Source organism: Lemur catta, chromosome X, assembly GCF_020740605.2.
Source record: "Lemur catta isolate mLemCat1 chromosome X, mLemCat1.pri, whole genome shotgun sequence".
NCBI classification, from domain to species: Eukaryota; Metazoa; Chordata; class Mammalia; order Primates; family Lemuridae; genus Lemur; species Lemur catta.
This window is the reverse complement of record NC_059155.1, coordinates 25,978,704-26,050,792: the sequence shown is the minus strand read 5'-3', so window position 1 is coordinate 26,050,792 and position 72,089 is coordinate 25,978,704. Positions and strand designations below refer to the sequence as shown.

General features: G+C 33.8%; 1 pseudogene; it reads left to right on the top strand.

Annotated features, from left to right (window-relative positions):
• The first annotated feature begins 17,802 nt into the window (after positions 1-17,802).
• On the top strand, positions 17,803-61,757 carry LOC123628178 (annotated as a pseudogene).
• Positions 61,758-72,089: the final 10,332 nt, after the last annotated feature.

Sequence of the window (72,089 nt, the reverse complement as noted above, 5' to 3'; positions counted from 1 at the left end):
AATAGTAAATACTCAAAACTATTTCCTAAACAAATGGATAAGTGAGTGATTAATTGAAAAATTAATAAATTGATTAGCATATATAAAAAATTGAAGATAAGGGAAGAACTTGTGTTTTCTAGAAAGGATTGTTGGGACAAGAATACAAAAATGAGCATGGATAGAGCCCAAGGAAGCACAGGATTTAATTGAAAAAATAAGTAATAGGGACAAATAAATGATGTTCAAAGAGGTAGAAGAATAAAGAGACAGTAGAATTATAAAACAAGGGAAAGGGAACATTCTAGGAGTTGGGACTTATTAACAATGCCAAATGTTACGGAAAACAGTGAGCACTTTGACGATTTAAGTTAAATATGATTTTAAAATTATTCTGCTATAAAAAAGTTTCTATAGTGTAGTAGTATCAGTTCAGGAAATACTCACAATTTAATCAAAAATAATTTGAATTAAAGGTACTCTACACATGGTAAATCACCAAGGATGGTCTGCATTATATTCTACAGAAGTAATATGAAACTTAAAGCAAACTTGTTTATTATAAATAAGACTCTTAGTTTACTTTCTGTGTTTAAAGAGAATGTCAAAATGGGAGACACAAATTAATAATGTTTATTTACTGAATATACATGTTCTATCAGAGTTTAAAACTCTTAAAGCACATAAAGAGAAATAAAATTAATTAATAAATGCAGAAAATTTAATTAGAATAAAAAACAAAAATGTTCTTTTTAGCATTTATATCAGACATAGTCATAATTTTTACAGTTCAAATGAATTCAAATTTCATACTTTTAAGCTGATTAAAATAGAAACTCCTCATTCAATTTCATTAAAATGCCCAATTTACAGAAAATTTGGATATTAAAATTTACTGTACATGACAACTGGGCTCATTTTCAGAATGCAGTCTACCACCTCCATGTGATTAGATTTCCTATTATAAGCTCTGAAAAGGTTAATGAATACTTTAGCCAAGCAGCTCAGGTTTTATAATTGGGTGTAATAAGTAGATATGGTGATGGAGTTCTTTGATAATGGAATTGTAATACAGATCTTCAGTGTGCTATAAAAACACCATAGTGAGATATCCAAAGAGAAATAAGGTCTCATATATTTGTGGTTTGCAAATATGATACAAAAATACATTGAATGTTTCTATTTGTTTATTAACTACAAAGTATACCTCAGAAACAACTACTTTTTAAAAACTATATACAAAGAAATAGCCTTGTGGCTTGAATTTCTATCTCTCCATAACCAGCCTCTTGACAAGAGATGCAAGGGGAGGGAATGGAAGAGGATAAGAGAGGATCAGAGAGAAAATGAAAAATTACTTTAAGACAAAGAATCAAATGCTCTTCTTTTGGCTACCTTGTGCTTTCTCTCTTCTTACCATGAAAATAACATACCTTAAGTATCGATTCAAACTTACTTTGCCTCAGACAACTATAATGAATGCCACCTCATACAATTATCTTTTGCTTCCTGATCCTTAGTTTATACTTTATTCATAAAAATATCTTTGCTGTTACCCATACATTTATCTACAGCATAGTGGTTATCAGAACAGACTCACTCAGGAGACACGCCTTCCTACATTCAAATTCCATTTCTGTTAACTGCTAGCAGTGTGATCTTGGGAAACTCATTTAAAATATGTAAAACAGTATATTTCCTGCACTATACCCTGACTGACACAGTTATATACAAGGTGCTATTCAGCTTGGCTCAGCTTTCCTTCCAAGCCTTATCTTCTGTAACTCTTTGCAAATGTGATATGCTCTAACCATAACAGATGTTCTTAAATACATCACGTATCTTAATGCCTATGTCTTGCTGTTCCCTTTGCCTGGAAAACTTCAAACCATGTGAAGAACTACTACTTATCATGGTTAAAATGCCACCTACTCTTTGAAATCTTCCCTAAATACAGTAAAGACTTTCCTCATCTATGATTCTATAACCTTTATAATCCTCCCCACAAAATGAAGATCTGCTTTCAAAGTTTATTGGTGAGGTTTTGTGGGGAAAGAATAGTGGGGAAAAGTAGTCTGCAGTGATATTTTTGTTCTGGAGTGATGTAAATTTTTCAATAATGTAACTTCAAAATATTTTCTTGGTTAAAAAGAATGAAATATCAGGATTGTTCTATTATTTTTCATAAATATAGTGATATTACAAAGTAACCCCCCCAACCCTACCACTAAAAATACTGACATATTTCTATGTATTCTCATTGTACTTTTTAACTCACAAAGCTGAACCCCTTTCAAAAGGTCTCCCCTCTCAACAGTGCTTTTCTCTAAATGTCTTTTTGTTTCGTGAATGCAGTGGAAATTTTAGGCAATTTAAAATGTTCTCACTCAGAATTTCATAGGCTTAAGAAAAAGTACGACACTTATTCCAGAGAGCATCAGCAACTTGTTTGTGACCTGTCCTTCGCCAAAATATCAAACAAGCACTGAGGAGAGCCATCTATGAATATTTCAGATAATCTTGTCTAAAGAGCATGTCAACTCCAACTTGCTATCCAAATGAAGAAAAAAATGTCTAAGTAAATACTTCCCATAGACTCCTTAAGCCAGGAATTTCTAACCCACATAAACTCAAGTAACTTAGTATTAACTTTTCTGTGCTACTATTTTAAGAAATGCTTAAAATAATTCATGTTTATGACACATAATGAAAATACAGGGAAATGTAGAAAAAGCCATGGTAGAGAATAGATACTAGTGTGAAGGATATGTGTAAGGACAGAAAGAAGGGATGAAAATAGAGAAGAAGGAAAAAAAGTGTTAACAATTAATGACACTTTTCTTGGCTTTTTAAAATTTATTCAGCATATTATGGGGGTACAAACATTTTGGTTACATGTAATGTGTTTGCACCACCCAAGCCAGGGCTATAAGTGTGTCCCTCCCCCATAAGAATTTGTGATTCAGTGTTACAATTCATGTCTAGAGTTGGAGCTGTTTGACTAGGACTGGAGGAGTTCTCTCCTGGCCACTGAGGAAGAGAAAACATACTTTAAAAAACCATTAGCTACTATATAGGCCTGGGGACTATCTCTTTTTCTGTGGACTTTTGAGATCCGTGGGTAATTTAAAAGAAAATGAAGGCGGTAATTTGGAAGATATTATAAATTTTTATTATTTCAGAATATTATGGGGGTACAAATATTTTGGTTACATATAATGCCTTTGCCTCACCCAAGTCAGGGCTACATATGTACCCTTCCCCCATACAGTGTGCTCCACATCCATTAGTTGTGAGTTTCCCCACCCCTCCCTTCCCACCTGACTGGCACCCAGTGAATATTACTACCATGTGAGTACCTTAGTGTTGACCAGTTAGTACCAATTTGATGGCAAGTACATGTGGTGCTTGTTTTTCCATTCTTGTGATACCTCACTTTGAAGGATGGGCTCAAGCTCTACCCAGGATAATATAAGAGGTGATAGTTCACCATTGTTTATTGTAGTTGAGTAGTACTCCATGGTATACATATACCACATTTTATTAATTCACTCATGTATTGATGGGCACTTGGGTTGTTTCCACATCTTTGCAATTGTGAATTGGGCTGCCATAAACATTCAAGTGCAGACGTCTCTATTATAGAATTTTTTTTTTCCTTTGGGTAGATGCCTAGTAGTGGGATTGCTGGGTCAAATGGTATTTCTATTTTTAGCTCTTTGAGATATCTCCAGATTACTTTCCACAGGGGTTGTACTAAATTGCAGTGCCACCAGCAGTGTAAGAGTGTTCCAATCTCTCCACATCAACACCAGCATTTGTTGTTTTGGGATTTTTTTGATAAAGGCTATTTTCACTGGAGTTAGGTGATATCTCATTTTGGTTTTGATTTGCATTTACCTTATGATTAGAGATGTTGAGCAAAATGAACAAGTTGGGAGGCATCAGTCTACCAGACTTCAAACTTTACTACAAGGCTATAGTAACCAAATAGCACGGTACTAGCACAAGAACAGAGATATAGACCCACCCTTGGAACAGGACTGAGAATCCAGATATAAGACCATCCTCATATTGTCATCTGATCTTCGGCAAAGCAGACAAAAATATACACTGGGGAAAAGAATCTCTAATCAGTAAATGGTGCTGGGAAAACTGGATAATCCCATGCAGAAGATTGAAACTGTATCCCTACCTCTCACCTCTCACAAAAATCAGCTCATGATGAATAACAAACTTAAACCTAAGGCATGAAACCTTAAGAATTCTAGAACAAAATGTTGGGAAAACTCATAGACATCGGCCTAGGCAAAGAATTTATGAAGAAGAACCCCAGAGCACTCACAGCAGCAACAAAAATAAATAAATGGGACCTGATCAAATTAAAAAGCTTCTGCACAGCCAAGGAAACTATCATTAGAGCGAATAGACAACCTACAAAACGGGAGAAAACATTTGCAGTCTACACATCCAATAAAGGGCTGATAACAAGAATCTATATAGAACATAAGAAAATCAACAAGAAAAAATTAAACAGGCCCACCAATAAATGGACAAAGGACATGAACAGAAACTTTTCAAAAGAAGACAGAATAATGGCCAGCAAACATATAAAAAGATATTATAATTTTTATACAGCCAAATAAAGCAATATAGTATCTTGTTTATCACCAAACTGTACATCTATATTCTCTTAATTAACTTTTGTATTATTCTGATATATTATTAAGCACTAAACAATCTAAGCAACATCTTCATGCATGGAGACCTCCACCTGTCTAAAAGAATGCTAAGTAGAGGAAAAGTGAAAAGCATTTTCTCATCAAGGGCTGTAGTACTGATATTTTTTTCCTGGAATAACTGTGACCGCATACCCTTGATGCTTACATGTGATGCTCGAAGTGTCACAATTCCATCATGATAACTTATTATGCTGCAGTGACAAACAACTCCAAAATGTTAGTAGCTTAGAACAACAAAGCTGTATTTCTCACACATGATACTAGTCTATTATTAGCTGTCTGGGGGCTCTGCCTTGTGTCACCTTACCCTGAACCCCAGGCAGATAGATCAATCACTAGCTTGAACAGTACTAGTCAAGTACATGCCTCACAACTCAAAAGCTAGAACTAGTTATGACTTCATAAAGCCACAAGTAGGTGGTACAGGAAATGCAATTCTACCTTGTGCCAGAGAGGAGAAGTGAACCAGAATATTTGGTGGAAGCATTAATGACTTATAGACAATTCCAAATGAAGTCTTCCTAGCAAGTTACACAATAACCAAGTTTCTGTGCAGAGCAGAAAATGGATGAAGGAGCAACATTTAAATGAAAAGAGCAACATTTAGATAAAATTAAATACACATACACTGTATACACAAACACACAATATTTGCAGATTAGTAGATGAAAATCTTTTGCAGAGCCCATATGTTTAATTTCAAAGTGCTGAAACTAAGCAAAAACTGAGGAATTCTGTTTAGAAACTAGCAAAGAACACTTCATATCAAAATTGTGTAGCTGAATTGTACCAGGGTAAAAATAATAGTCTGAGCATACCATTGTCTGAATTAAATATTAGAAGCTTCATATTTATGATGTATCAAAAAATGCCATGAACTGTTTCTCCATTCTGAAGTTATCACTACTAGATCAGGCCTTCTGTTCTCACCCATAAGACTGCCTTATAGACTTTCCCATTACTATCCCTTGCTTCTATTTTCTAATTTACCAAATATTTCTTTTACTGGTTCTTCTAGGCTCAGCCAAGTCAATCACACTGCTGCCTCATCCCTACATGTCTGAGTCTCTTCTATAGCTTTTAGGAATCACATTAAGCCAGCTGGTCCTTATGTCAGCTACCTTATGTCTTTTTCTCTAAGAATCCAGATGCTTTATTAAAAGATAAAGAGGTTCTTTCTGATTTGTCATCTTTGTTTTTCATTAACTGGTGCTTGAGTGTCGATATTTTAACATACTACAGATTGCTAAATATATTTTCATTGGATTTTCTAAAGTATAAAAAGCTTAAATGAACAGTGACTTTTGGTTAAGGTGAAGTAAATAATTCAGATCCATGAAAGTGTATGGACATTCTGAGAGGAAAACTGAATTCTAAAGCAAATTTCCTTAAGTTCAAAACTGCAATGCAAAAAACATACCCCTTAAAAGTTAAATTATGCTGCCTTGATTAAATCCGGCAAAGGCAAGCAACAGGGCACGAACAAGAAACTGACTAGGGCTTTATCAGACATCTAGTCTCATTAAATGTTCATAAAATCAATTAGCAAAGCACTTATATTAATAAGGCATAACATATTACAGTAAAGATGCAGAGTTAAAGGTATTCTATGTTCATTATACCCTTAATCCTCAATACAACACTGAGAGATAAATTTTCCTACACCTAATTTGGAGACGAGAAACCCAAAACTCAGAGAAATTGAGCATTTGCCCCAACTCACACAGAAAATAAATTGTAAAACTCAATTTCAAATCAGATTTGAGTCCAAAGTACATTTTTTCTCATATAGTGACTATGGTTGAGTAAAATGATTTAATCTTCACATTTAAGTATAAAAGTGAAATTCTCATTTTTTGTGAATTTTTTGTGCAAATCTAAAAAAAAAAATGCAATTTTAACCTAACCTTTATTCCTTGATTCTGATGGGTAAAACCTAGTTATTTTAATTTAGTGATCTATTGAGATGAAGATTTACTTTTCAGTGACAAGGAGGCAGACTTTCTAATCCAAAGGTCACAAATTCTGTAAACATCTCCTGAAACACACATCATGTTGTTTTACGTGAACTACATTAGTAACACTGTTTCAATACTCTAAATATACATATTTTAAAACTATATAGCACACAGTATGTATCCTTGGTCCTGTGTCGCTAATACTTGACTTCCTGCTGGAGAGTACTGTTGAATGCTATTTTTACAGTCTTGCCTGTTGGAAGAAATGCGATGCTGCAGTAGTAGAAAATGAAGTTAATATATATTGAGAGAACTGATGGGACAAAAGCTTGAGTATTACAAGGCTGGTTCATGCAAAACAGATTACAAGAGTCATTATAATATTATTATTAATATTAAAATTCTTTTAGGATTGCCTTTAAGAAGGACTATTGTATTCTACAGTGGGGTGGATTAGTGTACTGAAAAAATATAGTTATCATGAATTGATGGGCTCTTGGGTTGGTTCCACATCTTTACAATTGTGAATTGTGCTGCATAATCAATTCATGAGTGGATTAATAAAATGTGGTATATGTATACCATGGAGTACTACTCAGCCATAAAAAAGATGAAAAAATACCTTTTGCAGCAATCTGGATGGAACTGAAGACCATTCTAAGTGAAGTATCGCAGGAATGGAGAAACAAAGACCATATGTACTCACTATTAAATTGTAACTAAATGGTGAACACACATGTGCACAGAGGGAAGTAAAACTCAGTGGAAACCAACCAGAGGGAGAAGGAAGAAGGGGAGGGGCAAAAACCTACCTAATGGATATCATGAACACTATTTGAGTGATAGGCACACCTATAGCTGGAACTCAAGCATTACAAAAATGATCCATGTAACCTAAAATATTTGTACCCTGTTAATATTTTGAAATCCAAAAAAGAAAAAATATAGTTATAAAAACTGAAGATTGTGAGATATTTTAAAAAATGATTTTATTGTATAAAGTTTCAGAATGTTTGGCAGTGATATGTAGTTTGAAAAGGTTCATGTTAATATCATTTAAAATGATATATTGGGCTTATTATTTACCTGAATTTTGGTAATTTAAGAGAAGAAAGAAAGAAATCATTTTAGCTAGTTGGCCCTACCTTAAAAATACTTTGTTCAATTCACAATTGCAAAGATGTGGAAACAACCCAAATGCCCACCAATTCATGAATGGATTAGTAAATTGTGGTATATGTATACCATGGAGTATTACTCAGCTATAAGAAATAACAATGATATGGAGTCCCTTTTGTTCTCCTGGATAGAGTTGGAACTCATTCTATTAAGTAAGTATCCCAAGAATGGAAAAACAAGCACCACATGTACTCACCAGCAAATTGGTTTCCCTGATCATCACCTAAGTGCACATTTGGGAATGACACCAATTGGGTATCAGACTGAAGTGGGGGGTGGGGGGAGGGGATGGGTGTATGCCTACATGATGAGTGCGTTGTGCACTGTCTGGGGAATGGTCACGGTTGAATGTTCTGACTCGGGAGGATGGGGGTGGGGGGAGGGGATGGGGGTATAACTACATGATGGGTGCAGCGCGCACTGTCTGGGGAATGGACACGCTTGAAGTTCTGACTCGGGGGGATGGGCGGTACATGGGCAATATATAACCTGAACTTTTGTACCCCCATAATAAGCTGAAATAAAAAATAAAAAAATATAAATAAATAAATAAAAAATTAAAGCCATGTGCTGAAGTAATTTCTTTAAGAAAAAAAGAAAATACTTTGTTGGCTTCATTTGTATATCAAACAAGGATAAGCATTATAGCAATACCTATCAATAAAATGAAGAGAAACTATGATTATTTTTACAATTCAAGAATGAAGGAGATTACTCAATTCTTCCATGGAAATAATCCTTTAGGCTTAACTGTTCAAGCTTGAGATATAACTGGAGTAATGAGACTTACTTTTAGCAAAATCTAGAAATTATGTATCTAATTACCTATGGTACCATTTAATGTCGTCAACCTGGAAGGTTATATGCTATTATTACTGATTTAATTACCATATAACAGTTATCTAAAAATTATCCAAACTTGTCAGTGAATTCAGGTGAAAATATTATGGCTCTTTCCAGAAAGGTGAATGTAATGACCTGAGAATTCCTATTTGATGAGACTAAATTTCTACCAAAACCATTTTGTGGATCAGATTTAATCTGGATCACCTCAACTCAGGTAGTCTGAGATGGCTGCTTCCACATACTGAATGTTTATTAAGTCTGTTTGCCAAATATAATCTTTCATTTCATTATCAGTTCTACCTTGAGAAGCAGGTAAACAAGATCGTATTATGCAAGTTTTCTTCTTAACTATGGAGGCTCCTATATTTTAACACCATATCCAGCAAATAATGTGCACTTTCTAGTTGTAAAATTATAGTACCAAAGTCTAAGGTGTATTGGTAACCTCACATATACCCACAACCAAATGAGCAAATAGACTGCAAATGAATACTCTTCATGATGTTGGGGATGTTGCAAGGGTAATCTGGAATCCAGCAATATCATTGAATGAGGTCTTTGAAGTCCTGACCATCAGCTCAGCCTTGTGAAGCTCGTTAGCTTCCCAAATTCTATTCCTTCTCATTTTATGGAAATAATATCAGAAAAACATAATATCAAATGCACTAAATAACATCAAGTATAGCTTTAAATTAAAACTCTTTTCTAGTGTATTTTAAAAATTAGAATAGGAATAAAGTTCCATAAAAGATACCTGATTAATGGGTGAAAAAATATAGTCAGATAGTTAGATAGAATATCTAAAAATATTTGGTAGCACAACAAAGTGACTATAATCAACAATAAGCTAGACTATACTTTAAAATAACTATAATAAAAGAGTGGAATTGTAATGTTCCTAACACAAAGAAATGACAAATGCCTGAGGTGATGGATTCCCCAACTACTCTGATTTGATTAATTCACATTTATGCCTGTATCAAATCATCATACATACCCTATAGGTATATATAACTATTATGTACCCATAATGATTAAAAATTTAAAAATATATCTGAGAATTTCATCCTCTTATTTTAAAATTCTAGTTTCTTGAATTGCCATGAAGAATAGTATGGTCAGATAGAAGAAATATAGTATATAGTATTTAAGTCCAATTTTATTTGTTAAATTAGCTCTAATTAGCATAATTAAAACAAGTACCCCAAATAGTGGCAGTCTATTATATTTTACCAAAATGTCTACTGAGATGCCAGAAGAATATCTTCTTACCTATTAGTGTTATTAGTAATATGTAAAAAGCAGCATGCTGCATGCAAATAATGTATTCAATCAGTTTTAAAGTTGCTATCATTGTACGGATATTAGTAGAGGCGAAGATTTCAACTGAAAATTTTGTTTTTTACCCATAAGAATACTTAATTTTAGACATAATTGCAACTCCCATAGATTTTACCCTGATGTCTATTCAGGTTTGGAGTTAAAGGAATTATTATGAACTATTTAGTTAATTTTGAAATATTCTATAGGGTGTCATTCAATTTATTACATGTTCCATGTAATTTAAAATACTGAATTTAATGATTTAAGACTTTTGGTGGTATTTCAGAGAAAAGCTGAAAATATTGAAATGTCAGTTAAGTATAATGCATGATCCTAATTGATAGAAGCAAAAATTATAAAGAATAGAGATGTCAGATCAATGATCTAGAAAACAACTTCAGGTGAACGACTGTCAGGTGTTAGAATTTCTAGTATTCTGAGAAGTAGGAAATCCTTAATAAGATTTTCTAATTTAGTTGTGATGGCCTGGGTATTAATTATTTCCCCTTTGAGACATAGTGAGGTATATCTCATATTTAGAGCATCCAGAAAGGCTAAATTCAATTTATATAATAAAAATACATTTTACTTAAAAAAATTACATGGAAGGTGGTGTGATATTTTATCAAAGTTCATATTAAGAACAATGTTTCTACAATGATGATTATTCTCAATTTTCTTGAAGTATCAGAAGAAGATGATTCTTGCTGGTAAATGTTTAACTATTTTTTAATTAGTTATATATTATTTCGACTGCTAGGCCAATATGTATAGTTTTATTTGGGAGACTAGGTGACTTTGTAGGTATTTGGTGATGGTCACATGATCAGTATTTATGAGTTTGAATCTTATATTGTATGATACAACTTAAAAATTAAAGAGGAATAATCCAAACCATGTTTCTAAACAAAATGATATCTTTAAAACAACCAAAACAATCAAAGTAAATATATATGCATAATTGATAGAATGTTGCATAGAAAGCACATAAAGCAAATACGCAATGGGAATATAATATCCATCTGAAATAAGAGTGTTCAGTTGTACAAATAAAATGATTAAGAATAAACATCAATAAGTAGACTCAGATGAAGATTAACATAAATCTTTTGGGAAAAAAAACTTTCCCCGTAATCTAGGTTTTTTATAGAAAAATATAAAAAGAAGTTCTCAGAGCACAATTGGTGAAATTCTTCTAGAGTGATATATCATGATGGAATGGTAATTACAAAGTGTATGCCACATCATGTGAAAGGCAGAATTTATTTGACAATCCCATATAAATGCACAGCCACTATCATACACCTTTGTAACATCAAAATCAGAACTGAAAAACATTTTCTATGAAAGCAATCCCTAAAGAAAGGGTGAAAATTTTCCCTGAGTTCTAAATGTCAGTAACCACAGTTCCTTGTCATTCTCGTTTCATCCTCTTCTAAACAGTGTCTAAAGAGCAGTTTAATCACAATTATTTTGACTACTCGTATGGCAATTATGTTTGTAATATTGACAAATTATGCTACTTTGTCATAAGTACTTTAAATAATTACAGTACTTGTCATATATCTCTAAATCAGATTATTTCATGCAAAAGAAAACTTAGTGTACCCATACCCAAATAATATTATATTGTGTCCTTGATGTGACATCACATCACTTTGGTTGACAGATGATAACATTACAGATAAAGAAGCCTATTTTATCAGAGAATTATGCCTGTCATGGTATAGGACATTTAGTGTCACTCACTAGCAGCTAGTAACATTCTTTTTGCAAGTTTGGGAAGTTAGGGATAAGGCTGGATGACAGGGTATCACAAACAGTTTGAATCCTTCAGTACTTTAATACAAATGGACACATGAGTTTTTCCCATTTTAAAATTTTATATTTGAGATTCTAAGCTTCCACTTGAAAGATGAGATGCATGCCTGTGATAGAAATATTTCCCCCCTTTCCCTTTTTGGTTTTTAAACTAGCTTCTAAGTTGGAGAAAACATTTGTCACTTCTTATCAATGCCATGATAACAAGGAGACACTTCTTTTTAAAGAAGCAGGATTCATATTTCCCAATAAGAGAGCATTATATAATGTTATCACATATAATGAACATCAAGACATTCAATATTTATAATCCTATCAATAAGCTCTTGACATATATATTAATAATATATCAGAAAACACAAAGATTGTAGATGCTTATATGTATGTCTTCACATGGATTCTCCATAATAGCTGTAAGTAGCTAATAGGCATATCAAATTTAATATATCCAATGTATATTTCCTTATTATCCCTCCCAGCCAAAAAAAGTTCCACCTACATTCTTTTCCCATTTCAGTTAATGGAAACACTATCTCACTCCCTGTATCCTGACTATTAACATATTCTTTTGGCTCCATCTTCTATATATATCTGAAATATAACAGTTTATTTTCTCACAACTTCTACTATTATCACCAAGTCTTAATCTGTTCGGGATGCTATAACAAAATACCGTAAACTGTATGGATTCTAAACATCAGAAATTTCAAAGTTCAGAAGGCTGGTGATTCCAAGATCAAGGCACCAGAAGATTCAGTGCCCAGTGAAGATTCACTTTCTGGTTCACATATGGTACCTTCTTGCTGTGTCTTCCCATGGTGGAAGGGGTCAGTTAGCTTTCTAGGATCTCTTTTATAATCTTATTCATGAAGACTCCTCCCAAATCTCCCATATCCTAATATCATCACATTGGTGATTAAGTTTCAATGTATGAATTTTTGAGACACACAAAAATTCAGACCATAGCACATTATGATCCAAGAAATCATCATTCTTGATTGACTTATAGCCTATTAACTGAAATATCAGCTCCTACCCTTGCCCACTGCTCACCTCTGCCTTTACATACAGTCTAGAATCCACATGGCAACAAAGAGATCCATTAAAATCTAAGGCAGATCGTAACAGTGCAAGGGTTCTCAATCTCACTTAGATTGTAAATTGATATCCTTACAGTGACCTAGAAACTATAAATAATCTTCCCCTTCCCTCTTATATCTCTGACTTCATTTCCTACTATTCTTTGCCTTATTCTATTTGCTTTAGCCACAGGCTTTCTTGATGTTCTTCAATACCAGCTTCCCTCTCAAGATTGGACATTTGCATTTTTTACTTTTTCTGTAATGCTAAGACAAAATTGACAATTACCTTTTTTTGTCATGCCTAATAAAAAGAGATGGTTCATGTTAATTGGTTTTTGAAGTCTGGTATCCCTAGAATCATGCGATAGAAGCAATAGTGAAACTTACGTTACCAGAGAACAGCTTACATATTGGAAAGACATACTTCCATAGGTTTATAGTTCATGCAAAAACATGCCTATGATATACTATAATAGCACATAAGAGAGCATTAAAATACATAAACATTATATGCATTGAGTATCTTTGCATGGTATACCTGTGATATTTAGAAATTAATTATAGAGAGGTGATGTCAACTCAAAATCATTTAATTAGACAATTTAAAGAAACGGGGGACTTTTGAGTATATATATGTGTGAGAGAGGAGAAAGTATCTGTGAAAATAGGCAACCTTACTCTTTGAGATTGATGACTCTCATAAAATCTAGAGGGAAATAAAGCATACTATAAACTGAGAAAATAAAAACCTTGGTTCTCTTAGGTTCCTAAATTTTCAAAGTATCAATATTCATTTATACATTGCTGCTTTTTGACAAATGAATCAATATGCTTTATAAACTCACATTGTCCTAAGTATTACTAAGAATCTACAGAGATAATCTCTGTTAATTAGGAGAATGATGTAGGAGCATGATGAGGCAGCATTTTATATACTCAGTTTTATATATTTTTTCATTAGTCATCAAACACAATCCAGAATGAAGTCAAATATACAAAATAAACCAGGGATCGATCTTCTTTTAAAATCAATAAAAAGAACTGTAAGTCTTGAAGATAAATGCCTGTAGGAGAGAATCCAACTTATTTAAGATAAGAAATATCTTTCATATGTCAAATAACTATGTTTATTTTAAGAGGCAGTTTAAAAAGTAAAAAGTTATTTGAAAGTCTCTTTATCATGGAATTCTCCTTTTAAGACACATTAAAACATATTAAAACCTGGAGCTAAATAATTGAACTAGGTATGGTAGCATTTGTATTTTCAAAGAAGGTTCTGTCTTACTAGTGCTTATTAATAAAAACCAAGTCACAGTAAAATAGAAGCTGGCGTTTATTCCATGCTGTTATAAACAACGTTGTGCAGCATATTTGAAAGTATATTTTCTTGATAACTCCTATTGTATAGTGCGTGGCCTCCTACTGCATGAAGCAAATTCTGATAATAGCAATCATCAAAATTAAAATACTTCAAGTCCTATTAAAGTTGCTTCCATTAAAGAGAAAGAAAACTGTGTACTATTGGTTGACACATTATTGCAAATATATTTTTTCTACTTTGCTTTGGCTCAGTTTTTTGTGTGGTTTTGTAAAATTGTGAGGCTGTCAAGTCAGTCTCCATAGCCTTAAATATTATTAGACTATGTTTTACTTCTATAAATGTGAATTATAGGAGGCACGGGTTAGCATATAACACCTGAAGGTCAAAAGAAAATTATAGTTGAAACTATAAAAGATTTAACAAAACCTGGGACGTAAGCCTCATCAAGTATTTAAAATTACTATTTAAATATGATTTGAATATGTTATTTATACATTTTGGTACATGAATAATGATGTCTTTTGCACATACTTAAAGCATAATTTTATGTGAACCAAAGCTGCAGTAGTAACCTACTTTTTGAAAAACTGCCAATTTGAGCAATTAAGAGCACTGAATTTCACTTTAACTGAGTTCTAAAAGAAGATTTTAGATAAATTCTGATTGAATTATTTTAAAATAATTTATTTAAAACTAGTTTTATAAATATTCGGAAGGAAATCCCATGAAAAAGAAAGCTTCAAATTCTTTCCAAGGAATTAATGTTTTATTTTGCTACAGAGCTCTGCCTGCCTCAAATCTGCAAGAATATTTGTTCCCTCTGGTTATAGTTTCTTAGTGCAGAAATAATTTATTCTTGCATACAAACTTAGATATTTATGGTGTTTTACATGCTTATTATGGTAATGCTATCTTACTTGCAAAAAAAGAAAAACAATGTGAACTAATAGATAGTAGAGAGTAGTGGGATTCAGTTTTCACTGGACATTATCAAGAATCATTATTATCTGACTAGTCTTGTATACCATCAATAGAGACTTCTGGTACTTAGTCAATATTTTCTCATAATATTTTATATTTAATTAATCTCAAGGATAAAAATTGATGTTTCCCTCCCATTGTTTAAAGTTTAACCTTGAAATAGCATTTTTATGTTTTGTACTTTAGAAATGAAGAAAATATTTATTGTCAATTTAATTTGTTATGCAATTTTAAGCCATGTATAAAGATCAACTATCCCCTCATGTCTATAGCAAGGGGGAAATTAGCATATTCGTTAATTGTGTTTGTATTTCCATTTCTGTTCCCAAAGCTAATTACACTAAAGAAGTCTGACTTAATTATTAATATATATATATATTATAGTCATTTCTGCCAGATGCAGGACAAAGAAACCCATTTAATATAATACTACAGATTCCATTCCATGGCTATGGCATATTCTTGTGCTCATTTACACTACATAACCACATTTTAATTTTTCTGAAAAACATGTTCTTCAGCATTTTTTCAGTCAGGGTTCAACTAAAGAAGCAAAATCAATAAAAAATACATAAATATAATTATATATAATTAAATGATATATATATTTGGGCTAATATATAGTTTTCTCTATATAATATAAAAGTGCTTATAAAAATATATAGTATACATATGTATGCTTCAGATTATTTCTGAATAAATCCTTAGATTTCTTCTCTCTCTCTTTTTCTCTCTTGCTTTCATTCTTTCTCTTTCCCTCCTGATTTCATGTTTCTCTCTCTCTCCCTTCTTTCCTCTTTCTCCCTCCCTTCCTCTCTCTCTCTTTCTCTTTCCAAAGCCTAATTATTGTTTTTAAGACCTTCCTATTAATTAAATCAGGAGATCTACTTAGATAAACCAGACCAATCTCCTTTACCTAAAATCAGCTGATTAGGGATTTTGCATCAGCAAAACTACAGCAGCATCTAGATTAATCTTCAATTGAATAAATAAGGAAGGTAGCCTAACCAAGGTGATAAATCAAAAATTATAAAAAAATGTATTGCCATTTAAAAATATTATAATTTAGGCTTTTTAAATGTACATCTGTAGAAAGTAGGAAAAAGAGTAGCTCTTTGGACTAATGGTCCCTTTGATATTGCTATCAAGAGCAAAAAGAAATTAGTCAGCAGACTTGGGGGTAAAATATTCCACAATGTACACATATAATATATTTCTTCCCACCCTGAATCTCAGTACAAATAACTCCTCCAACCAAGGAAAAGGGCAAATATAGCTAACAGATTCAGTAATGAAACATTACGTAGGAAATAACAAATCAAAAAGTATATGGGAGAATTTCATTTTTAGCAGTGACAGGTAAGTTTGATTCAGACAAACCACCTTTCAGAAATCAAGTAGAAAAGCTGTAAAAAAATTCTTGTTTAAAATATTTTAAGGCATGAGCAAGCTACTAAGGCAGCAAGAATTTGAAGTGTCAAAATTCAGAAACAAAGGGAAAAATATTAATAGAATAATATTCAGGGCATTCTCTTCACTTTTCCCCTCAATGCATTAATCAACCACTATAGGCTTCTGAGAAGCTGAAAAAACATGAGAGCTTTTAGCAGTTTCATAAAGCTGGGGGAGAGAATTAGAATTCAAAGTCCAACAAAGAGAAGGGTCTCTTTCAAGCGTCCCAAGCTTTCATTTCAGGCTTTTGACGGCTATACTTTAAGGAAAAGGGGAACTGGATACAGACAAGACCCCTCAAAGGATTAAACCCAGCTGCTAAACAGATCAATCACAGAATTTGTAGAGGTGATACGTCCATATTCTAATTGCCAGAAAGGAGCAAAAGTAAATCCTGTTTGAGGGAAGACTACAATTCTGAACCTCCAAGTAATTCTACAATATTTTATACACAATGTCTGTTATATAATAAAAACCACAGACATCCTGGAAAATAAGACAAAGTGACCACCATCAATAGAAAACTAAATAAAAGAAACAGATGTATAGGAGTTCTAGATGTTGAGAGTACCACATAGAAACATTAAAATAACCGTAGCTAATATGATTAAGATGAAAATTTCAGCACAGAATATGACTTTCAAAATAAGAAACATGGAGTCTTCCAATTTCTGGTCCGGAAAGTAAAGGGCTTTAAAGTTGCCACTCCATCCTAAAAACAGGTACAATGCTGAGCAAACTGAAAATTAGCAACTTGTCTTAGATGTGTAAGAAAAGTGAGACTGATCATAAGGCAAACCATTGCCCCAAATTTGAGCAGGTAGGCATATACAAAGAATCACAACATACCAGACCAGAAACCAAAAGCAGAAACCTCTAACAGGAACCAGTGATGGAGTAGGAAAACATGGACTATAATTGAAGATGTGCTCGCGGTTCTGTATGGATAATTTTGAGAGATAAAACCTCCAGGGACATGCAGTCATAGGTGGAGTCCCACCTTTCTGTAAGTTTTACCTCCAGGAGCTCTACCTTGTCATCACAGTGAATATCAGAAAATAGTCTCCTTGTGCTTCTGGCAAGGGGAGGGGAAAATAACCATTTTTAAATATGTCAGAATGTCTGTTATTCTCAAAAAGGTATGTTTTCAGGAGAGACTATTTTTAAAATGCCTAACCTGCTAGCAGTTTATCAGAACCTAACCTACCTGGGGGAAGGGAAATACCAACTTCAACTTTCTCTAGCCAAACTTCTCCACCTTAGCAATTGAGAATTGCTGAAGTTTATAATCCAGGGGCACAAGTTGACCAAAAGACCGAAACCTAATCATAAAACTACAGAATGCCTCTTTTCTTCCTACCCTTACCACTACATTACAAAAGGCAAATTTACCTCAGTTCATTTTATCCAGTACATCATGTCTACCTTTTACCAAAAGTTACAAGGCAACTAAAAGGCAAAAAATACAGTTTAAAGAGATGGAAAAAGCATCAAGATCAAAGTCAGATATGGCAGTGCTATGATCTGAATATTTGTGTTCCCCCCAAGATCCACATGTTCAAATATTAACCCATAAAGTAAAGGTGTTAGGGAAGTGATTAGGTCACAAGGGCAGAGTATCCATGAATGGGATTAGTACCCTTATAAAAGAGGTCCAAGAGAGACCTTTTGCCACTTTCACCATGTGAGGTTATAGCAAGAAGATGGCCATTTATGAACCAAAAAGAGGACCCTCGTCGGATGCCAAATCTGCTAGCACCTTGATCATGGGCTTATCAAGCTCCAGAAATATGAGAATTAAATTTCTGTTGCTTATAATCCACCAGTTTATGATATTTTGCTATAGCAGTTTGAATGGACTAAGATAGGCAGGAATATTTCAATGTTCAAGCCAGGAATTAAAGGAAAAAAACAATCTAAAAATCTACAGTTAAAGCGTCACCTCCACCAGCCAGCCATGGGTTTCAACGTGGTTGTTGGGGAGACTGCAGTTGCAGCACACCAGGGAGCCGAGGGTCATGAATCCACCAGGGCAGAATTTTGTAGTGAAGCATCTCAAAAGCTGCTACAGACATCAGGGCAGCTGCCCTGGTGTGTGTGATTTTTCAAATTTTGATCCGGCTAAATGTAAGAGAAGATCTCTAACTTCCCTAGGTGATTTGGATATCTATTCATCGGGAGGTAAAGTTGGTTCATCGTCAAGATGTTATTCTGATAAAAGAAAGCATTGTACAACACCTTTTTGCAGTTCATTCAAGCACTTAAATGTGAATTGCCTAGATGATGAACTGGATTCTTTTCATGATTTGAAGAAACAGCAAACAGAAGAAGAGTTAATTGAGAATGATCATGAAGTTAGTACCTCCAAAATAACCAAGCAATCTTTTAAAGAAATAGAAAAAGTTGCCCTGCCAACTAACATGGCCTCATGAAGACATAGGACTGAATGTTGTAGTGATGCAAGTGGCTCTCCTTTGAAACATGTCAGCTACCCAAAATCCAAAGTATCAAACAAGCAGACTTTACTTTCATATCAACTGAGTCAGACATATGACAAATTATTTCAAATACACTTGTTTCTTTTTAGCTATTTTGCTGCTAGTTTATTTTACATGTAAATTGTTTATTCACATATGAGGGAGTGAGGTGGTAGATAGACTCAAGCAATACAGATAAACAGAATTTATAAGACAGAAAAGAGAAAAAGAAGCATAACTTAGGAACAGTGAAATTTTCATTGCACAGTTAGCAGAAAAGGTTGTTGCCCTTAAAACAGTGAGAATTTAGCATGGGAGCAGATGTGACAGGCTCTCTTTGTATGATGTCAGCCAGCAACACTACATCAGCACCTCCACCCTACTCACATCCAGCCCATACCATACTTCTCAGTAGACTTCCTTCTGAATAACTGCTAAAAAGTAATGTTCTTTTCTCCATCCATTCAAGGTCAAGAGACCTCTCCTTTTGCTTCCAAGTATTTGCTTCCTTCTTTTCTTTTTCTAAGTAATGGCTTTACCTGTTTCTTCATGGGGATACAATTTGACATGGCTCTCCCTCAGCACAAGTTTATGTTGCCTTGATTCTGCCATCAGGCAAAAATAAATTGTCCTTTTTGAAATCAAAATAAAAATTCTTAGAAAAGATGATTATACAGCAGGGTTAAAGTTCTGTCATGACTCAGACTGTTATAGAAAGCAGTTCAGGGTTACAAAGTTTGAACATTACTACAGGGGCTGATATTTGTGGGTTTAGGGTATCAATTATCTTAGGAAAACAGAGCTGGCTCATATCTTAAAAGTATGTACTATAAAATGATACATACCAGAAGGCCATGCTCCCCCTAAAGGCATATTGAAAGCAGTGGATTTGGTGATGGGTAGTTAAGGTAGTAAACATTGAGGTAGGTTGGCATAGTGTAAGGCAGGGTAGGAGGGTAGGTTCAAAAATGCCCACAAGTCATGTAAACAAGCTGATTCCTCTTTCTTACCCTTTGAAAATTATTTTTGATAGGATATTTTAAATTTACCTAATTATAAGTATCAACCAGAATTTGCTTGTTAAAAATAGAAAATATGAGATCTGAGGCCCACCTGGATATAACATGAGGAAGGGAATAAGAAATCTATATTTTTAAATGCCATTATGATTCTGTGAAATTGGCAAATTGTCCATAGAGAGAGAACCTTTTAAAATACCATGGGCTACCAACATCACTCAAACCTACCCCTGCCAATAGCCCCAGTTCCTAGTAACCACCATTCTACTCTCTAGCTCTAGGAGATCATTGTTTTAAAACTCCACGTATGAGTGAAATCATGCAGTATTTGTATTTCTGCACCTGGCTTATTTCACTTAGCAAAATGTCCTCCAGGTTGTCACAAACGGCACAAATTTCTTCTTTTCTATGACTAAATAGTATTCCACACCTTTTTTTCCTAGATTAATTTCTTTTATTTCAAAATATTAATTGGGTACAAATGTTGTTGTTGCATAGATAGTTTTATAAGGCCTAAGTCAGGGTTATTAGTGTGACCATCACCCAAATAATATCCATTGTACCTGTTAGGGAGGTTTTTACACCACTCCTCCTCCATTTCTGATTTGCAATGACTTTTACTTCCCTCTGTGCCCATGTGTGTGCATTGATTAGTTTCAAATTATTAAAGAGTACATGTGGTGTTCGTTTTTCTACTCCTGAGAAACTTCGCTTAGGATAATAGTCTCTAGATCCACCCAAATTTCTGTGAAAGACATTAATTCATTCCTTTTTATGGCTGAGTAATACTCCATGGTGTGTGTGTGTGTATGTATATATCACATTTTGTTAATCCACTCATAAAGTTATGGACACTTAGATTGATTCCAAATCTTTGCAACTGTGAATTGTGCTACAATAAATATTTGAGTGCAGGTGTCTTTTTGATAAAATGACTTCTTTTCCTTTGGGTAGATATCCAGTAGTAGGATTGCTGGATCAAATGGTAAGTCTACATTTAGTTCTTTGAGGAATCTCCATACTGTTTTCCATACAGGTTGTACTAACTTGCAGTCCCACTAACAGTGTGAAACTGCAGCACAACAGAAATTTGCTGAAGAGCTTCAAAAGTGAGAATGCTTTTTACTTGAACAAGAACTGCTTTTCAGACATGAAAATGCCTTGAATAAAGCTAAAGGTGTTGAACAAGAGGTTCTTACATGATTTCAAATTATAAAGGAACAACATCATGCAGAAGTTGAACATTTAACTGAAGTTCTCAAGGAAAAGAATAAAGAAAGCAAGAGATTGAGGTCCTCTTTTGATGCACTGAAAGAATTGAATGATATCTTTTAAAAATAATTAAATGACAAAAGTAAAGAAAACAGGAAGATGGAGATTCTGGCTAAAGGAGTTCAAGCTGGTTTTTAAACTTTTCACTTTGTGAGCAGCATGAGAATTTCCTTTCAATCTCTGTATTGTCATAGATTTGTACTTCCTCTGTAAAGTAGCTAAAGGAGCTTGAACTCTTTTAGCCTGAATCTCCATCTTCCTGTTTTCTTCACTTACTTCATTTACCATTCAATCCAGCAATCTCACTACTGGGTATCTACCCAAAGGAAAAGAAGTCATTATATCAAAAAGACACCTGCATTCATACATTTATCTCAGTGAAATTGACAATTGCAATGATATGAATTTACCCTAAGTGCCTATCAACTGATGAATGGATAAAGAAAATATGATACACACACACACACACACACACACACACACACACACACACACACACACAATACTGCTCAGCCATCAAGAAGAATGAAATAATGTCTTCTGTAGCACCTTGTATGGAACTGGAAGCCATAATCTTAAGTGAAGTAGTTCACCAATGGAAAAAAAAAATACCACATGTACAAACTTATAAGTGGGAGATAAATGATGGGTATATAAGGTTATACAGGGTAATATAATGGACTTTTTAGGCTCAGATGGGGGAAAATGAAACGAGGTTGAGGGATGAAAAATTACCTGTTGGGTACAATGCATACTATTTAGGCAACGGGTACATTAAAAGCCCTGACTTCACCAAGATACAACTCATCCACATAACAAAAAAACCACTAGTATCCCCTAAAACTATTGAATTAAAATAAAATAAGTTTAAAACAAGAAAAATAAAAACAAATAAATAATTAAATAAATATCTACAGTTAATGTGCTAAGGGCTTTAATGGAAAAAGCAGACAGCATGCAAAATCAGATGGATATATAAGCAAAGAGATGGAAATTTTAATAAATAACCAAAAAGGAATGAGAGACTAAAAAACACTGTAACATAAAGAAAGAATGCCTTTAATGGGCTAATTAGTAGACTGTACATAACTGAAAAAAGAATCCCTGAGCTTGATGATTTGATAATAGAAACCTCTAAAACTGAAAAGAAAGTTAAAAAAGACAAAAAATACTCAGAATATTCAAGAACTGTGGGACAAGTTCAAAAGAGGTAACCTGTGTATAATAGGAATAGGAGAAAGAAAAGAAATAAAGAAAGGTACAGAGAGCTTATTTGAAGAAATAATTGCCAAAAACTAACTAAATCTGAGGAAAAACATTGACATACAGATTCAAGAGGCTCAAAGAAGTCCAACTAAGAAAAATCAAAAGAGAATCACACCAAAATATATTATAATCAAACCATATAAAATCAAAGACAAAGAGAGAACTGTAAAAGTAGCAAGATATCAGTGATTTGTCACATATAGGGGAGCTTCCACTGCATTATCAGTGGATTTTTCAGCAGAAAGTTTGCAGGCTAGAAGGGGGATTATGTATTCAAAGTGCAGGGAAAAAATACCTGTCAATCAAGAATATTCTATCTGACAAAACTATCCTGCAGCATATATGAGAAATTAAGACTCCCCTATATAAGCAGAAGCTGAAAGAGTTCATTGTCACTAGACTTGTTCAAAAAGAAAAGCTAAATGGAGTCCTTCAAGTTGAAATGAAAGTGCAGTGGGCAGAAGTTTGAAGCTGATTGAAAACATAAGGTTCTCTAATAAAGGTAAATACACAGGTAAATATAGTAACGTGTACTATTGTAATTTTGTTGAGTAGAATTTAAATGACAAAAGCAACAACTATAAATCTATGTCAATGGGTATACAATATATAAGGATGTAAATTGTGACAATGACAACAAATATTGAGGGTGCAGAAGAGGCTGTAAAGGCGTAGAGTTTTTGTACGGGACTGAAGTTATGCTGTTATCAATTTAAAATAGGATGCTATAACTTTAAGATGTCTTAGGGAGTTGCAATGGTAACCATGAAGAAAGTATTTATAAATATTCACAAAAATAAATAAGGGAATCAAAATACATCAATTCAAAATTTAGAAAACCACAAAAGAAGGCAGTAAGATTGGAAAGAAGAGATAAAAAGCTACTAATATATAGAAAACAATTAGTAAGTCTTTCCTTACCAAGAATTACTTTGTTTCCTTTATGGTAGGTGAACTGCATGTTTTTTTTTATTATTATTATTTCAGACTATTGTGGGGACACACATATTTTGGTTACATATTTTGCTTTTATACAGTTTGAATCAGTTATAAGTGTGCCTTTCACCCAGTTAGTGTGCATTGTACCTGTTAGGTGTGAATTTACCCACCTACTTGATTTCCCTTGAGTTTTATTTCCATATGTACATGTAAGTGTTGATTGATTAATTCCAATTTAGTATTGAGTACATGTGGTGTTTTTTTTTTTTTCCATTCTTGCGATACTTCACTAAGAAGAATGGTCTCCAGTTCCATCCAGGTATTACAAAAGATTCTAGATCACCATTTTTTATGGCTGAGTAGTGGTCCATGGTATACATACAATCCACATTTTATTAATTCACTCATGTATTGATGGGCACTTGGGTTGTTTCTACATCTTTGCAATTGTGAATTGTACTGCTATAAACATTTGAGTACAAGTGTCTTTTTTATAAAATGTCTTTTTTTTGTTGTTGTTTGGGTAAATACCTAATACTGGGAATGCTGGATCAAATGGTAGGTCTACTTTTAGTTCCTTGAGGTATCTTCATACTACATTCCATAGAGTTTGTACTAGTTTGCAGTCACACCAACAATGTATAAGTGTTCCTTTCTTTCTTTATCCTCACCAGAATCTGTTGTTTGGGACTTTTTGGTAAAAGCCGTTCTTACTGGAGTTAGATTCTTACTGTGGTTTTGATTTGCATTTCCTTGATGATTAGAGACATTAAGCATTTTTTCATGTGTTTGTTGGCCATTAGTCTATCATCTTCTGAAAATTTTCTATTCATGTCTTTTGCCCACTTTTTAATGGGGTTGTTTGATTTTTTTCTTGCTGATTTGCTTATTTGTAGATTCTTCACTTTTAAAATAAATGGATTATACTCCCTAATTTAGATAAATAGATTAGTTGAATGGACTAAAAATCAGGATCCAACTATATGCTGTAAATAAGAGACTCACTTTAGATCTTAGGACACATATAGACTCAAAAGAAAATAATGGAACAAATATTCCATGCAAATGGTAACCAAAAGAGAGCAGAAGTGGCTATACTAATATTAGACAAAATATACTTTAATCAAACACTGTTACAAGCAACAAAATAGGACATCATATCATGCTAAAATGGTAACTCACTAAGAAGATATAAAAATCATAAATATTTATGCACCAAACCTGAGAGCTCCTAAATATATGAAGCAAATTTTGACAGACTTGAAGAGAGAAATAGACATTAACACAATAATAGTAGAATAATTCAACACCCCACTTTCAATAATGGATAGAACAAACAGAAAGAAGATCAGTAAGAGAATATAGAACTTGTACAACATTACAGACCAGTTGGACCTGACAGTCAGGCACAGAGAAATCCACTGAACAGAAGAATATAGCTTCTTAAGTGCACATGAAACATTCTCCATGATAGACCATATATTATATCTCAAAACAAGTCTTAAAAAATTCAAAAAGTTTAAATCATGCAAAAAATCTTTTTTGATCAGAATAGAAAAACCTAGAAATCATTAGCAAAAGAAACACTGGAAAATCCACAGATATGTAGAAATTAAAAATAGAACCAAACAATGAATTGATCAAAAAATAAGTCACAACGGAAATTAAAAAATGCATTGATGCTAATGAAAATGAAACATATCAAAACTTATAAGATGCAACAAAAACAGTGTTAATAAGGAAGTTTATACCTGTATATGTGTACATAAGGAAAAAAATATCTCAAATCAACAACCAAAATTTACTCCTCAAGAAACCAAAAAAAGAAGAACAAACTAAAAATAATGCTAATAGAAGGAAGGAAAGGATAATGATAAACAAAATAGAAAATAGGAAAACAATAGAAAAATAAATGACATCAGGTTGAGTTTTTGCAAAGATCAAGAAAATTGACAATCCTTAGCTAGATTACCTAAGAAAAAAGAATGAAAACTCAAATAACTAAAATTAGAAATAAAAGAGGGACATTACAACTGATATCACCTAAATAAAAAAGGATTATAAGAGAATATTATAAACAATTGTACACCAACAAATTTGACAACCTGACAGAAATGGATAAATTATTAAAAACACAGCATAAAATAGAAAATAAGAAAAGACCAAAATGAGCAAGGAGATTGAATCAGAAACCAAAAACCTCCAAATAAGGAAAAGCCCAGGACCAGATGGATTCACTAGAGAATTTTACTCAACATTTAAAGAAGAATTAACAACAATCCTCCTGAAAATCTTCAAAAAATTGAAGGAGAGGTAACACTTCCAAGCTCATTCTATGAGGCTGGTCATCAAAGCCAGACAAAGACAGCATAAGAAAATAAAATAAATCTTACAGCCCAATATCCCTGAAGAATAATGTTGCAAAAATCTTCAACAAAATATTACCAAACTAAATTCAACAGCACATTAAAAGGATAACATACCATTGTTGGGTAGATAGTTAGGATCTCTGGCTCTTCTCCGGACAAGGGTTCCCTGTTTTGGTGCTGTTTGGAGCAACTGCTCCTCCTGGGAAGAAGGATAAGTGGAAGCATTCCATTTTGGTGTTGTTCCACCCTTAATTCTAGCCTGAGTAACTGCTACACCTGGGGAAGGAGGGCATGCTTTATCAATCTAGGAATTCCCCAGTCCAGGCATAATAAGATTTAGAAAGTGACCTAGAGTAACCTACGGGTAATTAATATGCCATTAGCTTGAATCTGCATTGTGGTTCACCTCCCCCAAGGTGGGCTTCCTTAGAGGGAGCTTGTATATGCAGATGGAATATTGAGGACACCTGCTGATCATATGATTAACATCCTACACCTTCCAAGAGCCCTCCTACAGACTGGGCTAATAAAAGGAAACAATCTGAAAGAACTCAGAGTAAATGAGTGGGTCAGTGAGTGAGTGAGTTGCTCTGTCTCTCTCCACTCACAGAGACAGACCTGTTTCATTCTACAATAAAGAGCTGCTCTTATGAAACTGTTCCCTGCCTGAGGTTACTCTGTTGTACTGGCCTTGCTGGTGGTTTTTCCAAGAAAGGAGTCAGAGAACTGGGATAATAGTCTGGACTTGACACTTTGGTATGTCTGGTCATTCTTCAACCAAGAGCACACCAAGAACTGAGGGAAGGCTCCCACCCTGACATATTTGGTACCAAAACCCAGGATTCTGACACCATGACCAAGTGGGATTTACTCCTGGAATGCAAGGATTTTTCAACATATGAAAATCAATCAATATAATACATTACATTAACAGAATGAAAGGCAAAAACTATTATCATTATATTAACTGTCACAGAAAAGGCATGAGATAATATTCAATACACTTTCATGATAAAAATACTCAACAAACAAAGGATAGAGGGAAGCTACCTCAATAAAATAAAGACAATTTGTGAAACGCTTATAGCTAACATCATACTCAATGGTGAAATACTGAAAGCTTTTCCTGTAAGCTCAGGCAAAAGGCATGGATGCCCACTCTCACCACTTCTATTCAACATAGTATTTGATGTCCTAGCCAGAACAAATAGTCAAAAAACAAAAAACAAAAACAACAAAAAAAGAAGTAAATGACTTTCAATTTTGAAAGGAAGATGTAAAATTATCTCTATTCACAGATGGTATGTTCATATATATGTAGAAAATCCCTAAGATTCCACAAAAAAAGTGTTATAAATAATAAACAAATTCAGCAAAGCTGTAGAATATGAAATCAAAATACAAAGTGAAGTTGCATTTCTACTCACTAACAATGAGCAATCTGAAAAGGTAATTACAAAACAATTCCATTTATAATAGCATCGAAAAGGAAAAAAAATGAGAATAAACCTCATTAAGGAGTAGAATGACTTATACAGTAAAAACTACAAAACATTAATGAGAGAAATGAAAGAAAACACTTATAAATGGAAACTCTTCTTGTGTTCATTGACTCAAAGACTTAGTATTGTTAAGACGTTCATACTACCCAAAATTGTCTACAGATTCAACACTATCCCTATCAAAATACCAATGGCATTTTTTAGAAATAGAAAAAATCCTAAAATTAATATATAATCTCTAGAGACCCCAAAAAAACAATTTTGAAAAAGAAGAATAAGTACTTGGTGTACTCACTTTTCCTGATTTCAAAACATATTATATAGTTTGAGAAATCAAAACAACATGGTACTGGCATAAACACAGACAAATATACCAACAGAATAGAATAGAAAGTCCAAATTAGCCCTCATGTATATGCTCCAGTGATCTTCAACAAGCATGTTGAGACCATTCTATAGGGGAATGACAGAGGCTTCTACAAATTGTCCTAGGAAAACTGGATATCCACATTCAAAAGAATGATGTTGGATTCTTACCTTGCACCATATATAAAAATTAACTCAAAATGTATTAAAGAACTAACTGTAAGACCTAAAACTGTAAAAATCTTAGAAGAAAAGCAGGATCAGAGCTTCATGACAGGATTTGGCAATTATTTTTTAGATATGACACCAAAAGCACAGGCAATGAAAGCAAAAATAGACAAATTGACTAATTCAAACTTACAAAGTTTGTTCATCAAAGAACTTAACCAACAGAATAAAATGGCAACCTAAGGAATGGGAGAAAATATTTTCAATTCGTGTCTGATAAGGGGTTAATTTCCAGAATACATAAAGAACTCCGACCAAATCAAATGACCCAATTAGAAAATGGACAACAGATGTTAATAAAGAGTTCTACAAAAATAATATACAAATGGCCAATAAGCATATAAAAACATACTCAAAATTACTAATCATCAGAGAAATATAAATCAAAACTGTAATGAGATATCACCTTATACACATTAGGATGACTATTATAAAAAAAGTACAATAAAAGCAAAAATAACAAATGTTGTCAAGGATGTGGAGATAACAGAACGCTTTGCACAATTGTGAGATTGTAAAATAGTGCAACTGCTATGGAAAACAGTATGGATGGCCCTCAAAAATAAATAATAAATAAATAAATAAATAAATAAATAAATAAATAAATAAATAAAGGGAGAGCTATTATATAATCCCACAATCCCTCTTCTGGTTATATACCCAAAATAATTCAAAGCAGGTTTCCTAAGAGATGTTTACATACCTATGTTCATTGCAGCATGATTTACAAGAGCCAAAAGTTGGAAGCACTGCAAACGTCCATTTATAGATTATTGGATAATGGAAACATGGTATATAGATAAAATAGAATATTATTTAATGTTAAAAGGAAAATATTCTGTCACATGATACAACATGGCTAAACCTTGAGCACATTATGCTAAGCAACATAAGCCAACCACAGAAAGACAAATACTGTATGATTCTACTTATATGAGACATTTAGAGTAGTGTAATTCATAGAAACAGAAATTAGAATGATTACCAGGGGCTGGAGGGAGGTAGAAAAGAGGAGTTGTTCAATGGATATAGTTTCAGGTTTGCAAGATGAAAAAGTTCTGGAGATCTGTTTCACGGCAAAATGAATATACTGAACACTATTGAATTAGAAAGCTAAAATTGATAAGATGGTAAATTTTACATTATTTGTTTTTACCATAATAAAAAGAATCTGAATGCCACTGAATCTCCTTTCCCATTCCACATCTGTTCTGTCAGGAAATGCTGTTGTCTCTGACTTTAGAATATATGCATAATTAACCAGTTTTTACCACCTCCATTGCTACTATCCTGTTCCAAGCCACTGTCATCTCCCACCTGGATTTTTTTCTACAACCTCAAAATCTGTCCTTTGTTTCCTCCTTTGACACTTTTACAGTATATTCTTATACAATAGCTAGAATGATTTCCTTAAAATATACTATCATATCACCCTTCTGTTCAAAATTATTCAGTGAATGGCTTCTCAATTCATTCAGAATAGAAGCTGGGGTCTTTATTATTGCCCTTCAAAGATTAACATCATTTGATACCTCATTATCCCTCTGACTGCCTCTCCTACTACTCTTCCTCTTGTTCAACTCTTTATAGTACCCTGTATGTTCCTCGGACATTTATTTGACCCATTCAACTTATGGTCTGATTTCTGAAATGCTCTTCCCCCAGATATCTATTTGGTTAACCTCTTCACCTCGGAAAAGTCTTGTTCAAATGTTGTCTTCTGAAACATGTTTATGCTCACCACTCAATTTATAATTGAAATATGCCTTCACTCTCACAACTCCTGATCTCCCGTATTTTGTTCTATTTATTTTTCCCATGGTATTTATCTCCTTCTAACCAAAAACATAAATTGAATTGCATGTTTATTCATCTTAAAAAATCTTCTAATGGCTTCCCATCTTGCACACATAACAAGACATGTCCCTTACTATGGTCTTCAAGACTTTCTGTGAGCCAACTCTTTTACCTCTCTAACCTCATATTCTAGTATTTCCATTCCCCAACCTTCCTTAGTCACCTTTATCCACTCAGGCTGCTTCTTGCTATTCTTCAAAAGTGCTATGTATGCTTTAGCCTTAGGGTCTTTATATATGTTGTTTCCCTCTCTGGAAGGCTCTTTCCTAAGATATACTCATGATTCACTCCCTCTATTTCTTCAGGTGTTTACACAAAAGCCAACATTTTTTTTTTTTTGAGATAGATTCTGACTCTGTCACCCAGGCTGGAACTCCTGGGCTAAAGTGATCCTCCCACCTCAGCCTCCTGAGTAGCTAGGAGTTTGGAGTTTAGGCTGTGCTTGGCTAATTTTTAAAATATTTTTTATAGATAGAGGATCTTGCTATGTTGCCCAGGATGGTGTAGAACTCCTGGCCTTGGCCACGCGCGCTGGCTCATGCCTGTTATCCTAGCACTCTGGGAGGCCGAGGCGGGTGGATCGTTTGAGGTCAGCAGTTCGAGACCAGCCTGAGCAACAGCAAGACCTAATCTCTACTAAAAACAGAAAGAAATTATATGGACAACTAAAATATATATACAAAATAATACCCAGGCATGGTGGCACATGCCTGTAATCCCAGCTACTGGGGAGGCTGAGGCAGGAGGATAGCTTGAGCCCAGGAGTTTGAAGTTGCTGTGAGCTAGGCTGACGCCATGGCACTTTAGCCCAGGCAACAGAGTGAGACTCTGTCTCAAAAAAAAAAAAAAAAAAAAAAAAAAAAAACTCCTGGCCTTAAGTGATCCTCCTACCTCAACCTCCCAAAGCACTGAGATTACAGGTGAAAGCCACCCTGGCCCTAAAGCCACCTTCTTAATAAAACTTACTTAAAGTCCCACATCTGTAATTGTAAACACCCCAACATTTTATATGCTTCCCTGACTATACGACGTTCCCCTATCACTTAACATAACATATATATATATATATATATATATATATATATATATATATATATATATATTTACTATTATAATCCCGGTACCCAAACTAGTGGGCACAAAATAAATATTTGTTGAATAAAGTCATACAACATTACGTCAATGGAAAGAATCGAGGTTTTGTGTTTCATTTGCAAACATATAAAAAATTACCTTTCATCAAGAAAACCTAGATATTTTAAACTTATATACTTTTTATCAGACCTAACATATTATGTGGAATAGGAATATTTTCCTTTAAATGAAAGATGGAGAATGTATAATTTATTTTCCACATAAGATTTTTGAGGTATATTATTATTTGTCATAGTGTTTGCATTAAAATAAGAAAAATTCTTGGGGTGAAGTCAGTTCAATTTTAGCCACTACTATATTTGCAAAATAAATATCTGTTAATTTCTTTCCTTCAAAACAGAGTTCAGATTAAGTGTCAATTACCATCCTACATATCCCTTTAAATCTAATGAGCAAAGACTCTTAGGGACTGCACAATTATTATGCACTGTCAGTGTTTGTTATTTGTGCCAAAGACGGAGAGAGGTGGGGGAAACATTTGACTAATATAATTCCTCCTTTGTACTTTTATACAATTTAAGTGTATGAGGCATGTCTTTATAGTAATGAAACTTATTTTCTTGTGTGACTCCTAAGTTAAGTCTAAAGACAGTTCCAAAATCCATTAATAATTTTTTACATAAAATTATGATAGACTTTTTAAAGGAAAACACTCAAAAGAGCAATGCCATATGATGTAAAGGACTCTGAGAACAAAGTGAGAAGATTCAAATTTTTGCACATTCCTTTCTAAGTGGATGTGTGATCTTTTTTGCTGATTTATTTTTGTGGGTCTCCATTGCCTCAGCACTGAGTTAAATAATCTCTAAAATCTCTTTCATTTGTAAAAATCATAAAAAATTTTCTTTTCTAATTATAGCTCCCACAATTGGAGGTGCTTAATTTGGTACAATTATTTGAGCCTCAAAAAACAATCCACCTCTTCCAAATGTTGTGTCCCCAAATGTTCTAAGTGACAACAATGATAAAATTAAGTGTTTGGATATCTTAAAACACCCATTATCTGTTCACTAAAACAGAAACCTTTAATAAAACTGGGCATTGTGGTCACATCATATTAACAAGTAACAAGGTCAGGTTGACCAACAAATTACCACAGTTCACTCTTATGTAACTGGTGACTGTGAACAGAAAGATGTTTTTCAATTTAAAGACTATGACTATCATGAAACATATCTGGGCTTTTCCACAAGATCCCCAAATTAAAGCTCAAGGACTTACAGCCACTGCTTTATGTATTTTCACTCTATAGATGGATACACTCACAAAAAAGTGTGATCTCAAATTTGGAAAAAAAAGTCTCTTGAGTAAATGTTTACCTCAAATGCAAACAATTTTGTATGAAGTATTTCTAAACACCACATTTAGGTGAAACCTATGAAGAACTTCTAAACAGGTTGCTAGGTCAGCACATAAACAGAACGTTAGAAAATATTTAATCTTCACGATGAACATTAATATTTAAATAGTTCTTTTGTTTTGTTTTCCCTTATATATCAAATTTACTTATGGGTGACAGATCATTCATTCATTTTTTCATTCATTTAAAAAAAATATTTGTTTACTCCCGATTTCCACTGAGAGTATACAAAGCTGGAAAGACCATCATTTCTACCTTTACAACAATAACAGAAACAAAGCGAGACAGATTGAAAATCCATAATTTTCTTGAACCTATGAGAAAGGTAATGCCACAAGATAACCAAGTAACTTAAAATCTAAGAAAAGAAAGGCAAAGAGTAGAGATAAGATGCAAACATTTACTTATGTGGAGATGATATATCCTGTCACTATTAAGAATTAAGCTAATACATTTTTAGTGAATAGTAAGTAATGCACCAAGGATAATTTATTAGTCTTGATAAATATTCTATACGGGAATTCTACTACTTTGAAATTTTGTACATCTAAAAGTATTTCAAAATTAAAAAAAAACTGTTATAAATTCTTGACAAATTGGTAAAAGCTGGTTATGGCTAAGAACAGAACATAGAACCTCTAGAGGCACAGACATAAGGGAAATTAACACATGCTTACAGCATCTCTTCCATGGATATCACTGGACACTCAAAACAGAGATTGATGAGGTCCTGAAAAAGCATCCCTCATTGTACAAGTCTGGATGAGGGGAATGGCAACAATAACTTCTACTCTGGTCTGTTTCTCCTGTTTCACTTATGGAAACAAAAACTTTAAACTTTGTAGAGGAAAGGGCAACAAAAAACTGTCACCTTTAGGACACTGGTGAATACATCACAGCTGGTGAAAGGGAAAAGGAGGGGAAAAAATACTTTACCCATATGAAGGCAGGAGTACTTACTAGGCCAAGAACTACATCTGGAGAGAGGCATGAGTACTGAGAAGAACACACTTCCAAGATACTGGGTCACAGTGTTTGCCTGGGATGGAGGACTAATTGAAACAACTGAAAACACCCTTTATCATCCAGTCAGTAAGAGTCAAGTAATAAATAACAGGGAAATATTATACTTCTGGAAGTGTTATAAGAGTCTGGAAGGAGACCCTCTCTAAGGCATAGTCTAAAGGGAAGACCTGAAGCTAAAGATGGAGTAGACATTGATAAAAACCTTGGGCAAACCAGAATTCACCCTAAACACAATGTAAAACTTAAGGGATTTGAAGTCTGGCACACTGACATCTGCAATTGCAGCAAGAAACTCCAAACACTATTCCACTCTTAACTAGAATCACACACACACACAAACACTAAAAGCCTAGTAAAAACAAAGTTATGCCAATTTCTAGGCATGAGAACTATTCACCATAGTCTCTACTGTCTTAAATAAGATATCCATAATTTAACAAAAAATTATGAAATGTATTTGAAAACCAATAAAAGAAACATATTGCCAAGAGATAAAGCAATCAATAGAACTATACTTTGACATAAGACAGATGTTGAAGCTCTCAGGAAGAAAGTTCAAAATAACTACAATTAATATGTTAGAAATTCTCATGGATAAGGTGGACAACATGAAAAATCAAATGGCAGATTTTAGCAGAAAAATGGAAACTATAAGAAAGATTAAAATAAAGTGCTAAAAATGAAAAACATAGAAACCTATACGGAATGCCTTTGATAGTCTCACCAGTAGACTGGAAACAGCTAGGAATGAACAAGTGAACTTTAAGATATGCCCATAGAAATTATCCAAATAGAAACACAAAGAGAAAAAGGGTAAAAATATAATAATATAAAATAAGTCAATAATGTAGATAAAATATGATCATAAAATACTCAATCCAAAAGAAGACAGAAAAAGAGGAAAAAAGAAAGTAATGTGGAATGAAGGGAAAATAGGTGGCAGGATGGTCATTTTAATAAAACCACATTAATAATTTCATCAAAGATAAATTGTATAAATGCTGGAACTAAAAATCATATTTTCGTATTAGATTAAAAAACTCAAGACCAACCTTTATGCTATCTACAAGAAAATAACTATCTATCTATCATCTATCTATCTATATACATATAAAGACCTAGATAGGTTTAATGAAAGTAAGGAAACTATACACAATGCAAGCACTGATCAAAAATACAGCTGGAATATCTTTACTAATCTCCAAAAAGATTTCAGAACAGATAATATTAGGAAAAGAAGGACATCATATAATAATAAAGGCATCAATTCTCCAATAAAACATGAAATTCCAAGGGTATATTCACCTAAAAATAAAACTTCAAATTACATGAAGCAAAAACTGATAAACTAAAATCCACAGTTGTAGATGGAGACATCAACATTTTTCTCAGTAATTGATAGACCAAGAAGAAAATCATTTATAAATCAATTTGACCTAAGAGACACTTACAGAGGACTCAACCCCAAAATAGAAGAATATGCTATTTTTACAAAAACACATGTAATATTCAACCATATTCTTGAATATAAAGCCATCCTTAAAAAATATAAAATATTAGTAATCATAGAATGCCTGTCCTTTGACAGCAATTGAAATCAACTAGAAATCAGTAAAAGAAAGATACCTGAAAATCCCCAAATATGTTCAAAATAAACAACACATTTGTAAACAACCCGTATGTTAAAGAGGAAGTCTCAAGGAAAATTAATACATTCTTCAGAGGTAAATGAAAGCAAAAGTATAACACATCACAATTTGTCGGATATAACTAAAGCAATACTTAGAGTGAAATTATAGCATTAATCATTATATTGGAAAAATGTAAAGGATTCAAGTAGGCAATCTAACCTTCCAACTTCACTAGAAACCAAAAGAGCATATTAAACTGAAAGCAAGCAAAAGGAAGGAAACATTAAATCTGAATAGAACTGAAATCAGTAAAATTGAAAACAAAAACAATAGACAAAAGTAATGAAACATAGAGCTAGTTCCTTGAAAATAATAAAATTGCCTTTTTAACCAAGGAAAAACAGAGAGAAGACACAAATTACCAAGATCAGAAATTAATATGAGACAAGCATTATTACCACAGACCACAGAAAGGTTAAAATGATAAGAAAATACTATTTATTTATTTATTTATTTTTATTGATACATAATAATTGTACATATTCATGGAGTACATGTTACATCTTTTTTTTTCCAAAATAAATAGTACCAAAATACAAAAAGAAAAAAATTTCAGGGCTTATGTATAAAATATGCTTCAATATACGCATAAAATGCTATTGCAATGGCTGTATGTAGTCATGTAAATGCATAGGAAATGATGGCAGATACACTGATCACAGTGTTTGTTTCTGGGAATGGAAAAGAGATTGAATAAGAGCTAAGGGTAATTCTAACTTCATCTTTAGGATTTGAGTATTTATAACCACAATACAATCTTTTTTTGCCCTTATAAATTTACGAAAGTAAAATAAAATAAGGTGATTCTGCAGTTTAGAATGCATTAAGTTATTAGGAAATAAATGACTTTAAATATATGAGAAAATTTTCCTTGTGTCAAATATAATTTGTAGATCTCAAAGTAAGATTATAACTTTGTTCTGTTCATTTTTTTATATTCCATTATTAAAATGAATAGTTTCTAAAATTTTATTTCTCAATATGAGAAATTGTGAACAAACTTGATTTTTACTTTGTTATAATAAAAAGTGGTCTTTCAAATAAAAAAAACAGAAAAAAAAGAAAATACTAAATACATTTCATCCATCTACCTTATCAGGAAAATCACTTAAAAGACATTAAGTCCACTTAAGAAGACATAGATAATCTTTTTTGACCTATAGCTAGTAAATAAACTGAATTCATAGTTAAAAGACTTCAGATAAAAAAACTACAGGACCAGTTAAATTCTACCAAACATTTAAAGAAAAACATTACCAATTTTATATGATTTATTTTAGAAAATAGAAGAGGATGTCTACATCCTTACTAATTTTATGAGACTATCATTACCTTAGTAGCAAACCAGGCATAGATATTATAAGGAAAAAATAATTACCAACTAATATACCCATAAGGAAGACAGATGAAAAATATTTAACTTAATATTAGAAAAGTGAGTCTAACAATTTGTAAGCAAATACAATACTTTAAATCAATCAATGTAAATCACAATTTCTAAAGACTAAACAAGAATGATGATAGAGGACATAATATTTAATCGTGAAAAATTTGGATGCTTTCTCTATAATGTTGGTAACAAAATGAGGATGTTCACTTTTACCACTGCTATTCAATATCATATGGAAAACACTTGCAGTGCAATAAGGTGAGAAAAGGAAATAAAAGCATACAGACTGGAAAGTAAAAAGTATCTATATTTGCAGATGGCATAATTGTTTACATAGAAAAATCCCCAAAAAGTCTACCAAAAAGATACTATGTATAACCATTTTGGAAAGTAGATTGTCAGTTTCTTATCAAGGTAATCGTATACTTGTCATATGATCCAGCCATCCCATTCCTTAGTATTTACCCAAGAGAAATGAAAACTTATGTTTACACAAAAACTTGTATTCAGTTGTTTATATAAGGCTTATTCATATTTGCCAAAAATTGGAAACATGTCAAATGTCCCTCAAACTCTGAATAGATGTCCAAATTGTCAGACATTCACACAATGACATACTACTCAGCAATTAACAGGAATGAACAATTGATGCATGCAACAAGATCAGTGTATTGCAAATGTATTTTGCTTAATAAAAGAAGCCAGACAAAAAGCTACATATCATATGATTCCATTTGCATATTTTCCAAAAGGTAAAACTATACTGATGAAGCACAGGTCAGTGGTAACAATTGTATGGGGTTGGAGAACCAGTTTACCACAAAGAATTGCACAAACGGAATTATTTTGTGGGGGTAGACTTCTGTTTTGATTGGATATTGTAAAGGCTAAAGACAAAAGGACCTATAAACATGACATACTTTCGTTGTCATTTTTTTTCTCAGGGAGAAAGATTACGGAACTTCTTACAACTATACTAGGGATAAACAAATAAATAAATATATTGTAGATCCATGAGAGAGAAAGAAGTTACAGTAAACAAGAGGAATCTGAAATAAATCTTGTGGTGCTGAATTAGAGTCAAAGATATTAATAAGAATATATAAAAAGATGATAGATGGCGATAGATGATAGATAACTCTGAAGTAAATATAAATATAATATACATTGGTTATTTTGCATACCCACATTTCCTTGTTTTCTAAGAGCTTACATCCTATTTGGGATGAGTCAGACAATAAACACCAAAACTTTTTTTTTCAGATAGTCATAAATGCAATGGAGAAATATAAAGCAGGTGGATATGTGGATATAAGGAATACAGGGTTGTGGGTGCATTGTTATTATATATATAGAGTATATATATTAAATATGTAATATATATGTTATATAAACATATATACATACACATACTGTCTGTGAAATTTTCTCTCATAAGGGGACATTTGAGCAGAGAATGAATAAACTGAGAGGATGTATCACACAAATATTAGAGAAAATAAATTTTAGCAGTGGAAAGAGTGATCATAAACGTGAGGCAAAAGTATGATTGATGTGTTATTGATAATAATCTAATCTGCATAGAGAACTATAGACATTTGACTACCTAGGCCTTCCTAATTTTCCCCCTTTTAATCAAAGCCTTTTTTCTCAATGTTAACATTATGACAGGCCTAACCATCAATATGAGTTGGTGAAATAACTTTTTAAAGCTTTATTTAAAAGGGTAACATTTCATATTCCAAGGTGTTCTGCTTTCAAAATATTTTACCACACAGTTCTCTTAATTTTCAATCCCCCTTTAGCACTGCATTTCCAATAGTTTACTAAAAGATTTTTTTTATGTTTTTAAGCACTTTTACAGAGTACATCTCCACTTAAAAGGTGCCCACCTAAAAAACTGTTCTTATAATTTACTAAAGGCTTTCTCTATTTAATAACTTTTATATATGTGTTACTATCTGTCTTTTCCCTTGTTGTGACTTTTATAGGTGATAGATAATTCTCTATATTATAAATATATAAACTGTATAATATTTATATTTTTGCCTATACTTACAAAACACTAATATCAGTAATCTGGTACTTGTCACTAAGTGTTTTATAACTATGTTATTTTCTGAGCAAAGTCAAAGAATAATCAATTCATATACAAGATTTGAATTGAGTGTGTGTTCACATGTGTTTAAATAAGTTGGCATTCATGGCCATCAATCAAAGCCAAATATGTCAGGGTGAAATTTGCAGTGTAGATCTAACCCCATGAGCAGACATTTTTACAAGTAAATTATTTCTTTTTCTAGACATGAAGGATAGTTATATTTTTATTTTATAGAAGTAGTATTTTTACTGTACTTATGCATATTGCCTAGGTAATTTGAAAAGGCACCAGTTCCAGCAGAAATCTATAGATTATGATTGCCTTCAGTGCCTTTTCTTGTTTTAGAATGTTATATTATGTCTATCTCTTAGATTACGAGATGCCCTTGATGTTGAAAAGAAAGTATATATAGTGCTACATTCAATATGCAATTGGTCATTCCTTCTGCTTTTTAATTTAGATGCACACAAATGGTTGAATCACATAGTGCATCTGACAATACATGCATAACCATGTTACATGGTATAAGAATGAGATATCATGGTGACATAAATAGTGTAAAGTACTTGTCCCTTCATCTCTGTCTCCCAATCAAAAATCCAGGTTAGCACTTTTATAATTTTTATATTCCTGGTATTTAAACCCATCTATCCTTTAATTTTCTTACTTTCAATTTCAATAACCTTTTAAAAATAATACCCCAATGGATTCTTAGGGGATAATAGATGTTTGCAAATGAAATAAAATTTTGAACTTCAATTGAAAGGTTTTGTTAGCATTATAAATCTGGCAAGACCAGACAAAGTTCATTACAAAATTTGTCATCACATGGAAATACCTTACTTATAAATACAATATATCAAACATTTTCCCATATTCTCCTACATTTTCATATTTCATATAAATTACCCAGTGTATGGATTTAATTATGGGGATTATAAATAAATTTTCTAAATGTCTCATTGTTGACATGAATTTTAAAAGTTAAATTTCTTAAAAACCAAATAGAAACTTTAGCTAGTAGTGTCACTGCAGGAATTGAGATAAAAGACATTCTATTTGTTTGTAACACTTTTGCCCCAATTATCACTAAGGCAATGTGAAAAATGCATTTGAGATGAGAGAAAGCATATCTTGGCACTGCGGCTTAAGTAGATTTGTTATTCATTTAACAGATAAATGAAGCCTGTAAAATGTGTTACAAAGTGTGTTGTTTCGACTGCTACTGTATTACTTTGTGATAATTTCCACAGGAAATAGTCTACCACTGCTACCTACCGTCAAATCCAGTTTCCAGCTGTGAAGTTGTACCTCTTCCATTCATTTAAATATGGATTATTTTTATTCTCTTTGGATTTGGCATGTAAAAATGCCATGAAAATAATTCTTAGATTTCCACTTCCTTGCACTACCAGTTTTTAAAAATCTATGGTAATCCAGGGAATATTATAGTATTAGCATTAGGTAAATTTAAAATGCACAAAATAAACCCATAGGTTCATCTTAGGTTTCATTGCACAAAAAAAGTCTTCTATTCACTGATGGTTTTTAGGTTCCTTTCTGCTTCCTGTTTATTTCTTGTTCCTGAAATGTCAGTTAATACCTGGTTAATGCTCTATATTCCTTATATATGTCTTTTTGTCTTATTTTAGATAGCTTCTTAAGCAATTCCTGAAGTAGTTATTCCAAATAATATTCATTTAGTTCAGTCTTTTGTCTTCCATCTACCCCTCACTCTCAGCGTTCTTCAAAGAGCAAAATGAGGCCATCATGAACGGACTCCTTCAATTATTATACTGTATATCATACATTTGCCTATAGGAGCACCCATTCCTTTCTCATTTCTTCCTCCTTCACAGTTTTCATTTTTTTTCCTCCAAGGATAACACTTCAATATTTACAAAGGATTCCTTCAACCTCACCCTCCTCCAGGGCCTAATTCTATAAATAATGCCCATTTTCTTCTATAACTTCAAATTATTTCCAACTACTCCCTGGTTTCCAAGCCTTCCCCCTTCTCCTGTCAGTCTGTATTCTTCAGAATAATCCCATTTTCCAGAATCAGTGACGTGATTCATAAGAATTAAACCTAGAGTAGCAACACCTAGTGACTAAACCAGTAGCTGAGAAATTAAGGGGTTCTGTTGATGGATAACCAGATGGGTAGGTTATTCAATCAGAATGAAGTAGGAGCTAGGGAACTGAAAATGAAAAAAAGAATTGATGCTAGGCAATAAAGGCTATAAGTCTACACTAGGAATACATTTGAATAAAGAGTATTAGTGACAAAACAGCAAGAAAATCAAGTATTTGTAACAGAACAGCCAGAACTAATTAAAGAGCCAGCCAGCCAGCCATAGAACAAAGATCAGGACTGAATAGATCAAAAATGAAACACAGTTTAAACCAGAAAAAAAGGACTTGAGGTTGATAACCAGTAACAAAGGTGTTTGGCAAATAAAAAATCTAATTATCTGAGGCTAGGTTCTCCCTTAGAGATAGCTCAGGACAAGAAATTTGCCTCACACTGTTCTTAAAGCATTCTTATTCTGGTCAATCCAGGGTGGAAATTGGAAGCTGAGAATTTTCTCTAACCCTCTTGCCTCAATCAAAACTGTCATTTCTGGCCGGGCGCAGTGGCTCACGCCTGTAATCCTAGCCCTCTGGGAGGCCGAGGCAGGTGGATAGCTCAAGGTCAGGAGTTCGAGACCAGCCTGAGCAAGACCCCATCTCTACTAAAAATAGAAAGAAATTATCTGGCCAACTAAAAATATATATAGAAAAAAAATTAGCCAGGCATGGTGGCACATGCCTGTAGTCCCAGCTACTGGGGAGGCTGAGGCAGAAGGATCTCTTAAGCCCAGGAGTTTGAGGTTGCTGTGAGCTAGGCTGATGCCACAGCACTCACTCCAGCCCAGGCAACAGAGTGAGACTCTGTCTCAAAAAAAAAAAAAAAAAATGAAAAAAAAAACTGTCATTTCTTCTGTGCCACTGATGTTTCAGAGGAACTCACATTAATTCATTTGAAAGTAGAATCACTGATACTCTGAAAAGAGACATATATAAAGAGGATTTACTCTACAAAATTATATCACCTGGGCCTGCTCAACATACAGCAAAATCATTCCTGGGTGGAATTACTGTATATCACCGATGTACATTATATTATTTGTTCACAGTATTCTCTTCCCCATTCTACCAAGTCCATGTCTATCCCCCTGGGGCCTATTCAGGTAGGAAGGTTATCATCTCTACCATATTGCTGTCATACTTTCCATATCACTTGCTTAGGCTAATGGAATGTGAGTGGAAGAGACATATGTCTCCTCCAAGTAGAAGTGTTAAGAGACATTGTGTGATTTCACCATTACTCTTTTTGCTCTGCAGTAAGCCAAGCAATCCTTAGATAAGGGCTACCCCTTTAGCCTGAGAATTTAAATCAATAACCACAGAGAAGAGCCAAAACTTACCTACAAAACATTTGTAAAGTGGGGGAGAAATGAATCTTTGCTTTTGTAAGACACTGAAATTTTGAGTGTGTTTCTCACTGCAGTATAAAATAGCTTAAGCTGACAAATATAGTAAGCCCATGTATCCAACTACTCAGCTCCTCCATAGCAATTACAATATCTAAGAATCATAGACTATCAAATATCAGAAGGTCTCTCATAGATCATTCAGTCCAATCCCAGTCTGAGGCATGAATCTTAATTACTTTCTTCTCAAAAAGTGATGGTATATTTAGCTTTTGTTTGGGCGCCTTTGGTAACAGTGATCCCACCAATTCTTGGGGGTTTATATAGTTCTGATTGTTCACACTTTTTACATTTTCTATATTGAATCAGAACCTAATTCCTCCTTAATCTATAATTGTGTAGATTTTTTATTTAATGCAGGCACATATGAAAGACTTGCAATTGTACCTATTAGATTGTTTTTGTTAGATTTGATCCATAGCAAAAAAAATCAAGGGAGTAGCAGCTCATCAAGTACAAGGGATCTTCAGTAAGATTAACGACTGACTTTTTATCAGAAACTTTGTAGAACACAAGGCATTGAGATGATATATTCAGTGTTCTCTAAGAAAAAAAAAACTTGTCATTCAAAAATGTTATTTCCTGCAAAAATAGCCTTCAGAAATGAAAGAGAAATAAGACATTCCCAGATAAACAAAAACTAGGAGTTTGTTACTAGTAGATATGCCTTACAAGAAATACTAAGAGGAGACTTCAGGCTGAAGTGAAAGAACAATAGACAATAACTGAAATCCACCTGATAAACTAAAGAACAATGGCAGAGTTAACTATATAATTAAATATAAACACCAGTATTAATGTATTTTTAGATTGGGATTCCTTTTTTTCCTATATTATTTAAAAGCCAATTACAAAAAGCAATAATTATAACTCTATGTTGATGGACACATATTGTATAAAGACATAATTTGTGAAAATAACAAAATAATGGGGGTCAGGGAGTCATATAGAAGCAAAGTATTATATAGTATTAAAATTAAATTATATTAACCCAAACTAGATTGTTATAAATTAAGATATAAATTGCTATCTGCAGGGCAATCACTAAAAAATATCCAAAAATTATATAAAAAAATGAAAAGGGAATAAAAATGACACACTAGAAAATATTCACAAAGGTTATAATGAAAGAATTGAGGAACAGAAAAGATATAACATGTGTAGAAACCAATTAATAAAGTGGGAGAAGTAAATCCTCACAGGTAAATACTCTAAAGGTAAGTTGATTAAACTCTTCAATTAACACACAGAGCTTGGCAAATAAATAAAATCCCAGAATGCAACTATATAAGATCTAGAAGCAGCTGGGTGCGGTGGCTCACACCTGTAACCCTAGCACTCTGGGAGGCCGAGGTGGGTGGATTGTTTGAATTCAGGAGTTAGAGACCAGCCTGAGCAAGACCTAGACCCTGTCTCTACTAAAAATAGAAAGAAATTACCTGGACAGCTAAAAATATATATAGAAAAAATTAGCCGGGCATGTTGGCGTATGCCTGTAGTCCCAGCTACTCGGGAGGCTGAGGCAGGAGGATCGCTTAAACCCAGGAGTTTGAGGTTGCTGTGAGCTAGGCTGACGCCACAGCACTCTAGCCCCGGGCAACAAAGCAAGACTCTGTCTTAAAAAAAAAAAAATAGATCTAGAAGAGACTCATTTTAGATCCAAAGAAACAAATAAGTTTAAAGTAAAAGAATAGGAAAAGATATTCCATGCAACAGCAACCAAAAGAGAGCTGGAGCAGATATATTAATTTCAGGCAATTTAGACTTATGACAAAATATAAAGAAGAAATGACAGTGTTGAAGAGAGAAATACTTCCATAATAATAATTGAGAAGTCTACACTTCATTTTTAATAATGAACAGAAGATATAGACAAAAGATAAACAAACAAATGGAAGACTTAGATAACACTATAAATTAACTAGACCTCACATATATACAAAAGACTCCACCCAACAACAGCAGAATTCACATTATTCTCAAGTGCACATGAAACTTTCTTCAGAATAGACCATAAGATAAACCACAAAGCAAGTCTCAATAAATGTAAAAAGATTGAAATGATATAACTTATATTCTCTGATCACAATGAAATGGAACAAAGAACTAGAAATCAATAATAGAAGGAAAAGTGGAAAATTCACAAATATATGGAAATCGAGCAACATAATTCTAAGTAATCAATAGGTCAAAGAAAAAATTGGAGAGGAAATTTAAAAAATATTTCAAGACAAATGAAAATATAAACGCAACATACCAGGACTTTTGGGATGCAACAAAAGCAGTTCTCATAGGGAAAGTTATAGTTGTAAATGCTTACACTAAAATGGAAGAAAGATCTCCAATGAACAACCTAAATTAACATCCTAAGAAACTAAAAAGTTAAGATCAAGCAAAACCCTATGATAGGAGAAGGAAAGAGATAATAATGATTAGAGGAGAGATAACCAAAGTGGAGAATAGAAAAAACAATAAGGTATAAATAAAACCAAAGTTCGGTTGTTTGAAAAGAATAGCAAAGTGACAAACCTTTTACTATATTAAGAAAAGAAAATAGAGGACATAAATAAAATTGGGAATAAAAATGAAGATATTGCTACCAAACTTATAGAAAGAAATAAAATTATAAGAGAATACTATGGAAAATTATATGTCAACAAATTAGATAATCTACATGAAATGTACAAATTACTAGAAATGCACAAACTAATTTGACAGCGAGTGTATGTGTAGACTATTCCTTCGATCTTGTGAGACCTCACTGTCGATAATGGGCTCAAGCTCAATCCATGAAAATATAAGCTGTGCTAGGTCACTGTCATTTCTTATAATTGAGTAATATTCCACTGTAAACATGTACCAAATTTTAGTAATCCACTCATGAATTGACGGGCACTTGGGTTGTTTCCAGATCCTTACAATAGTGAATTGTGCTGCCATAAACATTCAGGTGCAGATGTCTTTATTATAGAATGTCTTTTGATCTTTTGGGTATTTGCCCAACAGTGCTATTGCTGGATCGAATGGTATTTCCACTCCCAGCTCTTTGAGGTATCTCCATATTCTTTTCCACAGAGGTTGCACCAATCTGCAATCCCACCAGCAGTGTAAGAGTGTTCCTATCTCTCCACATCCTCACCAGCATTTGTTGTTTTGGGATTTTTTGATAGCAGCCAATCTCACTGGGGTTAGGTGATCAACACTATGGTGCTCACACCGTAGTAATATTCCAGGGATTAGGGGGTCGGGGGGGTGGGGACAAACTCACAACTAAGGGTCACAGACATGGTGAGCATTGTAGAGGGGAAGGGCATGCCTCTAAACCTCACTTGGGTGAGGTAAAGTCATAAAATGTAACCAGAAGATATTTGCACCTCAGTGTTTATTGCAGCATTATTCACAATGGCTAAAATACAGAATCAGCTTAAGGGTTTATCAAGGGATGAATGCATAAAAATGATGTGGTGTATGTACACAAAGGAATATTATTTATCCATGAAAAAGAAGGAAATTTTGTCATTTGCAGAAACATGGATAGATCTGGAGGACATTATTTTAAGTGAAACAAACCAGACACAGAAAGACAAATATTTCATTTTCACACTCAAATATGGGACCTAAAAAAAATTGATCTCAAGGTAGTAGTGAATAGAATGGTGGCTACTAGAGATTGATCAGGGTGGTGGGATGGGGTAATGAAGAGATGTTGGTGAAGGGGTAATTCTGTTTACTAGAAGGAAGAAGTTCTGATGTTCAGTGGTACAATGGGGCAACTATAGTTGACGATAGTTCACTGTATTTCAGAATAGCTAGAAGTTTTCAAATGCTCCCAACATAAAGCAATGATGAATGTTTCAGGTGAATCTTGTCCCAGTTACCTTGATTTGATCATTGTATGTTGTGTGCTTGTTTCAAGATGTAACATGTAATCCATGAATATGTACAATTATTATGTATCAATAAAAAAAAGAAAAAAAAAAGAAATGCATAAACTACCAAAACTGACTCAATAAGAAATAGAATATTTGAATAGACGTGCAACAAGTAAAGGGATTGAATCAGTAACGATAATTTAAAAAAATGCCCTTCAGATAGCACATATTTTAGGCTTTGCCAGTCATAAATTTCAGTAGCAAGTATTCACCTCTGTTTTAGTACAAAAGCAGCCATAGCCAACATGTAAGTGGAGATAACTGTGTTCTAATAAAACGTCATTTACAAAAACAGATGGCAGGGCAGAAGGCCACAGCTTTATGACTCCTGACAAAGAAGAATATCTATCTGGCAACTATTGAAAGAATTCAGAACTATTTATGATCATATTTTTATTTTGAGGTCAAAAAATGCTTGATATAATGTGATAGGGTTCTATAGTTCATTCTTTCCTTCTGGTCTTATCCTGTTTTCCTTTTCTATGGTATTTTTTGCTAGATGACTTCTAAGATAGATCTTAGTATTTCCAGAGTCTAGGAATTCACACACTTGTGTAATTCCCTTCCTTTCAATGTTGTCTGGACTTAATGAATAGCTTCTAATATACAAAATATGGCAGACATGATGGGATCTTACTTCTGATATTGAGTTACAAAAGCTCTGTGGTTTCAGATATGTGTTCTCTCTCTCTCTCTCTCTCTCTCTCTCTCTCTCTCTCTCTCTCTCTCTCTCTCTCTCTCTCTCTCTCTCTCTCTCTCTCTCTCTGTCATTGGAGCTCTCACTTTGGAGAAAGCAAGTTGCCATGTTGTGTGTAGCCTTATCAAAGAGCCTACATGGCCAGGAAATGATATCCCTGGTCAACAGACAGGATCTGCAACCTGCCAACAACCATATGCGTGAGCCTGGAAGTGAATCCAGACCCACTGAGAGCCTTGAGATAACTGAAGCTCCAGCAGATGTCTTAATTACAACTTTGTTAGGTACCCTGAGCTGCATGAACCAGCTAATCTGTGCCTGTCTCACAAAAGCTGAGTGATCTAAATGCTATTTTAAGCCACTAAGTTTGACAATATTTTATTATTGAGCAATAGATAAAAAAATATAGTGTTATTTAGTTCCTCCTCCCTTCTCCTAATGTTGAATCTCTCCTAGTTAAATAAACTCATCTTAAACTATGACCTAAAAATCCAAATTCCTATGTCATGAATCTTTGAGCTTGATTTGACCCAGCACAATCAGGATCTTAACATAGGAGTGAAAACCAGTGAGTCTCTGGTCTAAAAAAAATCGTGCTCCTTTTCAGTCAGAAGACATTGTATAACAAATCAGAAAGAAAACCAACTGAAAGCTGGGACCTTATGCCAGGAAACAAACTGTACACTATGGACCCTTTTAGACTTTTTAGAATGAAACTACTATCTCTTTTATAAAATCTATTTTTCACTGATTTACTTCAAAGGGTTTGTTTATATCTGCAGTCCTCAATCCCTGGGCCATGGACTGCTACTAGTCCATGGCCTGTTAGGACCCGGGCCACATAGCAGGAGGAGAGCACCCAGTGAGCAAGCAAAGCTTCATCTGTATTTACAGCCACTCCTTATCACTTAAATTACCACATAAACTCTGCCTCCTGTCAGATCAGCAGTGGCATTAGAGTCTCACAGGAGCACGAACCCTGCTGTAAACTGTGCATGTGAGGTTGTAAGTGGTGTGCTCCTTATGAGAATCTAATGTCTGATGATCTAAGGTGGAGCTCAGGTGGTGATGCTAGCACTGGGGAGCAGCTGCAAATACAGATTATCACTAGCAGAGAGGTTTAACTGCATAATAAATGTAATGTGTTTTAATCATCCCCAAACCATTCCCCCCGCCCCAGTCCATGGAAAAATTGTCTTCCATAAAACTGGTCCCTGGTTCCCAAAAGGTTGGGTACTGCTGATTTATATGATTTAAACTTTTCTCTCAATAATATAAATATAATTTCAGGCTATGCTATGGTTTGAATGTGTTCCCCAAAGTTCGTGTGTTAGAAACTTAACTCCCAATGCAACAGTGTTGAGAAGTGGGATCTTTAAGAGGTGATGAGGTCATGAGGGTTCTGCCCCCATGAATGGATTAATGCTATTATTAAGGGAGTGAGTTAGTTAATTGGCTTCCTGATAAAAGGATAAGTTTGGTACCCTTCTTCCACTCTCTCATTTGCCCTCCGTTACCCTTTAATTTCTGCCATGGAAGGACACAGCAAGCAGGCCCTCATAAGATGCCAACCCCCTCAATCTTGGACTATCCAGCCTCTAGGATTGTGAGCCAAATAAATTTCTGTTCATTATAAATTATCTACTCTCAGGTACTCTGTCATAGCAGCACAAAATGGACTAAGACAAGTTGATGTTTGCTGAATTGAAAGTGTCCATCATTTGTCTTTTTTTGTGTTTGTTAATTAGCCTGATTTAATCACTCCACATTGTAAACCTATATCAAAACATGGATGGAACCAGAGACCATTATCCTAATATTTCCATTGTAAAGAATGGAAAAACAAACAACACCTGTACTCACTATTAAATTGGAACTAACCAATGAGCACACAAGTGCACAGAGGGAAGTAAAACTCAGCAGAAATCAAGCAGGGGGAGGGGGAGGAAAAGAGGGACAAAAAACTACCTACCAGTAACAATGAACACTATTTGGATGATGGGCACACTTATAGCCATCATTTGTGTTTATATTTTTTATATATGTATAGCAAAATTCTTAAAACATATTCAGGCCAGGCGCAGTGGCTCACGCCTGTAATCCTAGGATTCTGGGAGGCCGAGGCGAGTGGATCGCTCGAGGTCAGGAGTTTGAGACCAACCTGAGTGAGACCCCGTCTCTACTAAAAATAGAAATAAATTATCTGGACAACTAAAAATATATATAGAAAAAATTAGCCGGGCATGGTGGTGCATGCCTGTAGTCCCAGCTACTCAGGAGGCTGAGGCAGGAGGATTGCTTGAGCCCAGGAGCTTGAGGTTGCTGTGAGCTAGGCTGACGCCACGGCACTCACTCTAGCCGGGCAACAAAGTGAGATTCTGTCTCAAAAAAAAAAAAAAAACATATTCATTAAGTCATTTCTGTCAATTATTTGTTAGAAACTTGTAGAGCTACTTTTTTCATTATTTCTTCTCATTTATCTACATAATTATTTATAAGAGGATGTTAAAACTTTTGGGTTAATTTTGGGTAGCATATGTAAATTATAGGCTTTTTATGTTTCATACACATCAGAATTCTCATTAGCAAATATATTTACTGGGGATCTCTCTCTCTCACTCTCCTCTGTCTGAGTGTGCACACACACACATTTTTGTTTTGAAAAGCTAAGACATATGCTATTCATTTCAAAAATAAAGGCTTAGTTTTTAACCATTTTAGGTGATGAAGCACCTTCATTTTGTTCAGTCTTCCTCCTAAGTCAGAAATGGTCAAGTTTGAGGAAGAATTGGCCTTTATGAGCTCCCAAAGGCTATAAAACTTAAACATGATGGTTGTGAAGCCTACCCCCATACTGAGCTGTTGTGCAAGAAATTCGAGATAGGAAAATAAGAAGTGTATCTTTAAGAAATATTGAATATTTATGTGTAGTTAGTATCAAATAGAGGTATCAAATTCAGAATCTAGGCAGGGAATGAGAGTCATGATATAGAGTTGAAATGGTATGGAGATAAAAAAGAAAAATGCAGTGCTGTGTGGAAAAGAAATAATGACTGTAGAAAAACAAGTGAGAAGAAGGCCTAAATAAATTTGGAGACTAAATTTGAGTTCCAAGTTTATTAGAATTTCAGTCAACCAGTCATGCTAAACTATATTTACTCAAAGAACAAGAGGGACATTCATTTACTGTTTATTTATTCCTTTAGAGAAAACATAAGGCCGGGCGTGGTGGCTCACGCCTGTAATCCTAGCACTCTGGGAGGCCAAGGCAGGTGGATCGCTTGAGGTCAGGAGTTAGAGACCAGCCTGAGCAAGAGCGAGACCCCCGTCTCTACTAAAAATAGAAAGAAATTATATGGACAACTAAAAATATACAGAAAAAATTAGCCGAGCATGGTGGTGCATGCCTGTAGTCCCAGCTATCCAGGAGGCTGAGGCAGGAGGATCGCTTAAGCCCAGGAGTTTGAGGTTGCTGTGAGCTAGGCTGACGCCACGGCACTCACTCTAGCCTGGGCAACAAAGCGAGACTCTGTCTCAAAAAAAAAAAAAAAAAAGAAAAAGAAAACATAAACTGAGTACCTACTATATTCTAATCACTGTGCTAGACAATGAGGATAAAAATATGAATAAGAAACTATCACTGGAAAACAATACATTTGTCAATTATGTGATGTAGTAATCATTCAGGCATATATTCATTAAAAATTATATATTAAGCATGTGTTGCATTCTGGGTATTATGGTAAGAAATACAAGTACTTTGATGAGCCAAAATTTACATGCCTGTCACTTGTGTGTTACTCATCATTAAGTAGCATATACATATAATAACAATTAAAGTAATGAATATATAAATACAAATTGCACTGGCAAATTGTGAATTAGGGAAAGAGTCCCATAGACAATTACTTAATCTAATTATTTAATACAGCATGAGTGGGACTTAACTAGAAATCTAAGAAAGTTGCCCATGTGGGGGTGGAAGGAGGTGGGGAATGTGGAGGTGGAAAAAACTGTTCCAGAAAGAATTAGCAATTGAAATGGCCTTGCTATGGACTGAATTGTGTTCCCTCAAAATTCATATGTTGAAACCCTAACCCCTCAGTACCTAAAAATGTGAATGCATTTGGAGATAGGGATTTCAAAGAGGTAATTAAATTAAAAGTAGAGTGTGTCCTGGTACTATCTGACTGGTGTCCTTATAAGAAGAGATTAGGAGGCTGGAGAATACCCAGAATGTGCAATCATAGAGGAAAGGCCATGTGAGGGCACAGCAAGAAGCCTGCAAGTCAAGGAGAGCATTCTCAGGAAAAACCAAACCTGCTAACACCTTGGTCTTGGACTTCTAGCCTCCAGAACTGTGAGAAATAAAGTCATGTTGCTTAAGCCATCCAGACTGTGGTATTTTGTTATAGCAACCCTAGCAACCTAATAAAGGCCTTACGGCAGGAGAACACAAGGAATTGGACAAATTGGAAGAAGGCAAGAAAACAGTGAAACAAAAAGTTGTGTTAGATTAATCTGTGGAATAAGATAATAGCCAGACTGTGAAGGGCTTTATAGATCATATTAATGATCTTGATTTTGGCTTCAGAGAAATCTGGAAGCCATTGATAGTTTTAAGCCAGTGGGTATATGTATACCAGTCAGTATGATTAGGTTTTAAACAAGTGTATGTATATATAGCATTTAGTATCTTTCATCTGTAAGTAGCAGAACATCCAACCAGAAAAACAACCTGTAAATATGTTATTTATTCTCACATAAGAATTCCAGAAATAGGGGAATTCCAGGGTTAGTTAACTCACTGACTAAACAAAGTCATCAAGGACAGAAAAACCCTCTGTTTTTGAGTTTACCCATCCTGTATTTGTTTGTTTGTCCTCCTAAACTGGAATATCATATAGTCCTAAATTGCTGGCACAGTTCTAGGCATCATTTGCTAATGTCAATATTTAGAGGAGGAACAATGGACATCCCCTTCTCAGGATCCTTTTTAAGAGTGAGTAAAACCTTTCAAGGGGATTCTCAGGTTACTTCCACTCATATGTCATTGAACAGAATGGCACCACATGCCCATTCCTAAAAAAAAAAAAAAAAACAAAAACAAAACAATTCCTTGGCAAAATAAATAAAACCAGAATACACGAGTTAAATCAATGAAGATTCACCAACTCTATCAGGAAAGGGGCCAAGCCCTCTCTGAAGGACATAATGTCTTAGAAAACAGTGAACAATATGGGATCTACATAGCAAAAAAGAACAAATGACTTTGCCTTATGTTTATACAATCAATAGTGTCTGTCACAGGAATATGATTAGATTTTTTTTTGTTTTTAAATATCTCTTTGACTGCAGTGGAGAGAACTACTTGAATGGGTGGGGCAGAGTGTAAATGAGAGACCATTTATTAGACTATTACAGTATGGCAGGTACCTTAGACCAGAATGGTATCTTGGACCGGAATGGAGAGAATGAAGAAAAGTTGGTGTTACCAAGAAAAACATTGGAAGTAAAACCAGTTGAATTTGATGATAGATTAAGTATGAAATGTAAGTGAACAGAGGATATCTAAGGTGATTCCTGGTTTTCTGGTCAGTGCAACTAAATGGGGGAAACACTGAAAGAAGAATACATTTGTGGAGGTAAATCATGACTTTTGCCTTGAGCATGATGAGTTTAAGATTCCATTGAGCTATTCAAATGCATATGTCAGTAGATTACTACTTACATAGGTCTTTAGCTCATATCAGAATCTGGAAAATATATAAAATTATACATTTAATTTTAGAACCAACTTATCAATTTTTACTAAATGTGTTCCATTAGCTCCCACTTTTCAACACTGTCGCGTTGAGAAATAAGTTTCTGACACACTAATTTTGGGGACACATTTTGACAATGGCACTCCTTTTGGCTACTATCAATAATGCTGCTATGAACATGTATGAAAAAGATTTTCTGTTTTCATACGTTTTCACTTCTCTTGGATATATACTTGATAGTAGAATTGTTGGGGCATATGGTAACTCTGTATTTAACCATTTCAGAAACTTCCATATTATTTTCCAAAGTGACTGTACCACTTTACAGCCCCACCAGCAGTGTATGAGGGTTCCAGTATCGTTACATCATCATCAACATCTTTTATTTTCTGACATTTTTATTCTTGTCATACTAGTGAAATTACAGTATTATTGACTGATATTCCCTTGATGACTACTTTTATAGAGTATCTTTCTATATGCTTACTATGCAATTGTATATTTTCTTCAGAGAAATCTCTGTTCAGATCCTTTACTAATTTTAATAGTGTTATTTGACTTTTATTGAGTTGTAAAACATTTTATATATTCTAGATGCAAGTACCTTATAAGATATATTTTGGAAATGTTTTATCACAGTCTGTGGATTGTCTTTTCACTTTCTTGATACTGTCTTTTGAAATATACAAGATTTTAATTTTGATTAAGTCCAATTTATCTATTTTTTTTGTTGTTCATACATTTGGTGTCATGTCTAAGAATCTGTTGACAAATTCTAGATCACAAATGGATATATGAATTGTGGTTTATTGATGTAATAGAATTCATGCAATGCAATAATGCACAACACAAAGAAAAGTACAAATTATGTATATACATACACAATAATCTGAGCGAATTTTTCAAGCGTATTGATAAGCAAAAGGAGCCAATCACAAAATAACACATACCATGTGATATTATATAAACTTTAAGAAAAAAACAAAATTATTTTATTTGATAAAAGTCAGAATAGTGTTGATCTCTAGTAGGGTATTGACTCTAAAGGAATTGAGGAAGCTCTCTAGGGTTCTGAGAATATTCTATAATTTGATTTAGGAAGTGGTTTCTTGGGTATATATATATATATAAAATAATGCAACACGAGTATTAAGATTTGAACAATTTACATAATAAATGCATGCTGTGAATAGTGTAAAAAACAAACCTGATTTCAGTTAATGCATCCTTATTGAAATTTGACAATATGCTAAGAACCAGCTACAGGTGATATGCAAAAGAATTTATATTCTAGCTAAAAGTTTTTATATAATTCTATGACAGAATTTTTAAAAACACTATAAATGCCTCAAAATTACCAAAAATATATTTTTTTATCCTTAGGATTAAATTTTCTAGAAAAAGCCAGCTGAGTAATATTCTCTTCTTACCTAAAATTTCTGTTATGAGTTAACAGGAATTTTTAATTCTCATTAAGGAATTTAATTTCTCATTAATCTCTAGGTTACAATGGTGTTTATATTTATCAATGAAGCAAGAACAATATTTTTTGAGAAAGTTAACCAATCATTAATCTCTCTCTGCTAATGTTTCTGCAGAACTAACTAATAGAGTACATTAACACATTAAGCAATCTTCAGCTACCCCCAAAAATCATGCATCTTCTCCTTTTGATATCCATTAGACTGGGTACATTCTTAACATAACAAAAATAAATGTGTGTCTCACTCTAACAATTTCCACACATTAGAGACTGAAAAGGCCACAACAATATCCCTCCTTCAATTCCACCCTCCCCCTTACTTCTATTTGTCCAATTCTAGAGGGACCTGCTAAAATCTTAATCTATTGAATCCATCCATCTTTTCATCCACTGACTATATACTTACTGAGATCATACTATGTACCAGGCACTTTTATAGACACTTGAGTTAGAAATTATCAATTATTTATTGCTTTGTTCATTCTTTCAATACATATTAATTGAATCTTAATTATATGCCAGTTACTAACTTATTTTATTTATTTATTTATTTATTTATTTTTATTTATTTATTTATTTATTTTGAGACAGAGTCTCGCTCTTTTTGCCCTGGCTAGAGTGCCGTGGCATCAGCCTAGCTCACAGCAACCTCAAACTCCTGGGCTCAAGCGATCCTCCTGCCTCAGCCTTCCAAGTAGCTGGGACTACAGGCATGTGCCACCATGCCCAGCTAATTTTTTCTGTATATTTTTAGTTGTCCATATAATTTCTTTCTATTTTTAGTAGAGACGGGGTCTCGATCTTGCTCAGGCTGGTCTCTAACTCCTGACCTCGAGTGATCCACCTGCCTCGGCCTCCCAGAGTGCTAGGATTACAGGCGTGAGCCACTGCGCCTGGCCTCAGTTACCATCTTAGATATTTTGTATAGAAGAGTGAATAAGAAAGACTTAGTCTCTGCCTTAATAGTGTTTATATTCTAAGTAAGGGGACCACGTAATAAGGCAAATAAATGAAATTATTAGTATTCTGGAGGAGACCACAATCTAGTAGAAGAGACAGAAATAATTTTCATCCAGTTTATAAATTGTTATAATTAAGATATGCCCATAGTTCTGTAGAAATAAGGGCAGCAACTAATTCTTTTGGGGGTGAGATGGGAGAAAGGGGTGAATATTTCATTCTTTTGGAAACTTTGCAACGATTGGCACCTGTCAGGCTTCACTTCTCTGTTATTCCTGATGTATTTTCTTTACTGATCACATTTATATGGAAAACTTTTCTTTTTCTATCCCCAACCTTCTAATGTTTCCTCCCTTACCTAGGCTTTTCACTGTTTTAAGACTTAAAAATGAATCTCATTGCAGAGGCCCTATCACTTTTTTTCCATAAATGTAACTGAGTTCTTCTTTGAGATCCCTATCTTTCCCAAATCTCTTTTAGGTTGAATCTACTCATATTCCCACACTTTGTGCTGCTAAAACTCAGAAACAGACTCACCATTGACTTTGCCTTTCCTGATGTTTACAGAGCATCATTCCTCTAACCTGGTGTAAAAACCTTGTTCCTCTGAGTCTCATGTCAAGCAGTTATAGTAATTTTCCCCTTTTTTATTGCATACCACTCTCTGGATATGCTACAAACTCTGAATTTGTGCATTTGTAATCCTCAAACTTCATTTCTACCATTTGAACCTAGATACTGATTTTAATACTTTGAGTATCCCCTTAGAACACTTTGATACCAAAGCCTTTTGATTAATGTAGATTTTACTGATTATTCCATTTGAAAGACAGAAGAGTAAGTTTACATCTCACACCTTAAAAAGCCCTTATGATTTCCCATAAAATATTTGTTTTCTTCAAGGTCCCTTCTCTCTCTAGACATCGATAGGGATTCTCTCCTTTTTGGAAAAATTATTGTAGTCTCTAAGAATGCAGCTTGTGGCCCCGAATCCCCGAATTTTAAAGAGTTTAGTAAAATAGCTCTTTCAGAATTTTCATGAAGATAAACTGTATTCCATAGAACTCAGAAATAAGTACAGTGGGGGCTCTGCCAAAATGAATCTGAGGGAAAGTTTCTGTATTGTGCTCGGAATCACCCCTGTATTCAAAAGGTGGTTTTGATTATGTATTTCTTACTGGTTCAAATTCACTGTGCCTAAGGAATTGTGAGTGTGGGGGGGGGAAGAGAGAGAGAGATATTTCCACACATGTTCATGTTCATATGTTTAAAATAATCATTAAGTAAACTATATGTTCAATATCAGTATATTTGTAATTTATTATACTTTATGATCTTGATAAAATTCAGCTAACAGAAACCCTAAGAGATCCCTAAGAAGAGATGCCTGATCTAAGGAGACACAGCTAACCTGTAGGGCAATGCTCTTTTTGCATACAATAGACAGAACAAAGAAACAGACTGCTTTTTCAGACTACATTTCAAAATGGAACTTGAAAAAGCTTGTTCCCTTTCTAATGTAGTTACCATAACACAATGCTGAAAGATTTGAATTTTATCTTACATAATTGTTATCAGTGAAGGGTTTTAGGAAGTGAAACTACCTAATAAGATTTTTTTTGATAGTTCATTCCCGAAGGAGTATGGGTGATGGGCTAGAGGGGTATAAAACTAGAGACAGAAAGATGAGTTAAGAGATATGATGAGGATCCGAAATAAGACAGTGAGCCCAGAGAGAAGGAGACAATTTTAATTGATACTTTGAGAGGTAAATTGATAAGACTGGATGAATAGGAATGTGAAGAGTGAAGGGAGAAAGAGGTCAAAACTGACTACCATGTTTCTAGCTTTAGAACAGTAATATTTGGAGATTCATAGATCCCTTGAGAATTGTATAAAACTGTAGACCCTTTCTTCAAAGGAAGGAAGGAACATGGATGTGCACAGAAATAATTTCACAAACAATATAAATAGGTTCAAATTTCTCTGTTTTGGTGAGAATAGTGGGATCAATGGCTCCAGTGTATGGCCCAGTTTGATATTGTAATAAACCCTGATGGATTGAATTTACAAACTCCCATTTAATTGTGAATTACGAAACTATGCAATAAATTATTTAAGTTTTGTGCTTTTTCATATGCTTTGAGAAAAAAATATATATGTGTTTTTAAATTTTGTCCATTAAATGATTATTTGCAAATCATACCCATCCAGGTTCAATGATTATGACTAAGTGAAATTAGGAATAAATAATAAAGCTCTAGTCATTCTAATATTGTTGTTTGCATTTTACACACAAAGTATTATGCTTGTCTAATACTATGTAATATGCTTAACTAATATTTGCTATATATTGAATACTTATTATATTCTAGGCATGTTAGATATAACCTCTAAGGGGATCACAGATTAGTAGAGGACATAAGAAAAATCACACAAATAACTATAAAGTAAATGCCAATATGGTAAATATAGGAGTGTGGCAAAAAAAAAAAAAAAAAAAAAAAACTTCTTTGGGAATAAAGAAGAGCCAGTATTACATACCTGCTAGTGTTTTAACAGTTATATATAGGTAACGTCTCAAAGGGATGTGCATGCTCATTTTTTTTGTTTTAAATTATAAGTTTTTATTTTTTTTTATTTCATTTTAGAGGTCACGGATAATCTTTAGATAACTTTGTGCAAGTATCTAATAAATCTTTTTGAAAATGATAATGAGGTTGCTTTTTAAATCTCAAATGTAAGATTGTTTATATTGAGGTGTGAGAACCAAAGCTAACTTTTATTTTATATATTTCTTATCTGGAGTGTCCAATTATAAAATAAGATGTATGACAGTGTTTAATGAAAAATGCATATAAAATGATAATAATTATAATTAAAGGAAGTAGAAATCAAATGAATCCTCTAAATAAAGTAAAATGAATATGTTTATGCAAGCATATTTGGGGTGACATGGGAAATATATAAGGTCTTGAGAAAATATATCCCCTCCATTTAATTTATCTCATTGCAAGGCCCTTTCTTTCAGTATAATAGTACATATTTGCAATATGATAATTTTCTTTCAATAACTAGAATCTATATATTTTCCTTTGTTCTATCTGGGACTTATAACATTAGAATACAAGTTGACCATTATTATTTAATTAAGCTTTCTGGCTCTTTCTTTCTTCTTTTTCTTCTTTGATTTCCATGGTGTGCATATTGGTCCACTTGATGTTGTCCTATAAGTCCCATAGGCTTTCTTCACTCTATTTCATTATTTTTTCTTTTGCTCCTCTGACTGAATAATTTCAAATTACCTGTCTTTGATCTTGTTAAGTCTTTCTTCTCTTTGGTGAAGCCTGCTGTTGAAGCTCTCTATTAAATTTTCAAATTCAGTTATTGTATGTTTTAGCTCCAGAATCTCTATTTGATTCTTTTTTAAGGTTTCTATCTCTTTACTGATATTCTTATTTTCTTCATGTTATTTTTTTTATTTTGCTTGTTTGCCTGTCTTCTCTTTTAGTTCACTGAGCCTCTTTAAAATGAATTTTTATATTCTTGTCAAGCAATTAAATAGATCTCCATTTCTCTAAGGTTTGTTTGCTGGAGATTTATTTTCTCCTTTTGTAGTGTTGTATTTCCCTGACTCTTCATGTTGCTTGTAGCTTCGTATTGGTGTTTGCATATTTGAAGAATGAGCTCCCTCTTGCAGTCTTTTCAGACTGAATTTTGCAGGGAAACATCTTCACTTAACAGCCCGGCTTGAGATTCTGGCAGCCTTTCAACCATTTTCTGTGGATGTGCACATTCTGCTCCTTTCCATCTCTCTTGTTGGAAAAGTCTTGGGTTTGTGTGCCTACTTTTAATCTCACAGAGTCATGCAGGCCTTTGTAAACCTCCCACCCATTTTCTCTAGAGTGATGCATTAAAATGCTAGGGTGTTGTATACAAGCTCCATTTCTCTCCCTCCCTCCTGAAGGAAAAGTCTCATATTGTGCACCTACTATGAATCCTGCAGAGTTGTACCAGCTGTTGAGAGTCATCCACTCCTTTTACCTGGGGTAGTGCACTGGAAAGCCCAAAAATGAGTGCAAATTTGACTTCTCTTCATTTCTCCTGGCGAAGAAGTCTCAGGATTATACACTTTCTCTCAATCCTGCAACACTCTGCAGGCTGCTGAGAGCCCCCACCCCTTTTCTTTGTTGTTAGCTGCCTCCAAGTATTCTGACTATGTTAGTTGCCTCAGTGCTCTGAGTGAAGTGAGACAGAAGTAGGTCCCTCAGGCAGTGCCCCAAAAGGCTGTATATGTTGGATGCATGGTTCACTCACCCATTCTCCTAAGAAAGAAATCATGGGCTGAGTGGATTTATCTTGGTGCTTGGCTGTGCCAGCTTTGAAGATGGCTGAAATGGGTAAAATGAAATTGCTCTTGCCTATTTTAATGCTGTTTTTCTCAGTTTTGTGCTCATCTGAGGTGTTGCAACTTATCTGGATTCTGGAGTTCTCATAAAGATATTTTGGTCCAAATCTGTATTTTTCTGAAGCAATGGCTAGAACTTCCTATTCAGCATTCTTGCTGACGTCACTCTTCTATTTTTCTTGTTTTCCTTTTTAAATGTAGGTAGTGACATTTCTCAGATGACCCTATCAATGGGTCATGATGAACAACCTAGTTGTTAATATTTTCTTGATTTCCTAAAATGAAGGTGAATTTCACCAACTTATAAATTCTAAAGAGTCAGGGTTTTATAATGTGTGATTACACAGAATATATGTTCATTTTTATATTTATGAACCCTTGGGGAGATGAAGCATAAACTTTCTGCTTCTGAAGGGGATAGTAGAATTGTGGCCAGAGTAGGAAAAAATCTATGCTTGAACATTTTGTTCTATTTCTGTCTCTACAACATGTGTCACTCTGGTCACACAATACATTTGTACTTTTATGTACAAATATGTACTTTGTACATAATTTTGAAATAAAATTTAGAGGCTTTAGAAGTAGATGTAAAGATGGAAAAGGAAAGTCACGTTATAAAAATGAAATTGATGGAATTTGGCAAAATATTAGTTATGAAGAATGAATTACAGTGACATGTCAAAAAGCTCTCTAGGGGAGCCACTGATAGGTTTCAGGACAAGCTCTCCAAACCAAGAAGCCTATTCCTAAAGGAGGGGTGTAAACGCTTGAGTGCCAAGGCCCTGGGCTTGGCTCTTTCTGCACTTTTCCACTAGTGTAGTTCCTCTGCAGGAAGGGTGAGTGCCCTCCCAAATCACTGTTCCCTGGAGCCCTACAGCACACTCCCATCAAACCAGTCCACCTGAGTTTCCTTACCACCCAAGTCCAGCTCTAGAACTTCTCACTCTGTGTCTGACTCACTGGTGTGTCACTCCGTGAAATGCTAGCAGGCAGGAGATTCCCCAGTTGTGCACGCCTGTTCCACCACAAGTCTCCAAATGGAGAATATTGGACTCCTCTATCCTCAGGGACCTCAGCCAGGGACACGCTACCACCAGACAGAAGTGGCTATTTGAGTATATGTTGGCTCAAACTGTACTCCCTATTCTAATGATGGGGGAAGGGGCCAGCACTCTCTTTCAGCCAGTGCACCTGAGGCATTTGATTACTGTGGAACTGGCAGCCAGACAATTTCTCTCTGAATGCCGCACTCCTACCCAATATGGCAGTTCTAAAGCAGGGGGTAGGGTGGGTGTGCTCACAGATCCCTGTTTCTCAGTATCCCCCCCCCACCACTTTCCCATCTGAAGTGTCTGCCAGGGCTTCCTCACCACCCGAGTCCCGGTCCAAGACCTCTCTCCTGCATCTCCCTGCATCGCTTTCATGTCTGGGGGACACCGGGACCAGCCCGCCTATCTAAGCCGCCAGGACACAATCCTGCAAAATGCCGGTGGGCAGGTAGCTCCCAAATTGTGGCAGGCCCCACTTTCTGTGGTGAGCTGAGCCTGGAATGCTCACCTGCCCTAGAGAAGCAACCGTTTGTGAGCTGCTCTATTCGAGCTACTCACAGTTGCAATGGGTGGGGGAGGGGCCGCAGCTCCCAGTTGGCTGGAGCTCAAACTGCATTCTGGGATGCAGTGGTTTTGGGAGACGCAGGGGAGAAAGTCTAAGTGCAAGAAAGCTAGCACTCTGGTTTCTCATGGCACTCTCTGATGGATGGCCCTTATTGATGCCCAAACTCCTAGGGCTTGCTGGTTCACCCTATTATTCCTAATTAGCTGCTGTGCCTGGGTTCATTGAGGATGGAAAAGCCTTCCATATACTTTGTGTGCTGCTGTTCACAGAAGGCAGGTAGGTGGGGGAGGGGAAACTCCCCTTACCCTTTCGCTGGGCTCCGAGCCTCTCTGGGTATGATACATGCCACTATCTTCTCGCTATCTTCTTTTTTTTTCATTTCAGCTTATTATGGGGGTACAAAAGTTCAGGTTATATATATTGCCCATGTCCTGCCCCCCCCCAGTCAGAGCTTCAGGTGTGTCCATTCCCCAGAGAGTGCGAGTTGCACTCATCGTGTAGCTATCTTCTTTCTCAGCTTCTCAGTTTTTCTCCGTGGGGTCCTCGGTCATCTCTGCTGTCTCTCTCCGTGATCCACACTTGAGCTGTGACTCATCTCCGCTCTCCTCAGCCCAACATCCTACCTTCCAGCTGGATTGGTCCAACAAGCAATGTTTCTAGTTGGCCATCTTTTCTTCTCCCATAGCCTCTTTCCTTAAAGGCTCACAATTGAGAAGAAATAAGACCAGCACACTTAAAAGCATACCAGAAAAATAAAAGAAGAATTATAGAACAATATAGTTTTAGGTGTGATATATTAGGAAATTTCTAAATGTTTGCCAAGAAATTCTAAAATGCAAAACACATCAAGGAAACTAACATAGAATCAGGAGCTTATTACTAGAAAATACTGCATTATAATGAAACCTCTAATTTGTTTCATTCAGTATAAAAATAAAGATTATAATAGGATACTACAAACAACTTTATGTCAATAATTTAAACACTGAGAAGAGATGAACTAATTATTAGGTAAATATATTTTGTAATGGGTATAAAAATAAATATAAATTATGAATATTTTAATACATATTAAATGAATTTATCTGTAAGTTTAAAGTTTCCTACAAAGCAAACTGCAATTTTAAATGAGTTAAATGGTGAAATTTTTAAACATTAAAGAAGAAATTATTTTGATTGTACACAGATTCTTATAGATAATAAAAAATAAAGAACCATTCTTCAACTTGTAATATTATACCAGCATCAGCTTCATAATAAAATATGACAAGAAAATTACAAGTAAGGATAAATTATAGCCTATTTTCACTCTTAAAAATTATTGCAAAAATTCTAAACAACTTTTAGGAAATGAATTCAGCAATATATAAAAATGATAATACCTCATTAACAAATTATTTCCTCCCAGGAATCTAATGATAATTAAACATCTAAAAGCCAATGTAATATAACACATTAAAAATTAAAGGAGAAAAATCATATGAACATCTTAATGAATATTGAAAACATTTGACAAAATGTTACAGTTATTCATGGTTTTCAAAAAGTTCAATAGAACTTCCTTAATCTTATAAAGGGAACCTAGTAAAACCTACAGCAAATATGATACTTAATACTGAGTTGATGAGGCTTTACCTTTGTGATTCCCATAATTACTACTACTCTTGAACATTGTATTGAAGTCACTACCCAATGCAATGAGGCAAGGGAAAACAATAATACATTAAATAACTGGAAAGGATGAAATAAAGTTCTAATTTCCTATGCTAACATTGAATGTGTGGGATATACAAAGTAACCCACAAATCATTAATTAGAAGTACACTTAGCATGGTTTATGCATACAATATAATTTCCAGGATAAAGTAATTCTATATAGAATAACAAACAAAAATAATTTTTAAAGAAATATGAGAGATTATGGCTTCACATCACATCAAAAAACATCTAATAACTTGGGAAAAGAGGGATTAAAAACTGTGCAAAAGTTTTACACAGAAATTCATAGAATATTGTGAAGAGAAATCAAAGAAAACCTAAATAGATAGAGGGATATCCTGTGCTCATGAATTGGAAGACTTGGTATTTTGAAGATGCCAATTCTTCCTAAACTGATCTATAGATTCATTGCATTCTCAGCGAAAACCACAATAGGAATATTGTGGAAATCAGCATATTTCTAAAATTCAAATGGAAATATAAAGGGCCAAGAATAGCTAAAGATCATTTCAGAAAAGATCTAGTCTGAGGAATTTGCACTGCAAGACAATAAAATTTATTAAAAGTTGTATCAGTTATAGTTTCGTTGAACTGTTGCAAGGATAGACAAATTAATGAATGGAACATACTAGGGCCTAAAACCAGACCCACATATATATGGACACTTGACTTATGACAAAACTTGTACTGTTGAATATTGGGAAAAGGAATGTATTTTAAGTAAATAATGGTGTATTAATTACATAAACATATAAAAAATGAAATTGGGCCTCTAATCCTTAAATCATGGACAAACTTAATACCAAATGGATTATATATCTGAATGTGAAAGTCAAATAATAAATTTCTAGAAGACAACAAGATAAAATAGCTTCAGATTTTGAGACAGAATAAAATTTTTCATTCACATACACATACATACAAGATTATATATATACACTTTTGCGCACACATATATGCATATCTATATGAACATAAAACAAAAATACTAAACATAAAAGACTGACAAATTTGTGTATATAAAAGGAACAAATTATCTTTTTTTTTTTTTTTTTTTGAGACAGAGTCTCACTTTGTTACCCGGGCTAGAGTGAGTGCCGTGGCATCAGCCTAGCTCACAGCAACCTCAAACTCCTGGGCTTAAGCGATCCTACTGCCTCAGCCTCCCGAGTAGCTGGGACTACAGGCATGAGCCACCATGCCCGGCTAATTTTTTTTTTTGTATATATATTTTTAGTTGGCCAGATAATTTCTTTCTATTTTTAGTAGAGACGGGGTCTCACTCTTGCTCAGGCTGGAGAACAAATTATCTTAACTAAAGGTAAGATGGCAAACCATAGTGTGAAAATAAACAACAGCTGAAAAGCTAAAATAGGTGAGCAGAGATTTAACTAGTTGCATGATACCAGGGAGAAAAAGTTTGTATATGAAGTCCTGCAAAATTAGAGGAGCAAAATATTTCCATTAAAAATTCCATTAAAACTGCAGAAGTAATAACTTCAGAGGTAAGGATCACGTTACAGGGCAAAAGATTATGCCATAGGACTAAGTGCAAAACCAAAATACCTATGTCCTAACAAAGTCCAAATCAAACCCTCTATGTGATTAAGGTGATTTCCTAGTAATTTAACTCTGTGTAAACAGGAAACTCACAGCACTTCAGAGAAAGATAAGAAAGTCCAGAGTATCTTCAATACATTATTCCCAATGTTCAGTATATAATAAAAAATATTAGACATTCACAGAAACAAGAACATGATACCCATAATCAAGAAGATCAAATAGTCAATAGAAATAGAACTACAGTCCACCTGGTGTTGGAATAATCAGACAAGTACCTTAAAATAACGATTAAAAATATGTTAAAGAATTTACAGAAAAATATAAATATAATGAGAAAAAAAATAGAAAAATTGTGGGGAAACATGAAAGCTCTAATGAACTAAATGAAAATCCTAGGAATGAAAAATATGAATCAAGTATCAAAAATGTAGTTCACAAACATAACAGTAAATTGTACACTATAGAAGAAAGGATTATTGAATGAAAATAGGACAATAGAAATCAACTTCAAAAACAGAAGGAAATATAATTTTTTAAAAATAAAATAAAATAAATGGCCTGTGGGACAATGTAAAAAAGTCTAATGTATGTGTTAATAAAATTCCACAGGAGAGGAGAGGGAGAATAAGGCAAAAAAACTAGCTAAAGAAATAAAAGCTGATTTTTTATTTTAAAAAATGAATGAAAAAAATTCAACACAGAGACCCAAGTAAGTCAGTGAACACAAGAAAGATATAAAAAATGTAAAAGAAAATCACAGCTTGGCCGGGCACGGTGGCTCACGCCTGTAATCCTAGCACTCCGGGAGGCTGAGGCCAGTGGATCGCTCGAGGTCAGGAGTTCGAGACCAGCCTGAGCGAGACCCTGTCTCTACTAAAATAGAAATAAAAAAAATCATCTGGACAACTAAAAAATATATATATAGAAAAAATTAGCTGGGCATGGTGGCGCATGCCTGTAGTCCCAGCTCCTCGGGAGGCTGAGGCAGTAGGATCGCTTAAGCCCAGGAGTTTGAGGTTGCTGTGAGCTAGGCTGACACCATGGCACCCTAGCCTGGGCAACAAAGTGAGACTCTGTCTCAAAAAAAAAAAAAAGGAAAATCACAGCTTGGCAAACCATAGTCAAACTATTGAAAATAAAAAACAAAGATAGAATGTTAAAGCAGCCAGAGGAAAGGGAGACCAGTATACAGAGAAGGAACAAGGATAAGGTATAAGGCTTTTATAAGAAATAAAGAAATAAATTCATAGAGCAACAATTAAAAATATTAAAAAGCCAATAAAAGAGATAAAATGGAATGCTAAATATATTCAATCCAAAAGGAGACAAGAAGAGACAAACAAAAAGTACAAAGACTATATGTAAAGAATATTTTTAAAATAGCAAGGGAGTAGACATAAACATAGCTATGTCATTATTTGTGTCAAATATAAATGCATACTACACTTAAAAGGAAGAGCTTTCAAACTAGATAAAAAGAAAAAGCATATTACTTGTAGTTTAAAAGAGATATATTTTAAATGTAAAATACGGACAGGTTGGAATTAAAGTAGTAAAAATAATTTGCCATGTAACCCTTGGATGTAAAAAAATAGAATTATTATATTTACATAAGGAAAATAAGTTTTTTAAGAGTAAGAATATTATTAGAAAAAATGGAGATATTTTGTAATGATAAAAGTATTAATTCATAAAGAAAACATAAAAATCCTAAATGTATATTCACATAATATCTGAACTTCAAATTACATGGAGCAAAGTTGTCAGAGTTAGAGAGAGAAATACACAAAACCACAAAATAATCTAAAGTAATTGAAGAATCAAAAATACAAAATAATTTGTAAGGATATAGAACATTTGAGCAATAACACTAATCAAATTGACCTTATTGACATTTATAGAAAACTGCAATCTACACCTGAAAAATAGAAATTCTATCCAATGAATATGAAACATTCACCAAGATAGACCATAAGCTGGGCCATAAAACTAATAATAAATTATAAAATATTGAAAACATAGATCTCTACAAAATAATTAAATTGGAACCCAACAATAACATCTGAAAGAAAATGAAATATTTGAAAATTAATGAAAAAACTTTATTAAAAACTTGTACACATAAAGATAAAAGAAAAATCATAAAACATTTTAATTATTTTGAAACCTAACATATCAAACTTTATGTGATATAGCTAAAGCAATGAATAGAAGAAATTCTTTGGATTCAAATGATTATATTATAAAACAAAAAAATATTGGAAATCTAAGTTTTCACTTTAAAAAACAAAATACAGCAAAATAAGATCAAGGAAATTGGAAGGAAGAAGACGATAAAAATAATAGTGGATAATAATTGATTGAACCTAAACACAGCTGGTTTAAGAAGAGAGAGAGAAAGCAAAAATTAGCGACAGCAGGAATGAAGAAAGGGACGTCATTGGAAGCACCACAGTCATTAAAATGATAAAATATTATGACCAACTCTGCAACAATAAATTGGCAACTTTGATGAACTAGTCAAATTCCTTGAAAAACTGGGTGATGGGCACACTTATAACCCTGATTCAATCATAACAAAAGTGATCCACCTAACCAAAAACGTTTGTGCCCCCATAATATTTTAAAATAAGAAAAACACAGTTTACAGAAAAGTGCAAAAAGGAGAATTTCTAAAGTGTCATTTTTCTAAAAGGGAACTTAGAAAATTTGATTTCTCATATTAGAAAGTCCATTGCTTTTATACATACCATCAATGAAAAGGTGGGATTTGAAATTAAAAACACAATGTCATTAGCATTAGCACCAAAAATAGAAAATAATACACATCTAACAATATGTACAAGATCTATATGAGCAAAACTACAAAACTCTGATGAAGGAAATCAAAGAAGATCTATATAAATAGACATGAATTTTATGTGTCTTTTTTTTTTTCAAAAAAGAAAAAATGGATGGATACATGGATAGGAAGACTCGATATTGTCAAGATGTCAGGTCTTCCCAACTTGTTTTATAGATTTAATTCAATCCCCATAAAAATCCCAGCAGGGCACTTGGTAGATATCATCTAATTGATTCTAAAGCTTATATGGAAAGGAAGGAGACCCAGGTAAACTAGCCCAATATTGAAGGAGAAGAACAAAGTCAGAGCACTGACTCTACCTGACTTTAAGACTTACTATGAAACTATAGTAATCCATATGAATTTTATAATTATTTTCTATTTCCATGAAAAATGCTAGTGGAATTTTGATTGAACCTATAATTTGCTTTGCATAGTATGAATGTTTTAACATTATTAATTCTTGCAATCGATGAACACAGAAGAATATCTTTCCATTTATTTGTGCCTTCTCCAAGTTATTTCTTTATCTTATAGTTTTCAGTGTACAGATTTTTCAGATTCTTGGTTACATTTATTCCTAAGTATTTTATATTTTATTTTTTGATACTATTATAAATGAAATAATTTTTTTAAATTTCTTAGAGAGTTTGTTTTTAGTGTATAGAATTAAAACTGATTTTTGTTAGTTGATTTTTTTATCCTGCAACTGTACTGAATGTGTTTATTAGTTCTAACAGTTATTTCTGGTGGAATCTACAGGATTATGTATACATAAGACCATGTCATCTGCAACCAGAGACATGTTCACAGAAACAGAAAAAAATCCTTAAATTTATATGGAACCTAAAAAGACTCTGAATAGCCAAAGCAGTTTTGAGAACAAAGAACAAACTAGAAGCTTTGATTTCAAGCTATATTACAAAGCTACGGTAAGCAAAACAGTATGGTACTGGCGTAAAAACAGACATATAGACCAGTGGAATAGAACAGAGAGCTCAGAAATAAGCCCCCACATACAAAGTCAATTAATCTTTGACAAGGTTGCCAAGAATACACAGCGGGGAAAGAAAGTCTCTTCCATAAGAGATGCTGGGAAAACTTGAATATTCACAGGTAAAAGAAAAAAAGTGGGTCCTTGTCTTAAAACATATACAAGAGTTAACTTGAAATGCATTAAAAACTTAAATGTAAGGTCAGAAACTGTAAAACTCCTAGAAGAAAACATAGGGAAAAAGTTTTTTGGCATTGGTTTTGGTGATGATTTTTTGGATATGATACCAAAAGCACAGCAACAAGAGCAAAAATAGACAAGTGGGACTACATAAAACTAAAAAGTATCTGCACAACAAAGGAAACAATCAACAAAATGAAAAGGCAACCTAAAAATGGAAGAAAATATTTGCAGACCATATATATGATAAGAAGTTAATATTCAAAATACATAAGAAACTATACAACTCAATAGCAAAATAATAATAATAATAACCCAATTAAAAATAGGCAAAGATCCTGAATAGACATTTCTCAAAAGAAGACATACAAATGGCCAACTGGTATATGAAAAGGTGCTCAGCATTACTAATCACCAGGGAAATGCAAAACAAAATCACAATAAAATAACACCTCACACCTGTTAGGATGGCTATTATCAAAAAGACAAGGAGTAACAAATGTTGGTGAGGGTGTGGAGAGAAGGAAACCCTTGGACACTGTTGCTGGAGATTTAAATTAGTACAGCCATTATTGAAAACAGTATGACAGCACCCCCCAAAATTAAAAATAACCTGCCATATGATCCAGCAATCTCACTCTGGGTATACATCCAAAGGAAATAAAATCAGTATCTTAAAGAGATATTTGTACCCTCTTGTTCATTGCAGCATTATTCACAATAGCCAAGATATTGGAACAGCCTATGTGTTCATTGATGGATGAATGGATAAGTAAATTGTGGTGTGTGTGTGTGTGTGTATAATGGAATATTATTCAGCCATGAAAAGAAAGATATTCTGCCATTTGTGACAATATGGATGAACCTGGAAGAAGTTATGCTAAATGAAATAAGGCAGAAGTGGAAAGAAAAATTCTACATTATCTCACTTATGTGTGGAATCTAGAAAAGTCAAATTCATAAAAGCAGAGAGTAGAATGATGGTGGCCAGGGTATAAGGGGTGGGAGAAATGGGGAGATGTTGGTCAAAGCGTATTAACTTTCAGTCATAAAATGAACAAGTTTGAGGGTTCTAATATACAGGATGGGCAGTGGTTGATGTGTTAATTAACTTGATTGTGATATTTATTACGCAATGTATACATATACCAAATCATCAATTTTATACCTTGAATATAGTCAATCAATGTCAATTAAATATTTTTAAAAATCTACAGTTATCAATGTAGTGTGATATTGATGAAAAATATACACATAGACAAATGGAACAGAATAGAAAATGTAGAAATAAATTTGCACAAATATGATCAAGTAATGTTTGATAAAGTATCAAAGGCAAGTGAATGGAGAAAGGATAGTCTTTCAGAAAATGATGCTGGAATAGCCCATTCTAAACAATAAATATAGACACAGATCTTACACCTTTCACAGCCAATTAATTCAAAATGGATCTTAAATCTAAACATAAAACACACAATTATAAAATTCCCATATGATAGTATGCGAGAAAAATCTAGGTGACCCTGGGTTTAATGATGACTTCTTAGATACAACACCAAAAGCATGATCCATGAAAGAATAAAAATGACATGTTGGACTTCATTAAAAAAACACACACATACAAAAGCTGCTCTGTGAAAGACACTGCTAAGAGAATAAAAAGACAAGGTACAGACTGGAAAAAATATTTTCAAAACACATATCTGATAAAGGACTGGTATCCAAAATGAAGAACACCTAAAACTCAATAATAGGAGAATGAACAACCTGATTAAATATGTATATTGCTAATTGAAAGAAGCCAATCTGAAAGAGCTATGCATTGTATGATTCCAACTATATGATATTCTGGAAAAAAGCAAAACTATGGAGATAGTAAAAAGATCAGTGGTTGCCAGGGGTTAGGGGAAAGGGAGGAAAGAGTGAATGGGTGGAGCACGGAGGATTTTTAGGGTACTGAAACTATCTGCATGATTCCATAATGGTTAATACATGTCATTATATGTTTGACAAAACTCATAGAATGTACAACACAAAGATTGATCCCTAATGTAAACTATGTACTTTAGTTAATGATAAAACGTCAATATTGGCTCATTAATTGTAACACATGTATCACAATTAGGCAAGGTATTATAGTTGACCCTTGAACAACACAGGTTTGAACTGTGCATGTCCACTTATGTGTGGATTTTTTTCAACCAAATCAGGATTGAAAATACATCATTTGCCGGACCCACATATATGTAGGGCCAAATTTTGCACGTGCAGGTTCTGCAAGGCTGACTGCAGGACTTGAGTATGTGCATATTTTGCTATAAGCAGGGGTCCTGGAACCAATCCCCTGAATATACCCAGGGACAATTGTAATAATAGAGGAAATAGGAAGGGGGGAATGGCCATATGGAAACTCTTTGTATTTTCTATTCAATTTTTCTCTAAACTCAAAACTGCTTTTTAAAAAATCTATTTAAAAACACTCTTGCAAGAAGAAATGGAATGCCTGAAGTGACATATATCTAAGAAAGAAAGTAGATTCTTAATTAAAAATTTCAACAGAGAAATATCCATGTCCAGGTTGTTTAACACATAAATTATGTCAAACTTTTAAGGAAAAACGTACATCAACCTTAAAGTCAGAAAATAGGAGATTAGGGAACACATTTCAACTTGTTCTATGAATCCTACTTAATCCCATTACCTAAAACTTAATGAAAACATCACAATAATAGAAAGTTACAGACATATATCCTTTATTAACTTAGACACCAAAAATTATGAAAAACTATTAAATAATTGATTCCATTAATGCATAAAAATGACAATACATTCATCCCTGGAGTGGAAGCATGATTGCTCTAACATACAGAATTCCATCAACGTAATTCACATTAAATGAATAAAAAAATAAAATATATGAATATCTCAACAGATGCAGAAATGCATGGAAAAATGGACAAATTTCAACACCTACTTCTGATAAAAATTTGGAAATAGTTTCTATTCAGGAAGCTAGAAATAAAAAGAAATATTCTCAACTTAATAAAGGATATATGCAAAATAAAAAACTACACCTAACATCATATTTTATGTTGAAATATTAAACTCTTTTCCTCTAAGGTCAGGAACAACAAAAGGACATTAGCGCTTGCCACTTGAACATTGTACTGGAAATCTTAGCCAGTGTCATTTGGCAGAAAAATAAATAAAAGGCATAAACATTGAAAAGAAAGCAGTAACACTGTTTTATTCACTGCTAATATGATTCTAAATTGTAGAAATTTCTAAGGAATATACAAACACACTATGGGAACCACTAAGTTAATTTATTAAGATAATAGGAAAAAGGTCAATATACAAAAATCAGTTGTATTTCTTTATACTTGCAAGCAACAGCAAGAAAATGAAATTTTAAAATTACCGCTTAGCATAGTATAGAAATAACCTAACACCTACAAAATAATACACTTAAAGGTATGCAAAGGATATGCAAACGCTATCCTAAAAATATTCATGTGAGCAATTAAAGTAGAAGTAATAAATGAAGAGATATGCCATGTTCACATATTAGAAGCACACGTATTTTTAAGATGTCTGTCACTCCATATTAATCTATTGACTTAATGAAATCCCAAAGAAAATCCTGTTAGGCCTTAGGCATTTTTGAAGAAATTAACAAGTTATTTCTAAA